At 39.7% G+C, this 71794-nt stretch overlaps 6 protein-coding genes and 1 pseudogene across 6 annotated transcripts; all 7 read right to left on the reverse strand.

Moving 5' to 3' along the window:
* Positions 1-2637: 2637 nt before the first annotated feature.
* Positions 2638-3207, reverse strand: LOC127207265 (interferon alpha-13-like). The gene has a single exon (XM_051166647.1). It carries the CDS (start codon positions 3205-3207, stop codon positions 2638-2640), a length of 570 nt encoding a protein of 189 aa, XP_051022604.1.
* Positions 3208-8641: 5434 nt separating this feature from the next.
* On the reverse strand, positions 8642-9214 carry LOC127207275 (interferon alpha-13-like). Its single transcript, XM_051166657.1, has one exon. It carries the CDS (start codon positions 9212-9214, stop codon positions 8642-8644), a length of 573 nt encoding a protein of 190 aa, XP_051022614.1.
* A 16570-nt stretch (positions 9215-25784) lies between these two features.
* On the reverse strand, positions 25785-26357 carry LOC127207286 (interferon alpha-13-like). Its single transcript, XM_051166666.1, has one exon. The coding sequence runs from the start codon at positions 26355-26357 to the stop codon at positions 25785-25787; it is 573 nt and encodes a 190-aa protein (XP_051022623.1).
* An 11168-nt stretch (positions 26358-37525) lies between these two features.
* Positions 37526-38098, reverse strand: LOC127207297 (interferon alpha-13-like). The gene has a single exon (XM_051166678.1). It carries the CDS (start codon positions 38096-38098, stop codon positions 37526-37528), a length of 573 nt encoding a protein of 190 aa, XP_051022635.1.
* Positions 38099-46363: 8265 nt separating this feature from the next.
* LOC127207308 (interferon alpha-13-like) lies at positions 46364-46936 on the reverse strand. The gene has a single exon (XM_051166689.1). It carries the CDS (start codon positions 46934-46936, stop codon positions 46364-46366), a length of 573 nt encoding a protein of 190 aa, XP_051022646.1.
* A 7733-nt stretch (positions 46937-54669) lies between these two features.
* On the reverse strand, positions 54670-55242 carry LOC127207316 (interferon alpha-13-like; annotated as a pseudogene).
* Positions 55243-61256: 6014 nt separating this feature from the next.
* On the reverse strand, positions 61257-61847 carry LOC127198724 (interferon alpha-13-like). Its single transcript, XM_051156776.1, has one exon. It carries the CDS (start codon positions 61845-61847, stop codon positions 61257-61259), a length of 591 nt encoding a protein of 196 aa, XP_051012733.1.
* Positions 61848-71794: the final 9947 nt, after the last annotated feature.

Below are 71794 nucleotides of genomic sequence, written 5' to 3' on the forward strand. Positions count from 1 at the left end.
TGGATAACTGTCCATGGATCAGAAGACATTACCTGTGAGGACCTCAGAGGATTTTTTTCCCTCAGACAATGATTGAAGTAAATGATGTCTTCTGAACTGACATTGGTTCTATAGTAGTGTGGAGGAAACTGACAGAAAACAGAATTAGTAGACAATTACAGGCCATGGCCAGTAGGTGGCTCTCTTCTTTCATAAATGTCTGCCAGCATTGAAGATTCCATCCCACTCACACTTCTTAGTTTCTTTTCTCCCATCCTTTCTACGTTTCTTCCCATTTCATTTTTATTTCTCTCTCCCTCTTATTTTTGTGTCATTTTTCTTTATTTACTCGATCCTCCCTTTTCTCTTTTTTTCTTTCTTTCGAACATCAGTGTTAAATCATTAGCATAATATTCTGTATATCCAAAAATAGAAGGAAATTATCTCACATGAGTGTTTTTTGCAAATCTTGAACTACTTCCTTTTAGTGTAAACAATTTGGTTATACATTTTCATTAAGCAACATTTCCAGGCAGGTAGTGAGATGAAATGGGCATCAGTTGTACATTGAGCAGAGATCTTCAATGAGGAGAAATGAGGAGCACACACTGGGGCTTTCTACCTCAGGGCTCAGGAAACAAGCACTGAGCCAGAAAGAGGGGTTCTGGGAAAGCAGGATGATACTAGGATTATATCAGAGGAAAAGCTGTCTGGGCACACATATGTACATAATTATATATAGCATGCACTGCTGTTATGTAGTACATCGTGAGATTATACACATTTATCTGTAATTCCACATTCAGTTTTGGTGTAAGACACTGATCCCTGTATAAAGTATTTGTTAGCTATTAATTTCTTATTGAACACTGAAGTCAGAGATTAATCTTCAGTGTCCACGTGTCTAATGCAGAGATGCTCAGGCAGGTCTGACAGACAGAAAGTGCCTTCAGTGCTTCAGCTGTCTGTACTTTTCCATTCACTCTTTCATCTTCCCTTGAGCTTGGTTTGATGGTAGAAGTTCCCACTTCTGCTTTATTTCCCTTCCCTACTTTCCTAGAAAGAAAATGCTGATGTTGATGTGTGGCTCTGAACCAGAAAATGTGATTTCATTGATAACGGAAGCTAAAGAAAGGAGCTGATGTGTCAACCAAACAGCAAAGTGATAACAACATACCAACTTGTAACATGTTGGCTACTACCATAAAATAGAGTAGATAGATGGACATTATGTAAAATAAGGTTATGATAGTGACTATATTTTTAAGTGAACTTTAGGTTCATGCAATCTAAATTAAACTTTAATGTTTCTCCCAGAAGTGTCAGTTTTGAAGTACTTGTGGAGCCATGAAGATGCCAAAGATTAAAGAAGTGTTGTATCTGTAGCATTCACGATATATGATTTCAAATTATAGCCTTACATCTAACACAAGGTCATTGCACTTGCCAGTCATTACCACAGAACCTCTTGTAGTCCATGACCATAAACACAGAGACACACCACGGGTCACTGGGAAGAAAAGAAAAGGCTGATTTCTCCACATCAGGGATCATTACAGAAGAGGGCATGAGAGAACTGTGAGCCCCAGGTGCCATGGGTGACTACAGCAAAGCCATGCTGCTGGACACCCTGGGTAGTTGCACAAATGCGCTGAGAGTTGCTGTGAATGAATGAACAAAACCAATCCGGACAAAGTCCATGTTGGAAAATGGAGGCAATCTCCCCTCTAGTGTGGAACTATGGCAACTGGTTGTTGCTGCAAGACAGAGGTTCAGTTATTTTCAGGAATGGCGCCTCTGGGAGAGGCTGCTCATTCCCTGGTGGGATTTATCCCAAGGGCTGGTTCTTGAGGCTGTTATGAATGGGGTTGAATTCCAGGTTGTTACTGATACATTTGTCTCAGCAATGAAGGCAGGTTAGCCAGTTTTCTTGATCTATTTTGTATTGCTCTACATGACCTTACTCATATTTAGAACCCAAAACATTTAAACTCGTTGAAGTTGAGTGTAGATTATAGTACTGGAGAAGTCAGATGGAACATGAATCTGGGGAATATTAGGTCAAAGAAGACTAAGACACAATGTGACATTTGCAAGATTCTCTGGCTTTGCGCTGCACAGCATGCTGGCTGCCCCTCCAGAAGCATCCTGTACACTGATGAGAAGCAGAGGAACACTTTGGGGTTTGTCTAAACTCTGGACAGTGCTTACAAGTATCCAGTCTGAGTGTTGGATACTCTTAATTTGTGTAATGTTTATGGTGCAAAGTAAAAATTTAAAAAACATTGGAAAATTTGAAGTTATACCAAATTAACTAAGGAGGAATGTTTTATAGCAATCTTGTTTGAATATAAAATTCTTTAATTACATATGATGGTTTGGTATATTAAAGGGAAAATAAAACAGCAAGATTTAACATAAATAGCTGAAATTAAATTAATAGTAAAATAAATATATACATAAATAAATAGATATAAGACCAAATGGATGCAAAAACAAATGCTTTTCCATTTAGACAAAATTTTCTCTGTTTGGTTGTAACATCTAGGCAGGTTGATTGTGTTCATACCACAATGAAAGAGAGTTTTAAAAGAAGAGCTTATGAAGTAAGATAGAGAGTGCTAGACCAGCAGAGTCCTCTGCATGTTGGCTCAAGATTCACTCCCCCTCTCTCAGTGTTGCCATCCAGTTGGCTGAGGAAGACAGGGCTCTCCTGACTTCTGCTCTCACCACCTCCCAGGCACAGGGGCTGTGTTTCTTCTCTCTCAGGTAGACAGTGATCCTCTGGAAGTATTTCCTCACAGCACCCAGAGAGTCTTCCTGCCTCAGGGGAGGTTCCTGCACCTCCACCTGCTGCATCAGACAGGCTTGCAGGTCCCTGAGCTGCTGGTGGAGGCCAGTGCAGAGCGTGTCTAGGAGGCTTGCCTCCCAAGCAGCAGATGAGTTCACTGAGCTGAAGAGGGTCAGGAGCTGCTGGGTCAGCTCATGCAGGACAGGGATGGCATGAGTCTTCTGGATCTGCTGGGCATCCACCTTCTCCAGAGGGAATCCAAAGTCCTTTCTGTCCTGCAGGCAGGAGAGAGGGGAGAGTCTCCTCATCTGTGCCAGGAATGTCAAGGCTCTCCTGTTCCTGAGGTTCTGTGTCTGAGGCAGGTCACATCCCAGAGAGCAGGTTGACCAGTAGCTCATCACCACCAGGGCCACCAGGAAAGCACAGGACCTAGCCATTGTGGATGCTGCAGCTGCTGCTGGTCCTCTGGGCTGTGTGGTCCTGAACCTTCCCCTCTAGGTTCTCTGAGGACCATCCTGTGTGCATGTGTCTTAAATAAGGGGAACTCTAGTTTCCACTTTCTGAATGCCTTCCCCTTACTTTCCATTATTTTTCACTTTCTTTAACTCATTTTCTACTCGTGTCTGGGCATGTAAAAAAATTTTGATTTTCATTATTGCTTCTTTATTAACTGCTCCCCTCTTAAAAGTGTTTTACAAATGTTCTCTTTGTAATTAGAATAGGCATTAAAAATTACACCACAGATATACAGTCTTTATTTGAAATTTACACATTTATTATGACAAAATTTCCGGTAAATTTTTCTATTAAAGTTATAGTAATTTGTTTTAAACTTAATTATTTGTCTTATTTAGATCATTTACATAAACTTTAAAATCATAAAGTAAGGTATGATGCAAAATTTTCTATATTAAGGTATTTTAAAACAATGCTATAGTTTAAGTATTTCCAATATTTGATGTCTTAAAATTGAGTTCTTCATATTGATTTCATTAAGTGTAGTATAAGTGTATATGAAAAGTTAACGCCAGCCTGAGGGTGCTATGTGTAAAATGGCTTCCTCTCCAAGCTTGATGAACTGAGTTTGGCTTCAAGAATCCATGGTTACAGTAAGGAACCAATAACTGTAAGGTGGCCTCTGACCACAAAATTCACAAAGTCTATACGTGTTCTATTTGTCTGTCTGTCTATCAACCTCTGTCTTTGTCTCTAACATACACACACAGACAGACAGACAGACACACACACACACACACACACACACACACACACACTAATCACACATCAACTCACTCACTCATGTCAATGACACCTCATGTCCTTTAATGTCCCCCAAGTTTCCTTTTGATGTACTGAGTCCTTCTATTCTAAAATCTTTCTCTGTCTTTATGCACCTCTTCACTGACTTTTTTTTCTTCATGACATGGATGATTTTCTGATTTTATTTGTTAATTTTGCAAATGATCTTGTAGCTAACCATGTAAGACTGCTGCTTTCAAATCTTCTTCAAGCATATCAGCTTGCTTGCTTTTCCTCTCAGAATCTGACAGGCTTTTGCCCTTTCATGACTCTAAAGCACCTGATAAATGAAATCTAGTTGATTTATAATCCCAATTACCATTATTCACACTGGAGTGTCTGCTAGAGATCCCAATTTTTCTTCTTTTTTCTTTTGGTCATTTAACACCGTTATAAGTCAAGCATTTCTAGTCCTGTTTTTTGCTTCTACCCCAGGAAACTAAAGAGTTAGAAATCTTTGCCTTTCTTACCTCATTTTATTTCTTTTTGTTGTTGTTGTTCCTTTTCTATACATTGGTGTTTTGTTTGAATTTCTGAGAGATTGCATCCACTGAAATCGGGGTTACAAATACTTCTGAGGAGCCATCACGACACTGGGAATTGAACTCAGGTTCTCTGGTTCTCTGGAATTACAGACAAACTCTGGCCCCAATGCCAGTGAAGGAGTGGACTTGCTAGTGAGGGTAGAGAACAGAGGCACTTCAAATCTTCCTCCACTCATGTACTTACATATGCTTCCAGCAGAAGGCGTGGCCCAGATTAGAGGTGAGTCTTCACACCTCAAAGATCCAGATTACGGTTGTGTCTTTCCACCTTAAAAATCCTGCTTGGAAGTAGATCTTCCCACTCCAAATGAAGCAAAATTCCCTCACAGGTGTGGCCCTTCATTTTGGGGTTTCAATCCCTTCCACGTGTAGCCAACTTGAGAACCAAGAATATCCATCACAAGCTTAATGGTCTGTCTGTCTAGCCACAATGGTGAGCCCTAGATTAAGTGAGAGAACCTGTGAAGGAAATGAGGTAGGGTGTGAATGAGATAAAACCACAGAATGATTTACACTTGTCGCAATGTATGCACATGCAAAGGCAAAACCACAATGTTACAATTATATGCTTTAGTTAATTAAAATTAAATTTATGTATTATTCACAAAATGAGTACAATGACTACAGCAATACTGAGTAATAAAAAGATTGGTGCAGCCATCACCATCCTTAATCTACCATCATATTACAGAGCCATGGTTACGACAACAGCAAGGAATTGGAATAAAACCAGATAGTTGATACATAGAATAGAATTGTAGGCCCAGGCATGAGTTTTCACAACTGCTGACACCTCCTTTTACTTAAGAGTACAAAATACATACTAGAAATAAGAGTCCATCTTCAATGAGTGCTGCTCTTTCTACTTGATAATTACACATAGAAGAATGAGAATAGATCCAAAAACAAAGCTCAGCTGCAGCGCATCAAGGATCTCAATATATGATGTGGTTCATTGTATCTGACAGAAGAGAAAGTGGAGAATAGGCTTGAGCTCATTGGCAAGTGAGAGGACTTTCTGCACAGACACTGAAAGCAGATTTCATGAGATTCCAGGTGGCAGGTTCCATTGTGGAAGAGGTTATCTGAACTAATGAAGTCACAGACAAAAGACAGTCATAAATCAGTGCATTTATCAAATTCATTGTTGCTGGTATCAGCCAGCAGGGAAGCAGGTGGAGAATCTCTTTGGTGGGTTCAGATGCTATTTTACAGAATTTCTAGCTCAGGGTTGGATTGTTCAGCTTCATGATGCATTCTAAAAGTTTTCCTAATGATCCAAATGGTGTGAATATGATTGTGAATAGCTCCTAAGGGGACTACACACAAACTCCTTCTTTGTTTCTAGAAGGCTTGAGGGAAAGAACACACACTGACCTTATGTGCATGTTTAGCCCACCATAGTTCATAAGACATGTCCTGTGTGGACCTGAGAGGATTTCCCCTTCCTCAGATGAGAACTGAAGGAAATGGAGTCTTCAAAATTGAACTCAGATTTTCTAGGAAAAGCTCATTTTAGTCTGGAGGAAAAGTGCCAGGAGAGAATTCTGCAGAGAAGATGCCAGAGTTGGACTCTGTTCTTTGCAGGCTGTGGCCTGCATCTCTAAATGCTCATCAGCATTGAAGATTCTGTTTCTTTTCTCTTTCCTCCCTCCCTTCTTCCATTCTTACTTTTTTCACTTTTCTCTTCTTTCTTTCTCTTTTCTCTTTCTCTGTTTCTTTTATTTGTCTTTATTACTTCATTTATTTCTTTCCTTCCTGTCTTTTATTTCTACCATTCTTGTTTATTCTCTCTGTTTTATTCAGAGAATTCAGAGATTAATTTTCCCTGTCCAGTGTGTATAAATTCAGAGATGTTCAGGCATTTCTGAAGGACAGGAAATTCTTTAGTGCTTCAGCTTCCAGTGCTTTCCCATTTACTCTTTCATCTTTCCTTGAGGTGTTGGATTGATGGTAGAAGTCCCCACTTCTGTTTTATTTCCCTTTTGTACTTTCCTAGAAAGAAAATGCTGATGTTGGTTTGTGTCACTGAACTAGAAAGAATGATGTCCTTGAAAATGAAAACTAAGGAAAGGAGTTGATGTGTCATCAAAACAACAAAGTAGTAGCAACATGCTAACTACTTACATAGTAGCTACAATCATAAAATAAACAAGACATACGGACACTAAATTAAATAATGTTATGAACGTGATCTTTCAAGTGGTATTTGGGTCAATGCATTTCAAATAAAACTTTCAAGAATGTGTCTCCCAGAAGTATCACTTTTTTTTTTTTAAAGAGATTTACTTATTTATTACATATGAAATGTTCTGCTTGCGTGTACACCTGCTCACCAGAAGAGGGCACCAGATCTCTTTATAGATGGTCATGAGCCACCATGTGGTTGCTGGGAATTGAACTCAGGACCTCTAGAAGAGCAAACAGTGCTCTTAACCACTGAGCCATCTCTCCAGCCCCAGAAATATCACTTTTAAAATACATGTGGCACCATGAAGCTACCAAAGAATACAAGCATTGTTATATTCGTACTGTCCCAATACCTGATGTCTAATCACAGATACACATCTAGTAGAGGGTCACTGCACTGGCCAAGCCTTATCACAGAACCCTCTTGCAGTCCATGACAACAAACACAACCGTTCATTTGGAAGTGAGTATTCATCTAATTTTCTGGCCTCAAGGATCTTTGCAGAAGATGGAGCAGAAGAATGGAAAGAGCCAGAGGGCGTGCATGACCACAACAAGGGAGTGTGTTTGGACACAACAGATCAGTTGCACACATGACCTAAGAATGGTTATGAGTGAATGAGCAAGGCAAGCTAGATAAAAATCCCACCTTGGAAAACTGAGGTTAACTTCTCCAGTATCTGAGGAATTATAGCAACTGATGCCTCCTGGAAGAGAAAGATTCAGTTATCCTCAGGGATGTGGCCCTCGGGAGAGGGTACTCGCTCTCCAAGAAATGGCGCTATACGATGCACAACCAATGGGACTGCAAAGAAGTAGGAGCAGAAGGTAGAGGAGGATGAAGACAAGGAGAAGGATGATGAGGAGGAGCAAAGAGAAGAGGATGATGATGACGAAGAAGAGGAGCAGGAGAATAAATGGAGAAGGAGAAGGAGAAAAGCCATGAAATAGAGAGGAAACAGTGACGTTTGAAAAATTTAATTTTAGAGACATAATGCTTCCCTGGTGGGATTTATTCCAATGGCTGGTCTTGAGGTTATCATGAAATGGGTTGATTCCCAGGTTGTTCCTGGTATATTTGTCTGTGCAATAAAGACAGGCAAGCCATTTTTCTTGATCTAGTTTGTATTGTTCTATATGATCTTACTCCTTCTTAGTATCCCAAACAGCTATTCCTTGCAGTTGGGAATAGATGATAGGTGCCAGAGGTCAGAGAACTCAATCCAGAGATGAATCTGGGGAACATTAAGTCAAAGAGAACTAAGACACAAGGTGACAGGAGCAAGATTCTCTGGACTTGCGCTGCACAGCATGCTGGCTGTCCCTCCAGAAGCATCCTGTAGCACTGGTGAGAAGCAGAGGAATGCTTTAGGGTTTGTCTAGACCCTCTGCAGTGTTCATGAGTATCCAGTCTGAGTTTTGGATACTGTTTATTTTGGTAATTTTTATGGTGCTGAGTATTATGTTAAAAACACTGGCAAAATTTGACTAGACACCTAATTAATTAATGAAAAGTGTTTATTAAAGCAATTTTGTTGTAATACAAAATATTTAATTGCATATGATGATTTGGTATATTAAAGGGAAACTAAGCATGGTTTAACATAAATATCTTCAATTAAATTAATAGTAAATGAATTAACTTATTAACTAAATAAATAGCCAAATGGATGCAGAAAGCGATGCTTTTACACATAGGCAAATTTTTCTTTGTTTCACTGAAACAGTACTCAGGTCGATTGTATTTATACCACAATGAATGAGTTTTTAAAGGAGACCTATGAAGTGAGATAGAGAGTCCTAGTCCAAGAGTGTCCGCATCACTTAGTCTCAGGACTCAGTCCTCCTCCTCTCTCAGTGTTGCCATCCAGTTGGCTGAGGAAGACAGGGCTCTCCTGACTTCTGCTCTCACCACCTCCCAGGCACAGGGGCTGTGTTTCTTCTCTCTCAGGTAGACAGTGATCCTCTGGAAGTATTTCCTCACAGCACCCAGAGAGTCTTCCTGCCTCAGGGGAGGTTCCTGCACCTCCACCTGCTGCATCAGACAGGCTTGCAGGTCCCTGAGCTGCTGGTGGAGGCCAGTGCAGAGCGTGTCTAGGAGGCTTGCCTCCCAAGCAGCAGATGAGGCCACTGAGCTGAAGAGGGTCAGGAGCTGCTGGGTCAGCTCATGCAGGACAGGGATGGCATGAGTCTTCTGGACCTGCTGGGCATCCACCTTCTCCAGAGGGAATCCAAAGTCCTTTCTGTCCTGCAGGCAGGAGAGAGGGGAGAGTCTCCTCATCTGTGCCAGGAGTGTCAAGGCTCTCCTGTTCCTGAGGTTCTGTGTCTGAGGCAGGTCACATCCCAGAGAGCAGGTTGACCAGTAGCTCATCACCACCAGGGCCACCAGGAAAGCACAGGGCCTAGCCATTGTGGATGCTGCAGCTGCTGCTGGTCCTCTGGGCTATGTGGTCCGGAACCTTCCCCTCTAGGTTCTCTGAAGAGATGTCTGAAGAGTGGATGTCTTAAATATTGGAAAATATAGTTTTTATTTTCTGAATGTTCTGGCCTCTCTTTCAAATTCTTCTTTCACTTTTTAAATTTTATTTTCTGCTTGTGTTTTGGAATTTTCCTCAACCATTTCATTTTAAATATTTCTTTCACTTTCACTTTTCCTTTGAACAAATCTTTTTTCCTAAATAGAATTGTGGTTTACCATTACATTACAGATATTCATCCAATGATTGAAATTTACATACCTAATGTCCAGATAACGTTTTATGTAATCATTTAAAGATTATTCATATTACAACAATTTTCCTTGTTATTTATATTAATGACAAAATTGTTTAAATTATATTATAAGGTATGATGCAAATTAAGTTTTAAATTTGAAATATTGATTTAATGGTGTAATTTCAAATTTTCAAAACATTTTAAAAGATTTCTACTCTATCTTTGTCCCTGCACACCTTGTAGGCAGGACAAAGTATGGATCACAGGTTTTGTGACTGAGTTGGTGTCCCAATCCTTCTATTGGAAGTCTTGCCTAGTTATTGGAGATGGCTGTTTTAGGCTCCATATTGCTGCATGGAATTTAGGTAGGGTCACCCTCATGGATTATTGAGAGTTTCCATTGTCTTAGGTTTGTATCTTATACCAGAGATACATGCCCCAGTTCAAGGTATCTCTCCCAATACTCTTTTGGTCAGTCCTCCCCCAACTTGTCATTCTTGTTTTTATCTCCACCTTTCCTCCACCTCTCCCCCACCCAGTCCCCTCCATCCATACACACTGTCTATTCAATTTCCTCCTCACTCCCCTCTCTGGTTATTTGAGACAGGGTTTCTCTGTGTGTGTCCCTGGTTGCCCTGCACTCACTTTGTAGACCAGGCTGGCCTCAAACTCACAGTGATCTGCCTGCCTCTGCCTCCCTAATGCAATTAAAGGCAATTACCACCACACCAGCCAATTTCCTCTTCTCCATAAATTCAGGTGTTCGTCCAATTGTTACAGGTGTTGTCCCGCTTACTCGGCTCTCTGGGTCTGTGGATTTTAGCATGGTTATCTTGTACTTTATGGCTAATATCTGCTTCTAAGGGTAAATGTACTACATTTCCTTTATCCATCCCTTAGTCGGGGGCCATCTAGATTAAGTATTTGTCTATTAGGAAAAAAGCTGCTATGAACATAATTGAAGAAATGTCTCTGTGGTATCTTAGAGTATCTTTCAGGTATATGCCCAGGAGTGGTATAGCTGGGTATTGAGATAGATCTTTCCCAATTTTCTTAGAAACCACCAGATTGATTTCCAATGTGGTTGTACAAGTTTTCACTCCCACCAGCAATGGAGGAGTGTTCCACTTTCTTCACATCCTCTCCAGCACAAGCTGCTGCTTGAGTTTTTTTGTCTTAGCCATTCTGATGGGTGTAAGATAGAATCTCAGAATCATTTTGATTTGCGTTTCCCTTATGACTAAGGATGCTGAAAATCTTGTTAAGTGTTTTTCAGACATTAGCGTTTCCTCAGCTGAGAATTTTCTGTTTTGATCTATCAGTGGCTTCTTTGCCACATTTGAATCCATTTCCAGAAGTAGGTTCTTTGATGCTCATCATCTTCTTTGTGGTAGGCCGGATGCTGCCAGGAGTTAACCTGTCTTATAGTCAAAGAATCCTTAAAATGAGGTTTTTGAATGCCATATCTATTTTACCTTATCTATCTGTAGAGTCATATCTGTTAAACCTAGGATGTGTATTCCTGTGATAAAAATTATACTAGTATTTGATGTGATCATGAGTTGATCAACTAACAATTGACTTGTATTACTTACTTACTCTAAACAGCCTGTAATAACACTATCAGAGTATTGGTAGTAAGTCATGTATTAAATGAGTTGTATGTGTACAATACCTTATATTAGAGTAGAAATGTAATATGGGAAGAATAATATTAAATTTGAATTCTATTTCAATGCATCAAAATTAAACTTATTTTGCATCAATATACAAAATTGTATGTCAATGAATTAAAATTAACCTTATTTGTGAGTAACAATTAAGGCCTTAAGTTGAGGAGTAGATTCAATAATCTACTTTTTGTCCTATCATCCCTACATATTTTTATGCTCCCCTTTCTTTCTTTTCAACCCCTATCTCCATACATCTCAATGACAACGTACATCTATAGCCCAAGAAAGCAACAAAATCCCTACCCAACCCCCCTTAAGGGAAATGGGAAGTCTTTCTCTTAAAGTTTCTTCAGGCTGATTTGGGGTGAATAATACCTATGTAGGGGCCCAAATAAAATTGGAAAAATTGGCTAAACAAGCTAGCAATAGTATTTGTGGTCCAGTCTCTAAGTGTTGAAAATTTCCAGGCTTAATTTAAGTCCTGTGTGGGACAGTATGAAATGCTGGGCTAATTGGGATCAGGAGCTTTCTTTGTAACTGTCCTTTTCTGATGAGGAGCAACAACTGAAGCACTTGGGTCTGGAGCATGAAGGATGCAAGAGGTCAGCATCTCATCATGCTGGAGAAATGAATCCTGTCAGATTTGATCCAGCATCAGTGTCCAATTCTTTTATTCTGGAAACATATAATTTCTCCCAAGCATTATGCAGTCCAAATACTATAAATGTATAAGGTGTGTAGGATGCACAAAACAATTAAGGCTAACTCTCTGTTCTTTGTATGCACATAAGAAAGACATCTGTAAATCTTCATTCATGCCATATGAAGAATAGCATGTAATGGTAAATCACGGGGACTCTGTAGCCAACAGAAAGCTTTGGCTATGCATAAACATTCATGCCTCAGCCAGTCTCAGAGCTGTCCCCATGTAGTGAGATAAGCAATATAACTTAACTACTTGTTCTGTAGTTTGAATTCGTGAAAACATAGACTGACTTAAGTTAGCAGTCTCTCTTTTATGCAAGTCTGTTTCATTTTGACCTCATTCAAAGAGGAAATATAACATCACCATTAACAATGAATATATAATTATCATATTGAAATCAAAGCAAGATTGTATAGTTCTAAATATCCTTCTCTAGGCTCTCTGGCACCTGATGTATAGGCCAGGCCGCTACCTGTTTCCCAAGGGAATGCTTCCCATTTTAGAGACAAGCTGGTTGCCCCGAGCAAAGGACAAGTCATTAAGCTTTAAGTAAACATTATAAAAACTCCGATTTTATTTTAGGGTTTATGTATACCGTAGGCATCTTGTACCTGGCTTTCCACATTTGTTGCAGGTGTTTTTGTCCCACCCCTTCACATGTGGGAGGCACACAGGTTGCATGTCTGTCTCCCCACCCAAACTTGGTCCTTACATTGACCAACAGAGTTTATCTTTTAAGCCAATTACCCTTTGGCACCAGTTCTCCTGTGGACATTCCACTTTCAAAGAGATTGGCTGGCCTTTTTTAGAGCAGTTACATCATTTTTCTTTACATAAACCTAAGATTGATATGCATCCATCCGTTAGATCAATAAGGACATATAATCCATTAGTAAAACAAAGAAATGTACATAGTAAGTTTAAGGAGAAATTTGTCAGTTTAAATCCTAGGCTGTCTCTGCAAGTAACTTATTTTATCAGTTCAGAGTCACGCCCTGTCTTACTGTGGAGACCAAGCTGGTTTGCAACTCAAGAGTTCTGTCTGTCTTTGTCTCCATTGTGTTAGGATTAAGGGTGTGTGCTGCCACCACCCTGTTCAAATATCTCATCTCAATTCAGTCAAAATCTTTAGAAATCTCAAGCAAAAATCAAGCAAGGAAACAAGAAAATTCTAAGTCTTGGGTCAGTTGTGCCAATTTAGGCTTTAGTTAGTGAAATCCTGTCCACCATTCCTTGGAATTTAGTTATTGCTATCTCTTTTTTATGCACTCTTTCCAGGAAGTACTGACAAACACCTTGTAGCTAAGGAGCTTTGATTCCAGCTGCTGTCCACTCTATGGAGAAGAGTTTGGTTCCTTCTTCCCATTTTGTTGTCAGTAACTTAGTCTCACATCTCTCGGCTCTCTGCCATTTTCCCTGAATTTTTTTTGAGAAGGTGTGGAGAAGTGTGAATATGACTAAGCCCATTGGAAACAAGTTCATAACTGCCAAAACAAAGCCAAAAAAGATACAGGAGCCTTCTGCCATTGTGCCTTGGAAAGGGACCATAGCAGTTTTTATGTTAATATTTTTGCAGGCAGTTAACTCCATTCCCCTAGGCCAGTTTAGAAGACTACCAGCCTCCTAGTTCTGCCTTTCAAACCACCTATGTATCTGTAGCCATCTTTGTTTTGTGAAAGTTGAGCCTGCAGGCAGCTACAAGCAATGCCTGTGAAATGCTCTGGCCAATGGGCACTCTCTGTGGCTAATTCCCTCTGTCAAACTATGACAAAATATGATTTTTAAGGGTGTGGATACTTGAATTTTTCTGGGCGCCAATTTGTTGTTAAATTATCAGTATTGCCTAATAGTTGACCAACGTTGAACTCCACTTGTTGTTGTTAATTCACCAGTATGGCCTAATAATGCTTATTATCAGGCCTATAATTATTACTACAGCAGTATAACCCACTAGCAATCAATCAAGACACAGACATTTATTATATTTTAAAATAGCCTTAGTTAACTTGGGGCAAGGCAGACATTAATCCTCTAAACTACTTCCCTTAGTGGGGCAGGTATGGAATTCCTGCCCAATCCCATGCCACCTGTTTCTAATAATTTCTACCAAGCTACTTCCCATCCATAATCCCAAATACTTGCTAGTGATCATCATCTGGGCCAAGTCTCCATCCATGCTGGCCGTGTGTTTCTCCTCCATCTAACCCATGATGGCACAACCTTCCTCTTCTCTCTTCTCTTCCGGTCTCTCTTCCTCCCAAGATTCTCCCTGTCTTCCCAAACCTGGGAACCCTAGCCATGTCTATCTCATTTGCTCTACCCAGATGTGACAGCCTTTTATTAATTAGCATCAAAATACATCAGAGCAACACCTGGAGAATTTAGCTTATGGAAGAGATTTAATGCTCTAAAACCAGTAGTCTACAGATACAAAACAACAAGAAAACACAAGTCTTTTATATTATTTGTGGCTATTGTAAAGGGTGTAGTTACTATAATTTCTTTGTCAGCCTGTTTATTATTTGTATACAGGGGGCTACTGATTTTTAAAAATTAATCTTGTATCCAGCCACTTTGCTGAAGGTATTTATAAGCTGTAGGAGTTCTCTGGTTGTATTTTGGGGCATCAGTGATAGTTTGACTTCTTCCTTACTGATGTGGATCCTTCTGATCTCCATTTGTTGTCTTACTGCTCTGGCTAGAATTTCAAGTACTATATTGAAGAGATATGGAGAGAGCTGGCAGCCTTGTGTAGTCCCTGATTTTAGTGGAATTTCTTTGAGTTTCTCCCCATTTAGTTTAATTTTGGCTATCAGCTTGCTATATATAGCCTTTATTATGTTTAGGTATGTGCCCTTTATCCCTGATCTCTCCAAGATTTAAACATGAATAGATGTTGGATTTTTTTCAAATGCTTTTTCAGCATCTAAGGAGATGATCATGTGTGGTTTGGGGGGGTTCCAGTTCATTTTTATTATTGATTACACTGGTGGATTTCCATATATTAAACTACCCCTGCATGTCTGGGATGAAGCCTACTTGGTCCTGATGAATAATGTTTTTGATGTGTTCTTGTATTCGATTTCTGAGTATTGTATTGAGCATTTTCATCAATGTTCATAAGAGAAATTAGTTTGAAATTCTCTTACTTTGTTGGGTCTTTGTGAGGTTTAGGTATCAAGGTGACTGTGGTCTGATAGAATGAGTTTTGTAATGTTCCTTCCATTTCTATTGTGTGTAGTAGTTTGAAGAGTGTCCCCAAATAATATAAGCATCTTGGTGTAACTCTAACCAGTCAAGTGAAAGACTTGTTTGAAAAAAATTCAAATCTCTAAAGAAAGAAATTGAAAAAGATATCAGAAGATGGAAAGATCTCCCATGCTCACGGATTCGGAGATTCAACATAGTAAAAATGTCCATCTTTCAGGGTAAGCAAGTCCTCAATAGTTTTTGCCTCACAAATATGTCCAGAAGGCTGAAGATGATGTTCCAACATTATAGAGAGTTTTGGGTGACTGATGAAATTTTGGAGTCACTTATGTATCCTATCACATCATCTGCAAAGAGCTATAGTTTGACTTCTTCCTTTCTTACTTGTATCCCATTGATTTCCTTTAGTTGTCTTATTGTTCTAAATAGAACTTCTAGTACTATATTGAAAAGATTCAGCAAGAATGAGCAGTCTTGTCTTGTCCCTGATTTTAGTGGGATTGCTTTGAGTTTCTCTCCATTTAACTTGATATTGGTTGGCTATTGGCTTACTGTACATAGCCTCTATTATTTTTAGGTATGGGCATTGTATCACTGATCTCTCCAAGCCTTTTATCATTGAAGGGTTGTGGGATTTTGTCAAAAGCTTTTTTTGCATCTGACGACATCATGTGATTTTTCTTTCAGTTTGTTTATATTGTGGATTGCATTGATGGATTTTCATATGTTGAACCAACCCTGCATCCCTGGGATGAAGCTTACTTAATCATGGTGGATGACGAATTTGATGTGTTCTTTGATTTTGTTTCGAAGTATCTCATTGAGTCTGTTTGCATCAATGTTCATGACTGAAATTTTTCTGAAATTCTCTATTCGGTGGGTCTTTGTGAGGTCTAGGTATGAGGGTGTCAATGGCCACAAAGAATGAGTTTAGCAACGTTCCTTCTGTTTCTACTTTGTGGAATAGTTTGAAGAGTATTGGGGATAGGTCTTCTATAAATCTGGTACAATTCTTGACTAAAATCTGCACTAAACCTGCACTAAAAACCTGGGCTTTTTTGGTTGGGAAACTTTTAATGCTTGATTCAATTTCCTTAACAGTTATAAGCCTATTTAAGCTATTCACCTGATTATTTAAAATAATTTATTCAGATTATGTCTCAATTGCTATCCCCTCACTTGTATCTTCTCGTTCTCCCCTCCCTCCCTCTTTCATCCTATTCCCCTCCCCTAGGTCTTTGACAGAAGGGGACCTCCTCCCACACCATATGATCACAGCCTATCAGGTCTCATCCTGGTACCCTGCTTACCCTTCCTCTGAGTGCCATCATCCCTGGCAACCAATTAGAGGTTGTAAATAGGGGCACCAGAGTTCACATCAGAGTCAGTCCCTGCTCTCCACACAACTGTGGAGAATGTGCTGTTCATTGGCTAGATCTGAATATGAGTTCTAGGTTTGCTGCATGCTTTGTCCTTGGTTGGTACAGTAGTTTGAGCAGACCCCATCCTGGGTCCAGCTCTGCCAGCCTTGATGGACTTCTTGTAGGTTTCTAGGACCTTCTGGATCCTTCTATTTTCCCATTCTCCCATACCTCTCTCACCTCAAGTCCCAATAGGAAGTCCCAGCATCTATCCAAATCTCTTGCTAAGTGAGGACTTTCAAGGGACATCCCTGTTGGGCTAGTGTCCAATTATTAGTGAGTATATACCATGTGTATTTTTCTGGGTCTGGGTTAACTCACTCTATTTGCCTGGTCTTGATTTAACTTTGACTGGTGAAATCCATCAAGAAATTCATCCATTTCCTTTAGATTTTCTAATTTTGTGAAATACAACTGTTTGAAGTAAGACCTAATGATTCTTTGCATTTTCTCAATGTCTGTTATTATGTCTCCCTTTTTAATATCTGATTTTGTTAATTTGGGTATTCTTCCTCTGCCTTTTAGTTAGTTTGCCTAAGGGCTTATCAATCTAATTGATTTTCTCAAAGAACCAGCTCTTGGTTTTGTTGGTTCCTTGGATTGTTCTTTTTATTTCTACTTTGTTGATTTCAGCCCTGGGTTTGATAATTTCTACTCCTTTTGGATGTGTTTGCTTCTTTTTTCTACAGCTTTCAAGACAGGTGTTAAGTTGCTAGTATAGGATCTCTCCAATTTCTTTATGAAGACATTTAGTGCTATTAATTTTCTTTTTTTTAGCAGTGCTTTCATGGTGTTCTATAAGTTCGGGTATATTGTGCCTTCATTTCTATTGAATTTTAGGAAGTCTTTGATTTCTTTTCTTTGTTTTTTTCCTGACACAGCAGTCATTGAGTGAGGAATTGTTCAGTTTCCATGTGTGTGTAGGCTTTTTGTTATTGTTGTTGTTGTTGTTGTTGTGGTTTAGCTTTAATCCATTGTGGTTTTATAAATAACAATGGGTTAATTCAGTTTTCTTGTATATGCTGAGGGTCTTTTGTGACTGACTATATGGTAGATTTTGGAGAAGGTTCCATGTCATGCTAAGAAGAAAGCATAGTCTTTTGTGTTTGGGTAAAAAGTTCTGTAGATGTCAATTAGGACCATGTGATTCACGACCTCTGGTAGTTTCACTATTTTTCTATTTACTTTCTGTTTCAATGATCTGTCCATTGATGAGAGTGGGGTGTTGAAGCCTCCAACAATTAATGTGTGGGGATCTATGTGTGACTTAAGCTTTAATAATGTTTCTTTTACAAATGCTGGTGCCCTCGTATTTGGGGCATAGATATTAAGGATTGCTGCAATTTTCATTTGATGAGAATGAAGTGTCCTTCCCCACATCTTTTGATTAATTTTGGTTGAAATTGTATTTTGTTAGACATTATGATGACAACTCAGCTTGCTTCTTGGACTCATTTGCTTGGAAAGCATTTTTCCAGCTCTTTTTTTTTCATTTTTTAATTATTTGTTTTTTACACACACACACACACACACACACACACACACACACACACACACACACACATGTATTTATATTATTACACATAAATAAAATAAACTACATACAACAAGAACCACAAAACAATCAGGAATTATATAAATGTTACATTCATAATGTTTTGGCTATTTGTATTTGGCAGCTTGAAGAAAACATTATTCCTATCTGGGTAAGTCTAAAATTCTGAACATAAACCAATATCTATCACATCTCATCTCTATCAACTTAAAACATCTATCTAGACCTAAAAACATCTTAAACCCTAAACAACTAAGTTTAATTGTAAAATTAAACTATCTGGTTTTCAACCCCATCAGAGACTTGAGAAGGAATAAAACTTAATTACCTGAGTAAACAGGAAGTACAGGTGAGCAGCTTCTAAAATGAAAAAAATGACAGAGACTGTTTGCCTCCTGAACATTTACACAGAACTTTCTATAATGTTGGAGCATCATCTTCAGCCTTCTGGCCCAATATACCTGACAGACACATTTGTGAGGCAGAAACTATTGAGGACTTGTTTAATCCTGTCTTGGCAGAGTTTCTCCAGTGACTCTGCCTGCATCCAAGCTTGCCCTTTTTTAGGCAGAATTCTGTCTATGGTAGAAACAATGACATTTTGCCCAGTAGCTTGTTTGCCGTATTTGAAGCCATCTCTATAAGGAGGTTCTCTGATAGTCATCATCTTCTTTGAGGTAGGCTGGGTGTTGCCAGGAATTAACCTGTCCTGTTGTAAATGCATCTTTGAAATGACAAAAAACATTTTTAAATGCCATGTTCTGTAGGTCTCTGATGCTTTTGAAAACCATATTTAACTATTTTACCTTATGTATCTGTTAAACCTAGTTTCTATATTCTTGTGACAAAAATAGACTAGTAATTGATATGACCATGATTTGATCAACTAACAATTAGCTTGTATTATTTAATTATTTTAAACAGTCTGCAATACCACTTTCAAGGTATTGGAAGTAAACCCTGTATTATAATTGAGTATAATTGAGTTGTGTGGTTACAATACTTCATATTACAGTAGAAATAAATATATATTGTAGTGTGAAGAATAATCCTAAATTAGAATTCTATACCAATGTATCAAAATTATACCTATTTTGCATAAGTATACAAAATTCTATACCAATGAATTAAAAATAACCTTATTTGTGTGTAACAATGCCTTAAGTTGAGGAGTAGATTCAATAATCTATTTTTGTCCTGTCATCTCTATATATTTCTATATCCCCCCTTCTTTCTTTTCAAATTCTATCTTCATACCTACAAAAGAAAGATAATGGAAAAGAAAGACATCCCTGAGTCCAACCTTGTTTTCTCTCTGAATCATACTAATAATAACTTATAACCAACTCCCAGTGAAAATAAATATCTGTAGCCCTAGAGAGCCAACAAAAACCTATCTAATCCCCCTTAGGAGAAATTGGACATCCTTCTCTTAAGGGTTCTTCCAGCTGATTTGGAGAAAATAATAACTTTTTAGGAGCCCAAATAAAATTGGGGGAAATGATTAAACAAGCCAGGAATAGCATTTGTCATCCAGTTTCTAAATGTTGAGAAATTTCAGGCTTAATAGAAGTCCTGTGTAGGACAGTCTGAAAGGTTGGACCAACTGGGATTGGAAGCTTTCTTCAAAGCTGTCCTGGGAGCTGTCTTGTTCTGATGAGTAATAGCAACTGAAACGCTTATAGCTGGAACATGAAGGATGCAGGATGTCAGTGTCCAGCATGCTGAGAGGAATGAATCCTGTCAGGTCTGAACCAGCATCGGTGTCCAGTTCTTTTGTTCTGAAAACAAATAGTTTCTCACAAGCAACATACAGTCCTAAAATTATAAATGTATGAGGTGTGTGGGGTGCACAGAAGAATTAAGGTTGGTCCTCTGTTCTTTGTATAAACAGAAGAAAGACATCTGTAAATGTTCATTAGTGCCATATGAAGAATGCATCTAATAATAAGTCAGGGATTCTGTGACCAACAAGCACGATCTATGCATAGACATTCATGTTTCAGCCAGTCTCAAAGCTAATTCCATGTAGTGGGTTTAGCAATATAAGTTACCTGCTTGTTCAGCAGTTTGAATTCTTTACATCCCAATTGTAGGCCCCTACCTCACCATCTCCTGATCCCATCCTCTCTCCCTAATCCCCTCTCCCCCACCCCAGTCCTCAGAAATGGAGCCCTCCTTCCCTAACATCTGATCTCAGCCTGTCAAGTCTCATCTGTACTATCTGTGTCCTCTTCCTCTATTTATTTTTCTACCTCTTTACTCTGAGGTAATGACTGTCTTTGTTGCTGAGGTGTGTTTCTCATATTCAGCAAAATGTTGGGTGCTATTTACATAACCATTCTGTTAGCCTATATTGAATCTATTCATGTTGACAGATATTAATGACCAATGATTATTAGTTCCTTTTATTGTGGTGTTGGTGGTGATACTGTGTTCATATGCTTGTCCTCTTTTGGTTTTCATGTTGTGAAGTTGTCTATATTCTGTGTTTTTTTTGTGTGTAGTTGACCTAATATGGTTGCAGTTTTCCTTCTAGTAACTTCTGACAGGCTGGATTGGTGCATAGTATTGTTTAAATTTCATTTTATCTTGAAATAGCTTGTTTTCTCCCTCTATGGTGGTTGAAAGAATTGCTGGATATAGTCGTCTGGGCTGGCAGCTTTGGTCTTAGTGTCTGCCTGACATCTGCCCAGGCCGTTCTGGTTTTCATAGTCTCTTCTGAGAAGTCAGGTGTGATTCTGATAGATCTGGCTCTAGAAATTACTTAGCCTTTTTCCTTTGCAGCTTTCAATGTTTTTTTCTTTATTTTGTAGATTTAGTATTTTGATTATTATGTGGCAGAAGGAATTTCTTTCTTTTTTTTTTTTTTCTAGTCTATTTTGTGTTCTGTAGGCCTTTTGTATGTTTAAATGCATCTCTTTCTTTAGGTTGGAGAAATTTTCTAGTAGGATTTTCTTGAAAATATTTTCTGGTCTTTAGAGCCTGGAGTCTTCTTCTTCTTCTATTCCTATTATTCTGGCCTTTATCTGGTTGTCTTCATTGTTTGCACATACCTAACATAATAAAAGGCAATATACTGTAAGCTAATAGCCAACATCAAATAAAATGGAGAGAAACCTAAAGCTTTTCCATTAAAATTGGGAGCAAGACTGACTGTCCGCTCTCTCCAGATCTATTCAATATAGTATTTGAAGTTTTGTCTAGAGCAGTAAGACAACTGCAGGAGATCTTGGAGACACAACATAGAAAGGAAGAAGTTAAAGTATTACTGCGTGCAGATGACGTAATAGTATATATAAGCAACCCCAAAATTCTACCAGGAAAATCCTACATCTGATAAACACATTCACTGACTTGGCTAGATACAAAATTAACTAAAAAAATCAGCAGCCTTCTATATACAAGTGATAAATGGGCTGATAAAAGACATCATGGAAAAGCCACCAGTCACAGTAGCTGAAAAATATAAAATATCTTGGTGTAACTCTAACCAAGCAAGTGAAAGACCTGTATGACATGAACTTCAAGTCTTTGAAGAAAGAAACGGAAGCATGTATCAGAAGATGGAAAGATTTCCCATGTTCTGGGTTGGTAGGATTTACACAGTAATAATCACCATCTCGTTAAAATCAATCTACAGATTCACGGCAATCCTATCAAAATTCCAACATAATTCTTTACAAACCTTGAAAAACAATTCTCAACTTCATGTGGAAAATAAAAGGACCCAGGATAGATAAAACAATCCTGTACCAAAAAAAACAAACAAACAAAAACAAAAAACAAAAAACAACTTCTTGAGGTATCACCATTCCTGACTTCAAGCTCTACCACAGACCAATAGTAATAGACATTGTAAAATTGGCATAAAAGGAGACAAGTTGCCCAACAGAATCAAGTCAAAGACCCAAAAGTAAACCCACATACCTATGGACAGTTCATTTTTTATAAAGAAGCCAAAGTTATACAATGAAAAAAAGAAAACAACGTCAAGAAACGGTGCTCCTCTAACTGTGTATTAGAATGTAGAAGAATATAAATAGATACATATCTACTACCCTGCACAAAACTCAAGTCCAAGTGGATCAAAGACATCAACATAAAATCAGATACACTGAACTGTTGCCATCTGAAAAGATCTGTGAACAGACTCTGGGAGGAGATATATAAATGAGCCCAAAACTGTAGGCAGGGCCTTTGGAGACTTGGGATAGTTTTGGCTGTTCATGGCTCCATTTCGAGATGCTCCTAGAGAGAGCTACTGGAGGGAAGGCTTCCGGGCTCTGGCTCCTTTTGGGTTCTGGGTTCTGGTTACTCCAGGTTCCAGCAGAAGAAATCCTGCTGATTACGTCAGGAAAATCGCTCTTCAGAACTGATATCCTTACGGTTTTGTTATTCTTTAATCCTCTTTTCCTATTGTTTCAGTTAGTCGGGTTATAAGAGATGTATGCTCGGTTAATAAGTTCATAATAAAATATATTGGTTAAGAAAACTGAACCTTCAGTCTTATGTTTAAATGTTTTATAGGATGCTTTAAAACATTCTTTCCTTGGACTGTCAGTTAATTGTAGAAAAAATGTTGTAACTTCATTAATTTTTAAATAATATGTAAACCCATGCTAAACCTTCCCTAACTTCAAATTGTCTAGTTATTAATGATATTTTATTAAATTAATACAAATTTTAAAAAAGGAAACTGAACTTATATTGAACCTGATAGAAAAAAATGTGGGACAGTGTTAAGTGCATTGGCAAAAGAGACACCTTCCTGAACAGAACAAAAATAGCACAAGCAATAATATCAATAAATAAAAATGGGACCTCATGAAGCTGAAAAGGTTCTGTAAGGCAAAGAATAGTGTTTCTAGGACAAAACAGAAGCCTACAGAATGGGAAATGATATCGCACCAACCCCACATCTGACAAAGGGTGAATTTCTATAACATATAAAAATTCAAGAAACTAGATTATCAGATCTTATTGGAAGTCATATCCTCTTGGTTTCAGTTTCATAAATCCTAGAAGATTACTGATCTTATCTCTAGTTGTTCTTGTGGAATCATTCTGTTTTCTGAAGTAATACACATGGTTGGGTATCAGAGTGTCAAGAATTCCCAGATGTTAAGAGCAAAACATTGGGCTGTTGATATTGATGGGGAAAGTTTGTCATTTTAATTGATAAGTATTTGCTGTTTGATTAAATACCACTTTATGATTTGCATTTAATCAAGGAGTTATTGCTGTGCCTGAAATTATCAGGTGAGCATAAAGGACACACTGATGGAATTCCCATTGCTTGCCTATTAATTGTCTGAAAAACATGTCTAACAGAAGTCCATCCCTTGTACTTCTGTTTCCAATTCCTTCATCCTTTGCTAACTATAAAAATGAATGGCAGACATGTCCAAAATATCCTGTCAGAAAGAAGAGCTTTCCTTTCTTTGTTCAAGAATCAGAAGCTGAAGTGAAAAGATTGTAAGATCTAGAGGCAGGGGATGGCTACAACAAAAGTGTCTTGCACTTGATTACTGGCCATGGCTATGGCTGCAGACTACAAAACTAACCACATCAAAGCCAGGCAATATCTCTTCTTTGAACTGAGAGGAGGTCAGGAGGTTGCAAATGAAGATGAGTATCCATTGGCAATTGAGGTCTCTGGTCAGAGGGAGTGACTCAGTCTCAGGTATTGGGTCCTTGAGAGGCTGCCCATGCTTCAGTAAATGGCCCTGTACCCATGTACACACAGGTACTCATGGACACTGAGCATGCTCGTGGGTAATCAAGTACTCAAATGCTTTCTCTGCTCTTAATTTTCTTATTTCAGGCACTTCCTGTGGATTTAATGCCCTTTCCTATTGTTGAAAGGCAGTGTGTTAGATAATCTTTGTAAGAAACACTATGCGTACAAGCACACACACAGGTTACATTGTTCATAGCTGTATTTGGCTTATGGGTTTGTACATTTTAATTGTGTAGTTATTATTGTATGCAAATTCTCTTTCTGGATCAGACACAATGTGCATTGTATGAGCAAAGGGGGATGGAGACTGACTGCTATTTTCCTACCAGAATCTTCCTTCCCTATGAAGCGTGCATTGTTCTGTATGATCAAAGCCAAGGATCAATACAACAGAAAGAGAATGTTTATTTCATCGATATCATGAGAGCCAGACTTGAAGCTGTAATCTTGAGCCTCTGTTCCTGGGTGTTTCTCACTATCTCTAGCCCAGTCTATTATATTAAGTGGAGGATACTTTCAGTTTTTTTCTTGGCATAGACTTAATAATAGCCTAAAATCAAGGTGGGCTTCTGCAGTGCATCCCGAGGTTAAAATGATGATGTCTGTCTCATTGAAAGAGAGTGTACTTCGATTTCAAAGTCAGTGTTATGCACCAGGCCCTAGCTCATGCTCTGAAGAATATGTGGTGATTTCACCTTAATTCTACACACCAGAACGCATTGTTGCAGAGAGCATTGTATTATAGAGAAAGCTTTACATTAGCAGAAAAAATACTTTTTGTAGACAACTGAAACTGCGAATTGAAAACTCATGCTTATAGCTAACTTTCCCCACAAGAGCAGCAAACATGGCTCTGGCAGACCTTGTCTTTCTTCTCTACCCCACCCCCACCCCCCTTTGCTAAAACCCAGTAGATTATATTTGTAAGCCACCAAAAGTCTATTTCCTTATTAGGTGACTTCCTTTTACTAAAACTGACTACCTAGGACCAGCTGTCAAAGTATTGAAGACCAGAAATCGAAAGCCCCCTTGTGGCTGCCCTAATTAATCTGCCCATTCAAAATAAAGCACCTCATTATAACAGGGGGTTTCACTTTTTACCTTTATAAACTGTCATCTGCATTCAGCCATGTCTGCCTTCTTTCTATGCAGAGGCAGTCCTTTTTCCTCCCAGGGACAAATATCGGTATCTCATTACTCGTGTGCCTTCCCATTCTCCATAGTCCTCTATTTCTGGCCATTGTTTCATATCCCCTACCCTTTGTCCTTTTGGGGCAAATAAGTTGCTTTTATTCTGAGAACTTAGTCTTGAGGAGTCCTGTGCCAAAACTAGTTCCTTTACACCCTTTGACAGGAGCAAGATATTCTGGCTTACTACTACACAGCATGCTGGCTGTGTGTATAGTAGACTATGACGGAGAAATGGAGAGACTCAGGATTTTACCATCAAAAAAGAAGAAGCATAGAGGAGTTTTTACTTGTCAGAACACTATGCAATGTCTAATGCACCCACAATACTTTGCAGCATGATTTTACACATATTTATACACATATATATACTTAATAATATATACATACATATCATGCAGCAAATATTGATAATTTAAAAGCATAATACCAGTTTAAATATTACAAATTTTGAAAAGAAGTGAAGAATAAATAAATAAAATATAATTTATTTAATAATAGTTTATGAAAAATACAAAACTCTAGCAAAGTGTAACGCAGTATATGTTGCATCACATAAACTTTTATGACATAAATAAATAAATGAATCTGAATGGGTGAAGAACAAATGCTACTACTGATAAACACATTATTGCTCATTATTGTGGAAATACCAGTGTAGATTGTTTGAATTTATGCCACAATGAGTGAGATTTTTGTGATAGCAGAACCTGAAAAGTGAGGGTCAGTGTCCTAGCCCAGCAGAGTCCTCTGCACTTTGTCTCAGGACTCAGTTCTCCTCCTCTCTCAGTCTTGCCATCCAGTTGGCTGAGGAAGACAGGGCTCTCCTGACTTCTGCTCTCACCACCTCCCAGGCACAGGGGCTGTGTTTCTTCTCTCTCAGGTAGACAGTGATCCTCTGGAAGTATTTCCTCACAGCCCCCAGGGAGTCTTCCTGCCTCAGGGGAGGTTCCTGCACCTCCACCTGCTGCATCAGACAGGCTTGCAGGTCCCTGAGCTGCTGGTGGAGGCCAGTGCAGAGCGTGTCTAGGAGGCTTGCCTCCCAAGCAGCAGATGAGGCCACTGAGCTGAAGAGGGTCAGGAGCTGCTGGGTCAGCTCATGCAGGACAGGGATGGCGTGAGTCTTCTGGACCTGCTGGGCATCCACCTTCTCCAGAGGGAATCCAAAGTCCTTTCTGTCCTGCAGGCAGGAGAGAGGGGAGAGTCTCCTCATCTGTGCCAGGAGTGTCAAGGCTCTCCTGTTCCTGAGGTTCTGTGTCTGAGGCAGGTCACATCCTAGAGAGCAGGTTGACCAGTAACTCATCACCACCAAGGCCATCAGGAAAGCACAGGGCCTAGCCATTGTGGATGCTGCAGCTGCTGCTGGTCCTCTGGGCTGTGTGGTCCTGAACCTTCCCCTCTAGGTTCTCTGAGGACCATCCTGTGTGCATGTGTCTTAAATAAGGGGAACACTGTTTCCACTTTCTGAATGCCTTCCCCTTACTTTCCATTTTTTTCACTTTCTTTAACTCATTTTCTCTTTGTGTCTGGGCATTTTAAAAACCACTTTAGTTTTCGTTATTGGTCCTTCTTTCACTGCTCCTTTCTAAAATCTCTTTTTACAAGTTTTCTTTTTCTATTTAGAATTGGCATTAAATATTACAGCAAAGATATACAGTCTTTGTCCAAAATTTTCTCATTTATTATAAAGACACAATTTCCTGTAAAATTTCCTATTATAGTTATTGAAAATGATTTTACACTTAATTTTTTATTTAAATTATTTACATAAACATTTAAATCATAACATAATATAATGCCAATTTTTCTAAATTAAAATTTTAAAAATTTTATTAATTTATTCAGATTACAACTCAATTGTTATCCCATCACTTGTAGCCTCCCATTCCTCCCTCCCTCCTACTTTCACCCTATTCCCCTCCACTAGGTCTACGACCGAGGGCGGCCTCCTCTCCTACTATATGGGCATAGGCTCTCAAGTCTCATCTTGGTAGCCTGTTTGTTCTTTCTTTGAGTGCCACCAGGCCTCCCCACCAAGGGGAGGTGGTCAAATATAGAGCACCAGAGTTCATGTCAAAGTCAGTCCCTGCTCTCCACATTACCGTGGTGAATGTCCTGTTCATTGGGTAGATCAGAGTAGGGGTTCGATGTTTACTATTGTATATTCCTTGGTTAGTGCAATAGTTTGAGCAGACCCCCCTGAGCCCTGATCCACCCATCATGATGTTCTTCTTGTAGGTTTCTAGGACTCTCTGGGTCCTTCTATTTCCCTATCTCCTATATTTCTCTTACCTAGACTCTCAGTAGGATGTCCTCACATCTATCCCAATCTCCTGGTAAGTTAAGACTTTCATGGGACACGTCGTTTGGGATAGTGCCTAAATATAAGTGAGTATATACCATGTGAGTCTTTCTGCTTCTGGGTTAACTCACTCATTATGATCATCTCTAGTATCATCCGTTTGTCCACAAATTTCAGGATTTCCTTGTTTTTAATAGCTGAGTAGTATTCCATAGTGTAAATGTACCACAGTTTCTTTATCCATTCTTCTACTGAGGGACACTTAGGTTGTTTCCAGGTTCTGGCTGTTATGAATAAGGCTGCTATGAACATGGTTGAGCATATGTCCTTGTTGTGTGTGGGAGCATCTTCTGGGTATATTCCAAGGAGTGGAATAGCTGGCTCTTGAGGAAGCCCTATTCCCAGTTTTCTGAGATAGCACCAGATAGATTTCCAAAGTGGTTGTACAAGCTTGCATTCCCACCAGCAATGAAGGAGTTTTCCTCTTTCTCCACATTCTCACCAGCATGTGGTGTCACTTGAATTTTTGATAGTAGCCATTCTAATGGGTGTAAGATGGAATCTCAGTATCATTTTGATTTGCATTTCTCTGATGACTAAAGACGTTGAGTATTTATTTAAGTGTTTCTCAGCCGTTTGATATTCCTCTGTTGAGAATACTTTTTAGTTCTGAGCCCCATTTCTCAATTGGGTTATTTGGTTTGGTGGTGGTTAATTTCTTGAGTTCTTTATATATTTTGGGTATTAGACCTTTGTCAGATGCAGGGTTGGTGAAGATCTTTTCCCAGTCTGTAGGCTGTTGCTTTGTTCTGTTGACAGTGTCTCCTGCTTTACCGAAGCTTCTCAGCCTCATGAGGTCCCATTTATTAATTGTTGGTCTTAAGGCCTGGGCTGTTGGTGTTCTGTTCAGGAAGTTGTCTCCTGTGGCAATGTGTTCCAGGCTCTTCCTCACTTTTTCTTCTAACCAATTTAGTGTCTCTGGTTTTATGTTAAGGTCTTTAATCCACTTGGAGTTGAGTTTTGTGCATGGTGACAAATATGAGTCCAATTGCATTTTTCTACATGTAGACATCCAGTTAGACCAGCACCATTTGTTGAATATGCTATCCTTTTTCCATGATTTGGCTTCCTTATCAAAAATCAAGTGACCATATGTGTGTGCATTCATGTTTGGGTCTTCAATTCGATTCCATTGATCAACCAGCCTATTGCTGTGCCAGTATCATGCTGTTTTAATTACTGTTGCTCTATACTACAGCTTGAGATTGGGTATGGAAATTCCTCCAGAGGATCTTTTACTCTATAGGATTGCTTTTGCTATTCTGGAATTTTTGTTTTTTCATATGAAGTTGAGAATTGAACTTTCAATGTCTTTAAAATATTGTGTAGGTATTATGGTAAGGATTACTTTTTTAATAAATATTGAAATATAAATTTTATTTTTTTAATTTATTTTTTATTAATTTATTTTTGTTACATCTCAATGGTTATCCCACCCCTTGTATCCTCCCAGTCTTCCCTCCCTCCCATTTTCCCCTTACATTGAATCTATACATTGCTTTTGGTAAGATGGCCATTTTTTATTATGTTAATTCTCCTGATCCACAAACAAAAGAGACCACTCCATCTTCTGATGTCATGTTCATTCTCTTTCTTCAAATATTTCAAGTTGTTTTCAAACAAGTCCTTCATTTGCTTGGTTAGAGTTACTACTAGATATTTTATATTGCTTGTGGCTATCTTGAAGGATGTAGTTTTCTTAATTTCTTCCTTTGCATGTTTGTCCTTTGTATATAGGAAGGCTACTGACTTTTTTATCCATGCAAATTGTTGAAGGTGTTTATCAGCATTAGGAGTCCTCTGGTAGAATTTGGGGGGTCACTTATGTACACTATTATATTATCTGCAAATAGAGATAATTTGCTTCATACTTTCCCATTTGGATCCCCTTGATCTCCTTTTGATATCTTATTGCTCTGGCTAGCACTTCAAGAAGTATATTGAAGAGATATGGAGATAGTGGGTAGCCTTGTCTGGTTCCCCATTTTAGAGAAATTTCCTTGAGTATCTCTCTATTTAATTTGATGTTGGCTATTGGTTTGCTGTATATAGCCTTCATTATGTTTAGGTATGTGCCTTGTATCCCCAATCTCTCCAACACTTCAAACATGAATGGGAATTGGATTTTGTCAAATGCTTTTTCTCCCATCTAAGGAGATGATCATGTGGTTTTTTTCTTTCAGTTTGTTTATATGATGGATTACATCGATGGATTTCTGTATATTAAACCATCCCTGCATGCTTGGAATGTAGCCTACCTGGTCATGGTGAATGATATCTTTGATATGTTCTTGTATTTGTTTTACAAGTATTTTTTGAGCATTTTTGTGTCAATGTTCATAAGAAAGATTGGTCTGAAATTCTCTTTTTTTGTTGGGTCTTTGTGGGGTTTAGGTATCAACATAACTGTGGCCTCATAGAATGAATTTGGTAATGTTCCATCTGTTTCTATCTTTTGGAGTAGCTTGAAGAGTATTAGTATTAGCTCTTCTTTGAAGGTCTGGTAGAATTCTGCACTGAAACCATCTGGCCTGGGCTTTTTTTGATTGGGAGACTATCAATGATTGCTTCTATTTCTATAGGAGAAATAGGATTATTTAATTTGTTTATCTGATCTTGATTCAATTTTTGCAAGTGGAATTGATCAAGAAAATCGTCCATTCCTTTAGATTTTCAAATTTTGTGGCATATATGCCTTTAAAGTAGGATCTTATGACTCTTTGTATTTCTTCAGTGTCTGTTGTTATATCTCCCTTTTTATTTCTGATTTTGTTGGTTTGGATAGTGTCTCTCTGCCTTTTAATTAGTTTGGCTAACGGTTTGTCTATCTTGTTGATTTTCTCAAAGAACCAACTCCTTGTTTTGTTGATTCTTTGAATTGTTCTTTTTGTTTCTAATTTATTGATTTCAGCCCTGAGTTTGAATATTTCCAGACGTCTACTCCTCTTTGGGTTTCTGCTTCTTCTTTTTTCTAGGGCTTCCAGATGTGTTTTTAGGTTGCTTATGTGGGATGTTTCCAATTTCTTTTTAAAGGCACTTAGTGCTATGAATTTTTCTCTTGGCACCACTTTCAATGTGTCCCACAAAATTAGGTATGTTGTTCCATCATTATCATTGAATTTCAGGAAGTCTTTAATTTCTTTCTTTATTTCTTCCCTGACCCAGGTCTCATTAAGTAGAGAGTTGTTTAGTTTCCATGTGTGTGTAGGCTTTTTGTTATTTCTCTTGTGGTTGAAGTCTAGCCTTATAACATGGTGATCTGATAGGATACAAGGTATTATTTCAATCTTCTTGTATCTACTGAGGCTTGCTTTGTGACCTACTATGTGATCAATTTTGGAGAGGTTCCATGGGGTGCTGAGAAGAAGTTTATACTCCTTTGTGTTTGGGTGAAAAGTTCTATAAATATCTGTTAGATCCATTTGATTTATGGTGTTGGTTGATGATGTTATTTCTCGGCCTAGTTTCTGTTTCACTGACCTATCCTTCAGTGAAAGTGGGGTGTTGAAATTTCCCACTAGTAATGTTGGGGATCAATCTGTGGTTTAAGCTTTTTTAATACTTCTTTTACAAATGTGGGTGCTCTTTTATTTGGAGCATAGATGTTTAGAATTGTGATGTCCTCTCAGTTGAATTTTACCTTTGATGAGTATGAAGCGTCCTTCCTCATCCCTTTTGGTCAATTTTGGTTAAAACTCTATTTTATTAAATATTAAGATGGCTGCACCTGCTTTCGTCTTGTGACCATTTGCTTGGTATATTTTTTTCCAACCTTTTACTTTGGGATAATGTCTGTCCTTGTGGGTGAGATGTGTTTCTAGAATGCAGAAGAATGATGGATCTTGTTTATGTATCCGTTCAGTTAATTTGTGTCTTTTTATTGGAGAGTTGAGACCATTGATGTTGAGAGATATTAATGACAAGTGACTGTTAAGTCTCTTAATTTTTGATGTTGGTTATAGTAGAGAGTTTGTGTGGTTGTGTTTTTGTGATGGTGTAGTTATCTATTTCCTATGTAGTTTAGTTGTGGCTTGTCCCTTTGGGGTGTAGTTTTCTGTCTAGTAACTTCTGTAAAGCCGGATTTGTGGATAGGTACTGTTTGAATTTTTTTTGTCATGGAATATTTTGTTTTCTCCGTCAATGGTTATTGATAGTTTTGCTGGGTATAGTAGTCTGGCCTGGCATCTGTGGTCTCTTAGGGTTTGCAGAATCTCTGTCCAGGCCTTTCTGGCTTTTATGGTTTCTGCTGAGAAGTCGGGTATAATTCTGATAGGTTTGCCATTGTATGTTACTTTGCCTTTTTCTCTTGCTGCTTTTAATATTTTTTTCTTTGTTTTGTATAATTTGTGTTTTTATTATTATGTGGCTGGAAGAGTTTCTTTTCTGGTCTATTCTATTTGGTGTTCTGTAGGTCTCTTGTATGTTTATATGCATTTTCTTTATATTGGGGAAATTTTCTTCTATGATTTTCTTGAGTATATTTTCTGGGCCTTGGAGTCGGGTCTCTTTTCTTTCCTCAATGCCTATTATTCTCAGTTTTCGCCTTTTCACGGTGTCCTTGATTTCTTGGATATTTTGTGTCAGGAATATTTTCAGATTTAGCATTGTCTTTGATGGTTGCTTCAAGTTCTACAATTGTATCTTCTAGTCTTGAGATTTGTTCCTCCATTTCTTGGATTCCATTAGAGAAGCCCACTTCTATGTTGCATACTTTCTTCTCTACGGTCTCTCATTCCCGCTTTTCTTCTGTCTGTGCTTTTAACACTGTTTGCATTTTCATCTTCAGATCTTGAACTGTTTTTATTTCATTCCTTCATCTTGCTGTTGGTATTTTCCTGAAATTTTTCCAGTGCCTCTCTATAGGCCTCTTTTATGTCTTCTGCCTGTTTTGCTGCATCTTCCTGCATTTGATTATGGGTTTTATTAGTTTTCTCCATTATCATATTCATTACTAAGGATTTAAGGTCATTTTCTTGTATTTCAATTGTGTTTGAGTTCTCAGGGTTACTTTCTTTGCAATAACTGGGATCTGGGGATGATGAGTTGTTTTGGTTTTTGTTGTTTGCATTCTTATGCATTCCTTTAATCATCTTGCTATCTCTGGGTGTTGGGTGGTAGCTTCTCATGTTATTCACTGGCCGTTGAGAGTGGATAGTTGGTGAGGGATTATAGGTCATGTTCCCTTGCCTGTGGGGAACAGGGAGCTCTTCTCTGTAACAGGCAGGTGACCTGGTTTCTGCTCCAGGAGAATTTGTTCTACACCTTAAGCTCCTGACTGGGTCAGCAGAGGTAGGCTTCTGCCTGATTCCCTTCATGCTACTGAGGGGATTCAGGCTAGCTATGTTGAGAGCCGCTGTTTAATTTTCTGTATCAACCCCTCTGGGCATTCCAGCCTCTCCCAAGCGCATAGGAGACCCTGCTGGGCTGTGGGGACTGTGGCTTTATCTGCCCAATTGTCCAGGCCCGGACTGCCCTGGTCCACAGACAAGTTTCTTCCCGGATCAGTCTAGAAAGTGGACCAGTCTAGATTGTGCACTGTTGGTGGCTCAGTCCCACCAAGCTTCAGCCACAACTCAGACTCCCCTCCAGACACCCAGGGCAAAACAGCTTCTTCCATAAGCGTGAGGAATCCCTGCTGGGATGTGAGGAGTGTGGCTTTGTCTGTCTAATTGTCCTGACCTGGACTGCCCTGGTCGACAGATAGGTTCCTGCCTGGAGCATTCTAGGGAGCAGACCAGTCTAGACTGTGAACCCTTGGTGGCTCAGTCCCAAGAAGCCACAGTCACAACTCAGCGTACCCTCCAGACAACCAAGGCAGTCCAGTTTCACCCATAAGTGTGGGAGTCCTTGCCGGGCTATAGGGATTGTGGCTTTATCTGCCCAATTTTTTAGGCCCTGACTGCTGTGGCCCATGACAGGTTCCTGTCCGTATCAATCTAGACGGCCGACCAGTCTAGATTGTGCACCTTTGGCAGCTCAGTTCCGCTGAGCGGTGGCCACAATTCAGACTCCCTTCCAGACCCTCAGGGCAGTCCAGCTTCTCCCATGAGTGTGGGAGTCCCTGAAGGGCCATGGGGACTGTCCTGTCTGGGTTCTATCAGCCCAATTTTGCAGGCTCGGTCCACTGAGGCTGGCTGCCTGGCTCCGGCTGGACCTGCCCAAACTGTGCACACTGTTTCTGGGCTGCCTGGCTCCAGTTGGACACGCCCAGACAGCAATGCTGTTTCTGGGTACCGTGGGCTTCTCAGCGGCCTCTGGGCCTCCCTATGGACTGGAATGGGGCAGGTGGGGGTGTCCGAGGACAGATTCACTTGTTTCCCTGAGACTTTCCCAGGCCAGGGGCTCTGGTGTTCCACCATGGCAGGCACTGCACCTGGCCTTTAGAGGCCGGCTGCAGTCTGCAGGTAGGTTCCATTCCAAAGTCTGGAGAGTGCATTCGGGTCCTCTGTGGGCTGTTGTTTGGCCCAGGGCAAGCCCGCCACTGGTCTGCACAGTGGAGGACCCCACTCACCTAGTGTTCTCCAGTTCTTGCAGTCTGTGGCTCCCAATCTGGTCCCTGGTCTCCGTGCAGTAGATCAGATACAGTGTGAGATAGGTGCCGCCATCTTGGAACGCCCCCAAAAATTTTTTTCAAAAAATAGTGCTATAGTTTAAATTTTTCCAATATTTGAAGACCTAAGACTGAGTTCATCAAGTTCTTGCTTTCATTCTCTGTGGTATAAGTGTATATAATTGGTTAATTTCATCATGGTGTGTATTATCTGTTAAACTAATGATTGTTAGGTCAAGAAGAAGCAGCTATTTGTAAAATGGCTTGCTGCTCAAGCTTGATGGCTGAGTTTGATTCATGGAGCCCATGTTTACAGTAAGGATTCAAAAACTGTAAGTGGTCCCTGATTACAACTTCATAACGTTATGCATGCTCTGTCTCTGTCTCTCTGTCTCTGTCTCTGTCTCTCTCTCTGTCTCTCTCTCTCTCTCCCTCCCTCTCTCTCTCTCTCTCTCTCTCTCTCTCTCTCTGTGTGTGTGTGTGTGTGTGTGTGTGTGTGTGTGTGTGTGCGCGCGTGTGCATTTAGACGTCATTGCCTGTGCATGTGCATGTGGAAGCCAGAGGTGGGTCTCAGGTTCATTCCTCTACCACTCTGCTTGATGCCATCTTTATAATACATGGCACTGGCCTTGAAGGACACAGATTTGGCTAGGCATTAGGCCTGATAATTGAGGTCACTGCCTACCTTAGTTACTTCATTTATGTGCCCTGCTCTACATCATTTGGTACTGATCACAGCAACTCAGGAATCAGCACAGAGAACTGAATGTTGCCATGTTCACCCTCTCAGTCTTAAAGACTGACAAATTGGCTGTTTCCAGTTTACATGTTTTACAGTACACAGCTATATCTTCACAGACAGCTGGGTGATGCTCCCTAATTCTTCGGACCCTTCTCATATGGACTAGATGTTCTTGTGTGGACTGGCTGTGTCTGAAATAAAGTCCGGCCGTGTATGTATGTATGTATGTTTGTCAGCATTGAAGATTCCATCCTCCCATTCATTTTTTTCTTATTTTTTCCTTTTATCTTTTCTTCCTTCTTAATTTTTCTTTCTCTCTCCATTTTATTCCTCTCTCTCTCTCTCTCTCTCTCTCTCTCTCTCTCTCTCTCTCTCTCTCTCAACAGCCAGCATTGTCATTGGTATTGGTATTATATTCTCTAGGTTCCAAAACTAGGAGAAAATTATCTCACATGAACATTTCTTAAAAATCTTGAACTACTTCCTTTTAGTGTAAACATTTTTGGTTATACATTTTCAGAAAAATAATTTTTCAGGCAGGTACTGGGATGAAATGGACATCAGTTGAACATTGAGCAGAAGTCTTTAATGGGGAGTGAATGAGGAGCACACACTGGGGCTTTCTGCATCAGGGGTCAGGAAACAAGTGCTGTGAGAAAGAAAGGGGTTCATGGGAAAGCAGGATGGTAGGAGGATTATATCAGAAGAAAAGCTGTCTGTGCACACATATGTACATAATTCTATATAGCATGCCCTGCTCTTATGCAGTACATCATGATAATATACAAGTTTATCTGTGATTCCACTTTCTGTGTAGGACACTGATGCCTGTATAAAGTATTTGATAGCCATCAATTTCTTATTGAACACCAAATTCAGAATTAATCTTCAGTGCCCATGTGTCTAAAGCAGAGATGCTCAGGCAGGTCTGACAGACAGCAAGTGCTTTCAGTGTTTCAGTCATCTGTACTTTTCCACTTACTCTTTCATCTTCCCTTGATGGTAGAAGTCCCCACTTCTGCTTTATTTCTCTTTTCTACTTTCCTAGAAAGAGAACTCTGATGTTGATTTGTGGCACCGAACCAGAAAATGTGATGTCATTGGAAATGAAAGCTAAAGAAAGGAACAGATGTGTCATCCAAACAACAAAGTTATAGCAACCATTTTAGCTCCTAAGATGAAATAGACAAAATATATTATCATTAAGTAAAATAAGGTTAAAAATAGTGACTGTATTTTCAAGTGATCTTTAGGTTAAATTTTGAATGGTGTTAATTTAGAAGTGTCAGTTTTAAAATACGCATGGAACCATGAAGATGCCAAAGAATATAAGCAGTGTTATATTCGATGTATCACAATGCCTGAGTTCAAATTACAGCTATGCATCTAATACAGCGTGACTGCACATGCCAACCATTACCACAGAACCCACTTGTGTCCATGACAATAAACACATAGACCCCAACTGGTCACTTGACAGACAATAAAAGGCTGATTTCTTCACATCAAGGATCATTGCAGAAGAGGGCGTAAAAAAACTGTGAGCACCAGAGGTGTGTGTGACTACAGCAAAGCCATGCTCTTGGACACAACAGGGTAGTTGCACAGATGAACTGAGAATGGCTATGTCTGAATGAACAAGACCAATCCAGACAAAATCCATTTTTGGAAAATGGAGGCAATCTCCCCCCACCCCCAGCTGTGGAACTATGGCACCTGACTGATGCTGGAAGAGAGAGGTTCAGTTATTATCAGGGATGGGGCCCCGTAGAGAGGTCACTCACTCTCTGAGAGATGGAGCTGTGCCAAGCATAACTTGAAAAATGGAGCAAAAAGGAGGAGGAGGAGATGGTGGATAAGAAAGAAGAAGAGGGGAAGAAGGAGGAGAGAAAGAAGAGGACTAAGAGGATCTCAGTGAGGAGGAAAATGATTATGATGAAGAAGAGTAGGACAAGGATAATAAGTGGAGAACCAGGGGAAGAGCAGTGGTGGTACCTGAAAACTTTAATTATAGAGGGATTTCACTTCCCTGGTGGGATTTATTCCAAGGGCTGGATCTTGCAACTATTATGAATGGGGTTGATTCCCAAGTTGTTCTTGCTGTAGTTGTCTGTGCTGTAAAGGAAGACTAGACATTTTTCTTGGTGTATTTTGCATAGCTCTACATGATGTCAACTCATATTTAGAATCCAAAACAGTTACACTCATGGAAGTTGAATGTAGATGATAGGTACCAGGGGTCAGGGAGGTCAAGCAGAAGATGAACCTGGTGACTATTAGGCCAAAGAGGACAAAGACACAATGTGACAGAAACAAGATTCTCTGGCTTTATGCTGCACAGCATGCTGGCTGTCCCTCCAGAAGCATCCTGTACACTGGAGAGAAGCAGAGGAATGCTTTAGGGTTTGGCTAACCTCGGTACAGTGTTCATGAGTATCCAGTCTGAGTTTTGGATACTGTTCATTTTGGTAATTTTTATGGTGCTAAGTATAATGCTAAAAACATTGAAAAATTTTGAAAAGATACCAAATTAACTAATTAAAAGTTTTTATAAAGCAATTTTATTTGAATACTATTTAATTACAAAAGTATTCAATTTGGTACATTAACAGAAAAATAAGACAGCAATATTTAACACAAATATAAGAAATAAAATTAATAGTAACATAAATAAATAAATAACCAAGTAGACATTAAAATAAATGTTTTTACATACAGGTATAATTTTCTGTTTCACTGAAACATCTAGGCTTGTTGATCATATTTATACCACAATGAATGAGTTTTTAAAGGAGACCTATGAAGTGAGATAGAGAGTCCTAGTCCAGCAGAGTCCTCTGCACTTTGTCTCAGGACTCAGTCCTCCTCCTCTCTCAGTCTTGCCATCCAGTTGGCTGAGGAAGACAGGGCTCTCCTGACTTCTGCTCTCACCACCTCCCAGGCACAGGGGCTGTGTTTCTTCTCTCTCAGGTAGACAGTGATCCTCTGGAAGTATTTCCTCACAGCCCCCAGGGAGTCCTCCTGCCTCAGGGGAGGTTCCTGCACCTCCACCTGCTGCATCAGACAGGCTTGCAGATTCCTGAGCTGCTGGTGGAGGCCAGTGCAGAGCGTGTCTAGGAGGCTTGCCTCCCAAGCAGCAGATGAGGCCACTGAGCTGAAGAGGGTCAGGAGCTGCTGGGTCAGCTCATGCAGGACAGGGATGGCGTGAGTCTTCTGGACCTGCTGGGCATCCACCTTCTCCAGAGGGAATCCAAAGTCCTTTCTGTCCTGCAGGCAGGAGAGAGGGGAGAGTCTCCTCATCTGTGCCAGGAGTGTCAAGGCTCTCCTGTTCCTGAGGTTATGTGTCTGAAGCAGGTCACATCCCAGAGAGCAGGTTGACCAGTAGCTCATCACCACCAAGGCCATCAGGAAAGCACAGGGCCTAGCCATTGTGGATGCTGCAGCTGCTGCTGGTCCTCTGGGCTGTGTGGTCCTGAACCTTCCACTCTAGGTTCTCTGAGGCCCATTCTGTGTGCATGTGTCTTAAATAAGGGGAACACTAGTTCCCACTTTCTGAATGCCTTCCCCTTACTTTCCATTATTTTTCACTTTCTTTAACTCATTTTCTGCTTGTGTCTGGGCATTTTAAAAATAATTTTAATTTTCATTATTGCTTCTTTTTTCACTACTCCCAAAAACTGCTTTTAAAGGTTTTCATTTCTAATTTGAATGGGAATTAAAAATTCAACCATAGATATACAGTCTTTGTTTGAAATTTACACTTCTATTATAAAGACAAAATTTTTCTGTGAAAGTTTCCTGTTATAGTTACAGAAATTCATTTTACACTTAATTTTTTGTTTTATTTAAATTATTTACATAAACATTTAAGTCACAACATAAGGTATTATGCAAATTTTTCTAAATTAAAATATTTAAAAATATTTTAAATTCTTGTTATATTTGAAGTCCTAAAATGGAGTTATTCAAGTTCTTACATTCATTTACTGTAGTATAAATGTTATTAAAGGTTAATTTAATCATCTTTGCATATTAAATATTTATCTGATGATTGTTGAGCCAACGAGAGGGTCCTATGTTTACAACGGCTTGCTGCTCAAGCTTGATGAACTTAGTTGGATTCCTGAAATCCATAGAACTATCAGGAACCAACTCCTGTAAGATGGCCCAACTCAAAATTCATAACATGGAAGGCTTCTGCATGCCATCTCTCCCTCTCTCTCTCTCCACACTCTCTCTCTCTCTACACACACACACACACACACACACACACACACACACACACACACACGGGGGAGGGGGAGAGAGAGAGAGAGAGAGAGAGAGAGAGAGAGAGAGAGAGAGAGAGAGAGAGAGAGAGAGAGAGAGAGAGAGAGAGATGTGCGTGTGTGGGTGTGGGTGCTTCTATTTAGATATGCTTACAGAAGCCATAGGAGGATGTCAGTACCCTCTTCTTTCACTCTCTGCCAGACTACTTCCTGGAAAGTGCTTGACACTCACAGATTTGGCCAGATCATTGGAGTGGACTTCCTCCCTTAGTTACTATGTTTCTGTGTCCTGCTATACATCGTTAGGTAGTGGTCACTGCAACTCAGGAATCAGCACAGACAACTGGATGTTGCCATGTTCACACTCTCAATCCTGAAGACTAACTAACTTGGCTGTTTCCAGTTTGCATGTGTTACTGTACACAGCCATGTCTTCGTGGGCAGCTGTGAGATGCTCCATGACCCTTAGGGCCCTTCTCACATGCACCAGATATTCCTGTGTGGACTGCGTTCGTCTTAAACAAAGTCTGGTTACATGTGCAGGATAGATAGCTCAGCATTTGCTCTCCTCACCACATGCTCCTGTCTCAGTCCTTCCATTCCTATCTCTTGGCTCCAAAATTCTATTGAATAAAAGAATGTTACTAAATCTATGGTGCAAAATGCAATATTAGAACACACTTTTTATGGGAAAGGTCATATATGGAAGCACTTCATAACATTTTTATTATGTATACTTAAAAGGGGTGAAAATTACATTAAAAGTAAAAACCAAGGAAAGAATACTGGATGCCATATCTGAACGATGTTATGCAATCACACAGGGAGCCAAGTTTATCCAATAATCACAATCCCCTCTTCCAACATCAAATTCAATTACAAAATCTGTAGGTCACCTTGAGATCACTTGATTTCCCACAAAGGCACAGATCACAAGTGTCTGTCACTACAATAAGCGAAAGTCCTTTACCTGTTCCTGTGCTCTCCCTGAGGACTCAGACATAGTAGCATTCATATGAGCATGTTCCTCATCCAAATGACAGTGACAACTTTCTGCTGACCATGAACTCAGGATGAAGGACCTAACACTAGTATTTAACAGCTTAGTCTTAAGAAAGCATTGCTAGAGCTGTAGAATTTCCTTGACAGCCCTACATTCAGATGCACATCTTCCTCCCTCCAGGTGTCCTGAAGAACACTGAGAGGCTGCTGAGTCAAGAGGCCCTGGGCTGCTGGGCTATGCCTCTTCAAAAACACAGATCTTGCTCCAATAGGAACAAGAACTAGGTTGTACTGCACCAATTAGAGTGATTTTTGTGGAACAAGTATTTGTGTTACACCAAATGGCATATTCCATTGTGGAAGAGGTTCTCTGAACTCTTGGAGACACAGATCAAAGGATAATCATATCAGTGCATTTACCAAGCTCATTGTTGCTGATATCAGCAGGCAGGGCAGCAGGTGGCGAATCTGTTCTGTGGGATCAGATGCTATTTCACAGCATTCCTAGCACAGGGTTGGTTTTCTCAGTTTCACTATGTGTTTCAAATATTTAATGATAAAAAAGGCGTGAGGTTTTGTGGGAAGCCGTGGTAAATTCTGCCATGTCAGAAATCCCGTGCTTAGGCTGCATGCTGTGACCTTCCAGTTGCTGAGCTCAGCAAGAGGAGGTCTTTGCGTTCCAGGCCATCCTTGGACTATTTACCTGGGAAAGAAGTAGGGAAGTCCCTACTGAGAAACACCTAGGGGGTGAAGGAAATTCTTTCAGAGAGCTACTTAGTAATAGGAAGTTCTTACAGGGAGCTATTCAGGCTATTGTGTTCTTCTTGCCTTGGGAGCTAGGGAGAGAGACATCAGAATAGATCCTTGATATATAAAGTCTTACTTCTCTGCATTAAAGAGAATCTTGATCAGAAATTTCCTGACTTGATTCATTATTTCTCATGTCTCTGTATTCTACTTTCAATCCCCACTCCCTCTTTCAGGTGAACCCTGATTCAATTTTTCCGGTGGGCTGAGACACATCAAGGTTTGTTGTGGATAGCTCCAAAGGGGACAAAACACAGACTCCTCCTTCTCCAGAGATCTTTATTTATAGAAAGCTTGAGACAAAAGACACAAAGTCATCTTTTTGTTCACTTTCAGCTGTCTGTGCTTCAGAAGACATAACCTTTGTGGACCTCAGAGGATTTTGCACCCCTCAGAGGAGAAAGTGTAAGGAATGGAGTCTTCATAACTAAAGTCAGTTCTACTGGGTGAAAAGACTTTTTTAGAATGGAGGAAGTTACGCCTGGAATTAGAATTCTATAGACAAGTGGCTAGAATTGGATTCTGTTTTTTGCAGTCCATGGCCAGTAGGTGCCTCTCTTTTTCTCTAAATGGTAGTCAGCATTGAGGATTCCTCTTTCTTTCTTTCTTTCTTTCTTTCTTTCTTTCTTTCTTTCCTTCTTTCTTTCTTTCCTTCTTTCTTTCTTTCTTTCTTTTCTTTGACACAGTCAGCATTAGGTCATAAGAAGATCATTCTATATGTTCCAAAATTGAAGGAAATTCTCTCACAAGAGAGTGTCTTGCAAACCTTTAACTGCTTCATTTTTTTTTTTTTTTTGTTTCAAATGGTGGTTATGTGTTTTTTAAAAATCCATTCAGAAATCAAGATGTAATAGAAAGCAATTATACCATAATTTCTGTTTTATTTCTTTTTTATAATTTCCTAGAAAGAAAACTCTGATGTTGGTTTGTGGCACTGAACCAGAAAATGTGATGTCACTGGAAATGAAAGCTAAAGAAAGGAACTGATGTGTCGTTTACCTGCTCCTGTGCTCTCCCTGAGGACTCAGATGTGACAACACTCATTTGAGCATGTGGCTCATCCAGAGTGACAGTGACAAAATTCTGCTAGGCATTGGTTCAAGAGAAATGTCCCACCATCAGTAATTGACAGCTTACTCTTAAGAAAGAGTTGATAGAGCTCCTGGATTTCCTTGGCACCTTTACATATGGATGCACATCTTCCTCCCTCCAAGTGTTCTGCGGAATGCAAAGGGGCTAATAAGTCAAGAACTCCTAGCCTGTTGAGCTATGCCTCTTCAAAAACACAGATCTTGCTCCAATAGGAATCATAATTAGGTTGTTCTACACCGATTAGAGCAACGTTTGTGGCATGCTCCATTGTGGAAGAGGTTGTCTGAACTCTTGGAGACACGGTGCACTCACCAAGCTCATTGTTGCTGGTATCAGCAGGCAGAGCAGCGGGGGAGAATCTCCTCTGTGGGCTCAGATGCCATTTCACAGCTTTCCTATCTCAGGGTTGGTTTTCTCAGTTTCACAATGCATTCTAAAAGTTTTCCTTAATGGCCAAAAGGATGTGAGGTTTGTTGGGAATCGCTCCTAAGGGAACTACACACAGACTCCTCCTTCTCAAGAGAACTTCATTTATAGAAGGCTTGAAGGAAAGAACACAAAGTGGCCTTATGTGAAGGTTTAACTGACTATGCTTCAGAAAACATGACTTGTGTGGACCTAAGAGGATTTTCCCTTCCTGACATGCGAAGTGTAGGGAATGGAGTCATCAGACCTGAGCTCGCTTCTTCTGAGGAAAAGCTGTTTTAGTGTGGAGGAAACTGCCAGGAAACAATTTTACAAAGAAGTGGCCAGTTGGATTATGTGTGTTCATTTCAGATTAAGGCCAGTAGGTGGCGGTCCTCTTCTCTAAATATTACTCAGCACTGAGGATTCCTTTTCCTTTCTCTTTCTCTTTCTCTTTCTCTTTTTCTTTCTTCTTCTCCTCCTTTCTCTTTTTTCTCCTCCCTTCCTTTCTTCCATCCATCCCTCCTTCCTTTCTTCCTTCCTTCCTTTCCTTTCCTTCCTTCTTTTCTTTGACTCACTCAGTATTAGGTCATAAGAAGAACATTCTCTATGTTCCAAAATTAGGAAGAGATCCTCTCACATGAGAATTACTCTTAAACCTTTAACTGCTTTTTTTTTTGGTTTCAAATGGTGGTTATGCAATTTCAGAGGGAACTCCATTTAGGAATCAAGACATAATAGAAAGCAGTTGTACCTCCACTTCCCTTTTATTCTATCTTCTACTTTCCTAGAAAGAAAGCCCTGGTGTTGGTTTACGGCACTGAACCAGAAAATGTGATGTCACTGGAAACGAAAGCTAAAGAAAGGAACTGATTGTCACCCAAACAAGAAAATAGTAGCAATGTCTTAGCCCCTAAGATAAAGTAGACAAGATCTATGGACATTAAATAAAACAATGTTGTAAAAGTGACTATATTTTCAAGTGATAGTCAAGTTCAAGGCAATCCAAATAAAATGTTCAAATAATGTTTCTCCTTGAAGTGTTGTCCTTGAAATATACATGGAACCATAAAGATGCCAAGAATAAAAGCAGCATTGTATTCATAGTGTCCCAATACCTGATTTCAAATTACAGCCAAGCATCTAATGGAGGGTCACTGCACCTGCCATCACCTACCACAGAACCCTCGTGCACTCCATGACAATAAACACAGAGACTCACAGCTGGCCACTGGGCAGAAAACAACAGGCTAATTTCCTTGCATCCAGCATTGTTGCAGAAGAAGGTGTAAGAGATCTGTGAGGGCCAAAGGCAGTGGATGACTACAGCAAAGCCGTGCTCCTGGACACAGCAGCGCAGTTGCACAGATGAACAGGTAAAGACTAGACTGAATGAACAAGACCAAGCCAGACAAAATCCCACTTGGGAAATGGAGGGAACTCCACCTCTGGCTGTGGAACCATGGTAGCTAATGGCTGCTGGGAAAGAGAGATTTAAGTATGCTCATGGATGGGGCCCTTGAGAAAGCTACCCATGCAACAGGAGGTGGTCCTGTACCATGCACAACTAGGTGGACTAGGATGAAGGAGGAAAGGAAAGATTAGGGGGAGTTGAGTAGTACAGTAGTAGGTACAGGAGGAGAATAGGTGGAGAAAGAGAAAAACCCATACACTTGGGAGGGACTAGTGATGTCACCAAGGATTAATTTTAGAGATATCTTACTTGCCTGGTGGGATTTATTCCAGGGTCTGTGAGCTTTTTGTTTGTTTGTTTTTTTTGAGGCTCCTGTGAATGGAATTCATTCCCAGTCTCTTCTGAGTATGAGCAGGCAGGATAGTCATTTTTATTCATCTGTTTTCCATTGGTATACATTATCTGACTCATATTTAGAACCCCAGTATTTAAATTCATATAATCAGCCTCCAATACTTTTGTTTGTAATCCTTATTCAAGAAGTCTGCCTTTCTGTCATTCCTGTAGATCCACATAGGTGACATCAATGACGTGTAAATTTCAAATACTTAGGCCGTTTCAAGAAATGTAGGAATCCAAGAGGCATGTTCATAGAGCTAGTATACAGAGAACAAAGTCCTGTAACTTGTGTCTTTGTCTGAAAGTCCATTACTCCTTCAATTTGAGAACACAGCTTTGTATCTGTGCATACAAACATGCACATGGAGTGTGCGTAAACACACACACATACATACATACACACACACACACACACACACACACAGGCATATTTCAGCTGTTTTTTTGTGTTCTTATATCTACCACCCTTTTCTACCCCAACCCCTTCCACCACCCAATACTAGGTAGGCAAGAAAGTTAGAGGGAAAAGAGACTGTAGACCTCTTTAGACTGCTTCCTGCTGACTAGGCTCAAGTCCAACCTCTCTCTCTCTCTCTCTCTCTCTCTCTCTCTCTCTCTCTCTCTCTCTCTCTCTCTCTCTCTTTGTCAGAATATCTAGTAATCTAGTAAACTAGTAAAATCAGAAGTCTGATAATCCAGCAATACCAAACTCAGCAGCAGCAGCCAACAGCAGAGACCAGCAGCGGGGGCGGGGGGCAGCAGATGGGAGCAGCAACTGCCACAGCCCTTCTTGGGGCTCTCTCATTTATACCCACTCAAGAGTTCCAAGAACTGAACTAATTGCAGCTGGAAAAAATCACATCCCTGACAGTCCATGAGACATGTTCTAGTTAGCTGCTGTGGATAATCTGAAGCAGTCTCGTATCCTACACTTGAGATTAAAACAAACCTATAGTCACATAACATAACTAGGTTTATAAAGAAACCAAAATTGTTACTACACAGACACACACATACATGCATTCACACATGAGTACATGCACGCATGCACACACACAGAGGTAGAGAGGTAGAGACAGAGAGAGACAGAGACAGAGACACAGAGACAGAGACAGAAACAGAGGAGACAGAGACACAGAAAGATAAAGAAAAAATGAGAGATGCGCTTACAGACAAACACACACGTGCCCATTCACTTACATACATACCATTATTTAATTCATTTAATGTATATGCATTGCTCTTTGAAGGACAACATTTGGTCTTGGCCGTTTTCCTTACATTAAGTGGAAAGTGATGCTCATGGCTCCCTGGCTCATGTAACTGGGCAGTGATTGGGCAGAGCCTTCATAGCACAGAGTCTCTTCAGGATGGAGATCCAGATGGTGCTTTTGCTCTTTATTACCATATGAGACTCAAACAGGCAGAGGGAGATCTCTGAGATTTCTCTCTCGGGAACAAATTCCTGCAGGCCGTGTGGCTGTGCTTCACTGGTCTCTCAAAGTCAGGACCAATGGAGACACCCCCTTTCTGTCACCCACTTTGGTACTGAGGTCTACAATGTTCTTCAACCTGTAACAGTCACCACAACCCTCAGCCTGGTTCGTCCATGGTTGTATGTGTGTGGAAAGTCTGATCCCAGGATGCTGTTTCTTCTCCATTACATGGGACTTACTTATTCAGTAGCTATCGAATTTACTAACCCATTGCTGCAAGAGAAACCACAGCCTCAGCCCTCCCTCTCATATGTAACTCCATGAGAGTGTGCTAAGAAGGATGAGTTCAGACCTCATCCTGGAAGTCAGATTCTTTTGGTTTAAGTTTCACAACTCCTATAAGATTCCTTCTTTTATCTTAGTTTTTCATGTGAATGACTTTGTTTTCAGTTAAACGCACAGACCTTCAAGGTAGAATAACAGGTAACAGAGTAAGGGCATCAGAGTCAGGTAAGTCTGGGGTATATTTGGTCAATAATTTATAGAACGTAGAAAAGTAACTGTTTACATGTGTGTTTGCTAAATTAAAGAAATATCAATTTGTATCAAATTAAAATAGAAAATATGTTACACTAAACAAATAGTTCCATGAGGAAATAAATGAATGAATGAATAAATAAATAAATAAATCTGAATGGGCAGAGAACACATACTATTACAGATAAACATATTATTGCTTATTGCCGCTGAAGCACTTATGCAGACTGTCTTAATTTGTGCAAAAAAGAGTGAAATTTTTGTAATAGCAGAAACTGAGCAGTGACGGTCAGTGTCCTAGTCCAGCAGAGTCCTCTGCACTTTGTCTCAGGACTCAGTCCTCCTCCTCTCTCAGTGTTGCCATCCAGTTGGCTGAGGAAGACAGGGCTCTCCTGACTTCTGCTCTCACCACCTCCCAGGCACAGGGGCTGTGTGTCTTCTCTCTCAGGTAGACAGTGATCCTCTGGAAGTATTTCCTCACAGCCCCCAGAGAGTCCTCCTGCCTCAGGGGAGGTTCCTGCACCTCCACCTGCTGCATCAGACAGGCTTGCAGGTCCCTGAGCTGCTGGTGGAGGCCAGTGCAGAGCGTGTCTAGGAGGCTTGCCTCCCAAGCAGCAGATGAGGCCACTGAGCTGAAGAGGGTCAGGAGCTGCTGGGTCAGCTCATGCAGGACAGGGATGGCATGAGTCTTCTGGACCTGCTGGGCATCCACCTTCTCCAGAGGGAATCCAAAGTCCTTTCTGTCCTTCAGGCAGGAGAGAGGGGAGAGTCTCCTCATCTGTGCCAGGAGTGTCAAGGCTCTCCTGTTCCTGAGGTTCTGTGTCTGAGGCAGGTCGCATCCTAGAGAGCAGGTTGACCAGTAGCTCATCACCACCAGGGCCACCAGGAAAGCACAGGGCCTAGCCATTGTGGATGCTGCAGCTGCTGCTGGTCCTCTGGGCTGTGTAGTCCTGAACCTTCCCCTCTAGGTTCTCTGAGGACCATCCTGTGTGCATGTGTCTTAAATAAGGGGAACACTGTTTTCACTTTCTGAATGTCTTCCCCTTACTTTCCAAAATATTTTCACTTTCTTTAACTCATTTTCTGCTTGTGTCTGGGCATTTTAAAAACCATTTTGTTTTCACTATTGCTTCTTCTTTCACTGCACCCCTGTAATAACTGTTCTACAGGTTTTCCTTTTCTATTAGAACAGGCATCAACAACTAGATCACAATATACAGCCTTTGTTTGAAATTTACACATTTATTATAAAGACATAATTTTCTATTAATGTTAGTGAAATTCATTTCACACCTATTTTGCTTTATTTAAATTAGTTACATAAACTTTGAAATCATAATGTATTCTGTGATGCAATTTTTCCTCAGGTAAAATATTTAAAAAATCATGCTATAGTTTAAATTTTTCCAATATTTGAAGTTTTAAAATTGTATAAATGTATATACAGGATAATTTAATTGTCATTTTATATTAGTTATTTATCCAATGATTATTTTTGCCATCATGAATCTGCTATGTGTAAAGTGGCTTTCTGTTCAAGCTTGCTGGGCTAAGTTTGATTCCTGGAGCCCATGTTACTGTAAGGATGCAGCAACTGTAAGGTAACCTCCAACCACAAAATTCACAACATGCAAAGCCTTTGCATCCTCTCTCTCTCTCTCTCTCTTTCTCTCTCTCTCTCTCTCTCTCTCACACACACACACACACACACACACACACACACAATCACACATTAACTCACTCAGTAAATGTGACAAAGCCACCTAACGTGTGCCTTGAAGCTCTCCCTGATATATTGATGTATTCAATTCTAAGACTTCTGTCTGTCTTTGTAGCACCTCTTTACGATTTTCTCCTTCATGGTATGGATAATATTCTGGTTTTATTGTTATTTTTGTACATGATCTTTTAGCTACCAGTGCTTTCGACTCTTGCTTTCAAATCTTTTAAAAAGAATTTCAGCACTTTGCTTTCCCTCTCAGAAGTTGGCCAGGTTCTTCCACTTCCATGACTCCAAATACCTCACAAATAAAATCTAGATTGCCTTATAATCCCAATTTACCATTATTCACACCAGAGTGCCTCCTGAGAGATCCTTATTTTCCTTCCTTTCCTTTGTGTCATCCAACAACGTTGAATGTCAAGCATAACTAATTATATGATTTTTTGCTTCCATCTCAATAATATAAAGAAACAGAAACTCTTTGCCTTTCTTACTTCATTTTCTTTGGTAAACAGTAAATCTCTTCTTTACTCAAGTTCCATATCAATATCAGTGTTTGTCATCTCTCTTTTCTGAAAGTCACTATAGGTATTAGTTTTTCATATACTAGCATTGTAAATTTTTGTACTTAATAAATAATAGAGGCACGGAGGAGACTGTCATTCAGAAACATGCTTTGCAGTAAATGCAATGTATCTGAAGCAGCTTAGTTAGTGTCCTCTATGGTAATAGAATTTATAGAAAGAATCTCTCATTGTGTGTGTTTGTGTGTGTGTGTGTGTGTGTGTGAGAGAGAGAGAGAGAGAGAGAGAGAGAGAGAGAGAGAGAGAGAGAGAGAGAGAGAGAGAGAGAAGAGAAGAGAGTAGAGAGAATTACTAGATAATTTACAGGCTCAGGTCCAGCTAATCCAAAAATAGTTGCTCATGTATGAACGTCCACGAATTAGAAATAGTTTATTCCAAGAGGCTTGATATCTTAGTGGTGTTCAGTATATGCCAGAATCAAATAGCCGTAGGCTCTAGTGCCAGTGAAGGAGTGGACTTGCTAGTGTGGGTAGAGCACACAGGCACATCAAAGCTTCTTCCACTCGTGTGCTTACATAGGCTTCCAGCAGATCAAGGGTGAGTCTTCACACCTCAAAGATCCAGATGGCAGCTGTGTCTTCCCGTCTTAAAGATCCTGCTTAGAAGTGGATCTTCCCACTCCAAATTAAGGAAAATTCCCTCACAGGTGTGGCCCTACATTTTGGGGTTTCAGTTTCTTCCAGATATAGTCAAGTTGAGAACCAAGCCTAGCCCTCACAAGCTCAATGGTCATTCAGTCTAGTTGCAATGGTGAGCCCTAGATTAAGTGAGAGGACATGTGAAGGAAACGAGGTAGGGAGTGTTTGATATAAAAACCAAACATTGATTGACATACGTCCTAATGTGTGCACATGCAAATGCAAACACACAATGTAACAATTCTATGTTTTAGTTAATAAATATTAAATTAATTTATTATTGACAAAATAAGTACAACCACTGTAGCAATGCTGAGTAATAAAGGAGTGGTACAGACATTGACATCCTCACTCTCACAATGTATTACAGAGCCATAGTGATAACAACAGCATTGCATTGGAATAATAGCAGATGATTGATCCATAAAATAGTTGAAGAACCAGACATGCATCCTCACGCCTACTGACACTTTTGGTTTTACCAAAGAATAGAAAACAACACACTGGAAATCAGAGACCATCTTCAACGAATCGTGCTCCTTCTACTTGATGGTTACGTGTGTGTAGGAGAAAATAGATTTATATTCGTTATCCTGTTTTTAAAAAAACTCAACTGCATAGGATAAAGGACTGAATCTGACAGAAGAGAATGAGCCTTGAGCTCATTGGCATATGATCGAACTTTCTGCACAGGACACTGAAGGCAGATTTCATGTGATCACAGGTGGTATGTTCCATTGTGGAAGACGTTATCTGAAGTCTTGAAATCACAGAACAAAAGGCAGTCATTAATCAGTGCATTTATTAAGCCCCTTTGTTGCTGTTATTAGCAGGCAGAGGAGCAGGTGGAAAATCTCTTCTGTGGCCTCAGATGCTATTTTATAGCATTCCTAGCTCAGGGTTGGGTTGTTCAGTTTCACGGTGCAGTCCAGGGGTTTTCTTAATGACTGACTTTCACATGAACTCTGGTGCCCCATAATTGATCATGTCCCCTGGATGGGGAGGCCTGGCAGCACTCAGAGGAAGGATAGCAGGCTACCAAGAAGAGACTTGATAACCTATGCGCATATACAGGGGGAGGAGGTCCCCCTCAGTCACAGACATAAGGGAGGGAAATAAGGGAAAAATGGGAGGGAGGGAGGAATGGGAGGATACAAGGAATGGGATAACAATTGAGATGTAATATGAATAAATTAATAAAAATATTTTTAAAAAATTAATGACCAAAAAGATATAAATGTGGTTGTGAATAACTTCTCAAGGGACTACGCACAGACTCCTGCTGCAGAAAACTTTGTTACTAGAAGGCTTGAGGGAAAGGACACACACTGACCTTTTGTGCATGTTTAGCTGACCATAGTTCAAAAGACATGACAGGAAACTGCCATGAAAAAGAATTCCATACAGAAGTTGCCAGAATTGGGCTCTGTTTGTTCTTTGCAGGCCGTGGCCTGTAGGTGGCTCTTCTTCACGAAATGCTCATCAGCATTGAAGATCCTGCTTCCTTTTCTTTTCTTCCTTTCTTTCTTTCTTTTTCTTTTCCTTCATCTCACCTTCTTTTCTTATTCTTTTCTCTTTCTTTCTTTCCTATGTCCCTTTCTCCTTATTTTCTTTTCCTCTTCTTTCTTCCTCTCTACTTCTTTCCTTGTTCTCTTCTTTCTTTCTTTTAACACAGTCAGCATGAAGTCATTAGAAAACCATTCTCTGAGTCCCAAAAATAAGAGGACATTCTCTCACATGAGAGTTTCTTATACAACTTGATCTGCTTCATGTTGCCTCAATTTTCTTAAGCAATATATTTTATTACAACGTATTAACCAAGCGTACGTCACTTATAACCCGACTGACCAAAACAATAGGAAATGAGGATTAAGGAACACAACAACAAAACCGTAAGGATATCAGTTGCAAGGAGCGATTCTCCTGGTGTGATCAGCAGGATTTCTTCTGCTGGAACCTGGAGTAACCAGAACCTGGAACCTCAGCATGAGCCGGAGCCACGAAGCCTTCCCTCAAGCAGTTCTCTACAGAGCGATGAACAGCCAAAACTATCCAAAGTCTCCAAAAAGCCCCTGGCTCCAATTTTGGGCTCATTTATATATCTCCTCCCAGAGTCTGTTCACATGATCTTTTCAGCTGGCAACAATCAAGCTCCCACGCAAGATGGTTGGTCTTCTAGGGGATTAACCTCACCTGTTCTCTCACAAGACCATTCTGATTCCATACTTGGGATCGGAACGCAAACAGATTTATCTCTCCTTCAATTTCAATGTTTTGTTTCAATAGGTGGTTTTACTTTCCCCTAAAAGAATTACAGGCAGAAATCAGAATGTGATAGAATGCAGTTGTACAGTGAGAAGAGCTGTTTAGTGTGCAGTGAATGAGGACAGTGCAGGGGCTTTGATGCGAAAGTACTCAATAAAATACATGCAAACTGAATAGAAAAAAAAAATACATCAAATACATCACCTGCCATGATCCCAGGCTTTATCCAGGGATGCAGAGATAGTTCAACATACAAAAATTCTACCAACGTAATCCAGCATATAAACAAACTGAAAGGAAGAAAATCACATTTTTTATTAGATGCAGAAAAAGCCTTTGACAAAATCCAACACCTATTCATGATAAGAGTCTTGAAGAGATCAGGGATAGGAATCACATACTTATGCATAATAAGGGCAATATACAGCCAACAGCCAACATCAGAGATACCCAAAGCAATTCCACTAAAATCAGGGACAAGACAAGACTGCCCACTCTCTCCATATCTCTTCAATATAGTACTTGAATTTCTAGCAAGAGCAATAAGACCACTAAAGGAGATCAAGGAAGAAGTAAAACTATACCTATTCACAGATGATATGATACTACATAGTACATAAGTGATCTCCAAATTTCTACCAGAGAACTCTTACATCTGATAAACACCTCAGCAAAGTGGCTGGATACACGATTAAGTAAGAAAAAAAAAATCAGTAGCTTTCCTGTATACAAATGACACACATGCTGAGAAAGAAACTAGAGAAACAACACCTTTCACAATAGCCACAAATAATATGAAGTATCATGGTATAACTCTAACAAAGCAAATGAAAGACCTGTAGGACAAGAACTTCAAGTTTCTGAAAAAAAGAAATTGAAGAAGATATCAGAAGATGGAAAGATCTCCCATACTTGTGGGTCAATAGAATTAACATAGTAAAAATGACCATGTTATCAAAAAGCAATCTATAGATACAATGCAATTCTTATAAAAACACTAACACAATTCTTTACAAACCTTTACAAACAATACTTAACTTCAAATGGAAAAAAACAGAATGGCTAAAACAATCCTATACAGAGCAACAGTAATGAAAACTGCGTGAAAAAGACTGGTTGATCAATGAGATTGAGTCCAAAACCCAGAAATAAAACCACACACCTACAGGCACCTGATTTTTGACCTAGAAGCCAAAAACATACAATGAAAAAAGGAAAGCATCTTCAACAAATGGTGTTGGTCTAACTGGATGCCTGCATGTAGAAACATGCAAATATATATGTGTCACCCTGCACAAAACTTAAACTTAAGTGTATCAAAGAACTCAACACAAAACCAGATACACTGAACTTGATAGAAGAAAATTTATGGAATAGCTTTGAATGCACTGGCACAGGAGACAACTTCCAGAACCGAATACCACCATTTCAGGCACTAGTATCAACAATTAATAAATGGGACCTCATGATACTGAACACCTTCTATAAGGCAAAGGACACTGTCAATAGGACAAAACAGCAGCCTACAGAAATGGCAAAAGATTTTTTTCACCAACTTCTCATCTTAGAGAGGGCTTATTTACCAAATATATAAAGAACTCAAGAACAAATAGACATCAGCTCTACTGGAAGCCATGTCCTCTTGTTGTAAGTTTCATACAACCTAGAAGCCTTTCTCTCTAGTAGTTTGTGTGAAAGAATGTTATCATCAGATGTGACACACATGATTAGGTATCAGTGTCTAGAATCCCCAAATGATAATACCAAAAACACTATGGGAAAGTCAGAGGCTGGCAAAGTCCGTGAAATAGTGGTCAAAGAGCACTAAGCCACAGTGAAGGGACTCCAGCCAGACTGAACATGGCAAATGTGGCTCTGGAAGGCCTTGCTCTTCTCCTCCATCTTTCTGCCTTTCTAAAAGTGGTTAGATTTCATTTATAAAGATAGCCACCAAGGTCTGTTGCCTTATTTGGTCACTTGTTCCCCTGAAGTTGACTGCTAAGGTCCTGCTATCAAGGTATGGAAGACCAGAAATCAACCTCCGCCCCTTGTGGCTTCCCTAATTAACCTGTCCAATCAAAATTGAAAACCTCAGCTGGTGCCATAGTTTGTGCAGGACACCTGGGCCCAGATCTACCCATCTTAATGTTCTCATAGGTTCTTAGAACCCTCTGGATCCTTCTATTTCTCCATTCTCCCATGTTTCTCTCACCTAGAGACCCAATAGGATGTCCTCCCCTCTGACTCACTTTCATGGTGAGTGAATACTTTCATGGGACATGCCCCTTGGCCCCTACCCAGATTCTAGCCAATGGATAGGATGCTCTTCACAGTTGAGTGGAGAGTGGGGTCTGACTTTCACATGTACTCTGGTGCCTCATATTTGACCACGTCCCATGGATGAAGAGGCCTGGTGGCACTCAGAGGAAGGATAGCAGGCTACCAAGAAGAGACTTGATACCCTATGAGCATATACAGGGGGAAGAGGTCCTCCTCAGTCACAGTCTTAGGGGAGGGGAGTAAAGGAAAAATCGGAGGGAGGGAGAAATGGGAAGATACAAGGGATGGGATAACCATTGAGATGTAATATGAATAAATTAATAAAATATATTAAAATATTGAAAACCTAATCCTCACATGGGGGGTTCCCTTCTTCCCTTTATAAACTGCCATTTACCTGTGGTCCACATGTGCCTCCTCTCTATCTGGAGGCTGTCCTTTGTCCTCGCCTGGGTCAAACATCCTTTCCAATTAGCCCTAGTTCTCTTCCCCTTCTCTCTAGTCTTTTTTTCTCCTGCCCTTTGTCCTGCTGGGGCAAGTATATCTCCTTTGTGATAAGTATGTGTTCTTAGAATGCCTCATGCCAATACCAGCACCTTTGGACAGTTTGACAGGTGCAAGCTGTTGTAGATTACCGCTGCACAGCATGCTGGCTGGACATGAAGAAAAATATGATACACAGGAGAAATGCAAACAAGTAGGACTTCATCATCAATGAATGGGAAGCAAGATATGAGTTTATACACTTGTCTGAACACTGTGATGAGTGCAAGGTCACGTGCATCAACAATACTTTGCAGCCTGATTATGTATATCATATTTTATTCCATAGTACCTGCTTAAATATTGAGACTTATGAAAACAAGTAAAGAATGAACAAATAATATATCTTTAATAATAACTTACACATAAAAAGCACAAAATTCAGCCAAATTACATTACATAAATAATTACAAAATAAATAACTGTCTTAATGGGTGGAGAACAAGTGCCTTTACAGATCAATAGAGCATTGCAAATATTATAGTAAACATCCAGGTAAGTTGAACCAAATGATGCCAGAATAAATGAGATTTTTGAAATGACAGTATATAAGCAATGAGGTGCAGTGGCCTAGTCCAGCAGAGTCCTCTGCACTTTGTCTCAGGACTCAGTCCTCCTCCTCTCTCAGTGTTGCCATCCAGTTGGCTGAGGAAGACAGGGCTCTCCTGACTTCTGCTCTCACCACCTCCCAGGCACAGGGGCTGTGTGTCTTCTCTCTCAGGTAGACAGTGATCCTCTGGAAGTATTTCCTCACAGCCCCCAGAGAGTCTTCCTGCCTCAGGGGAGGTTCCTGCACCTCCACCTGCTGCATCAGACAGGCTGAAGGTCCCTGAGCTGCTGGTGGAGGCCAGTGCAGAGCGTGTCCTAGGAGGCTTGCCTCCCAAGCACAGATGAGCCACTGAAGCTGAAGAGGGTCAGGAGCTGCTGGGTCAGCTCATGCAGGACAGGGATGGCGTGAGTCTTCTGGACCTGCTTGGGCATCCACCTTCTCCAGAGGGAATCCAAAGTCCTTTCTGTCCTTCAGGCAGGAGAGAGGGGAGAGTCTCCTCATCTGTGCCAGGAGTGTCAAGGCTCTCTTGTTCCTGAGGTTATGTGCCTGAGGCAGGTCACATCCCAGAGAGCAGGTTGACCAGTAGCTCATCACCACCAGGGCCATCAGGAAAGCACAGGGCCTAGCCATTGTGGATGCTGCAGCTGCTGCTGGTCCTCTGGGCTGTGTAGTCCTGAACCTTCCCCTCTAGGTTCTCTGAGGACCATCCTGTGTGCATGTGTCTTAAATAAGGGAAACACTGTTTCCACTTTCTGAATGCCTTCCTCTTACTTTCCATTTTTTCACTTTCTTTAACTCATTTTCTTCTTGTGTCTGGGCATTTTTTTAAATCAATCATTTCAGTTTTCATTATTGCATCATCTTTCTCTGCTCCCTTCAACAAAGCCATTTTAGAACTTCTCCACTAAATGATTTTTCATTAATTATATATATATATGAAATTTACTCATCTAATATAAATAATGAAAAGAATTTTACCCAAAATTTGCACTTAAAAGCTGTTAAATGGCTTAGTCATCAACGTTCTTATGGCACACACTTAAGTACCTGATTGGTTTCCCAGCACCCATGGAAATTCAGGCACAGCAGCATGTATCTGAATCTATAATACTGAAATTTAGGAGGTAGAGGGATAGGGTCCCCAGAGCCCCAGTGCCATCCCATATAACTGAATTTTGAGCCCTAGCTTAAGTGAGAGAACTTGGCACATAAAACGAGCAAGGCAATATTTGTGGTAGCAACGGAACATTGATATTTGGCATGCATGAACATGGACATGCAAATGCAGATACACAAACATGTATATCCTGCATTACACACAGAAAACATATACATTTTAAAAAGAAAATACAAATCAAGCCAGGTGTTGCTACTCATATCTTTTTTCTTAACCTACTGGAGGCAGAGAATACTTATTTTTGTATTGAAAGCCAGTCTGGTCTTTGTATTGAGTTCCAGGACAGCAAGAGACACATAGAGATACTTTGTTTTTAAAAAAGTAAAAAGAAAAGAAAATGCTGTTCAAATAAATTGAGACAGTTAAAGTTTTATACATTATTTGAAATGTGAATACTACATTATATCTAAATATATATAAATTTTACAGATATTATATTTAATGTAATGGAAATATATAAAAAGACAAATAAATGAAGTTAAGGCCTGTCCTCTCTCAAAGACAGTTGTTCCGATAGATGAATACTTTTAACATTCACAAGAATAACATGGTTAATTTATTTGCTCTCTATTCCTAAATAATGTGGATAAGTAAGTAGGAGTCAGAGTCTTTTCAAAGTAACCAAAGATATGTGGAAGCCTTTGAGATGATAGAGGGATCAGAAGGAATATTTCAAACATTTTTCATTTTCACAGATTTTCCCCGTTGTTTTTCTTTCTAATTTTTGTAGGAAAGAGTTCACTCTTGTGTCCTCAAAACACAAGACTCAGATACTAATTTTGAAATAAAAATTTAATTACCCCACTAAACCTCAGATATATCAAATATCAATAGAATATACCATTTCCAATGAAAACAAACTGTGGTAGAAGGTCACTGTATATATATGCTTGAAAATATATACCAAGTGTCCAAATTTGTTCCATATCTAAGTGTTGCTCTTTTGAGGACAATTGTTTAGCCTGTCCCTGCTGTTTTCCTTGCTTTGTTTATATGGGAGTTGGTTCTCTTATGACTCTCTGAGTTTCCGGTACTGTGCAGAGACTGGGCAGAGCCTTCACAGCACAGAGGCTCTTCAGTATGAAGTAGCAGACAAGGTTTTCTTGTTTGTTCCCATCCGTGACTCATTAAAGTTGACAGAGCTTGGCTGACATTTTTTACTCTCAGGAACCTGTTACTAGACTATGGGGTTGTATCTCACTGTTCCATCAAAGTCAGGATTAATATGGACATCTCCCTTTCTGCCTACCCTTTTTGCACTGTTGTCTACAGTGTCCTTCGGCCTATAATAATACCCCCCCAACCCTGAATGCTAGTTCTCTCTCTGTCTCTGTCTCTCTGTCTCTGTCTCTCTCTGTCTCTCTGTCTCTGTCTCTCTCTCTCTGTCTCTCTGTCTCTCTGTCTCTGTCTCTCTCTGTCTCTCTGTCTCTGTCTCTGTCTCTGTCTCTGTCTCTCTCTCTCTCTCTCTCTCTCTCTCTCTCTCTCTCTCTCTCTTTCTCTGAGTGTGTGTGTGTGTGCATGTGTGTGTGTGTGTGTAATCTGATCCCAATCTGATCCCATTTTCCAAGTCCCACGTGGCTCACTCAGTGGATTTTTAGTCCATTCACCTTTTCGGCTTCAGAGTACCACCACATCTTGAGCCTTTCCTCTTGTACCCTACTGCCTGAGAGCATGCTCACCACATGCTGACGATGTCAGCACTCATGCTGTATTAGCATTGTGTCTTTGAAATGGTTGGAAGGACATCAAGACACACTGAGGGATGAGCATTTTATCGTAGTTCAACAGGACACACAGACTGACACTGTTTATCCAGTTGGCTTGCAGTAAAAGAGGAAGAGTCCTCACATCCCCAGCTCAATTCCTCTCAGAACTGCATGGTAGGAACTTCAGACTATTTTTCCAGGGAGGAAGAACTTTATGTCCTTCTGTTACACATAACTTTTCATTTAATTTTACTATATTTTCAGGTATTCTTTTGAGGGTGGAATTCTACCTTTCTGTCTTTACATTACATTTCCTTCATGATGATGTCAGAGAGTAAAATGACACAAGTAGATAGCATGCCTTCTAAAAGACAGTTAACTGCTTGTTTGTTTGTTGATTGACTGATTGATTTCTGTTTGTTTGTTTTTTACTTTCCTAGCAAAGAAAACACTGATTTGGCTTTTAGCATGGAAATAAAAATGTGATGTCAGTTTCCATGAAAGCAAAAGAGAGGAAGTGACTTTTGCTGGCCAGATGGGGAAGCAACACCAATAACGTTCAATATACCGCTTTGGGAAATCCTACTTCATGAAAAATTTTTAAATGATAATATGAAAATGACTCTTTTCAAATGTGACCTAAGATTTAATAAAGTTTCAATAAAAGTCTAATTTCAATCCTCTCAGAAACAGAAACATCACTCGCAAATACACATGGAAGCAGAAAGTGCAGTGGGGCCATTACAACACCCGATTGCATAGATTGCAGTTTTAATAATCAGAATAATATAGATTAATACAGAAGCAGATACAAGGAGCAGTGAAGTGGAACAGCTCATCCAGAAATAAACACAGACAACTACATCCACATGAATCTCGTTGAGTTAACAACAGCACACATTGGAGGTCAGGCATGTCTTCTGCATCTGTGAGAGAATGAAACTAGATCTCTAGCTGCCGCTCGGTACAACAGTCAAATTGAAATGAAGAAAGACTTGAATGTAAGTGCAGACAACTTGAAGTTGGTAAGTCAGATAGTGAAAACTTTTCACGGTAGCTATAGGCAAGGGATTCATGAAAAGGCCTCAGACGACTCAGGAAATAGCAAGAAGTGAGAAATGAAAAATTGACCAAAAAAAAAATAGTATAAAGTGTCAAAACTTCTGCATAGCAAAGGAAGAGTGGTCTAATTGAAAGCCTAGCCTACAGAGAGGAAGGAAAAGAATTTGCAGGTAGTCATCTAGCCAGACATTAGATACCAGGAAAGATAAAGAAAGGCAAAAATGTCAAAATAATATGTAATTCCATGAATTCATGGGCAAGTGAATGAAAAGATAGTTCTCAAAAGAGCAAATACAAAGTTCCCATGACTATGTGAATAATGTTCAGCACCATTAACTTTCAGAGAAACTTAAGCAAAATCTCATTCATGTTTAATTTCACCCCAAGCAGAGTGGCTATCAGCCAGTAAATGCTGGCAAGAATACAACTATGAAGTAACCTCTATATTTGTGGTAGGGATGTTAAATTAGTGCTAACAGCATGAGTGTCACTATTAATGTTTTTCAAAGAAAGTAATAACGGAGCTACCATAAGATCCAGCTATCCCACTCCTGTTACATATCAGAAAGAACAAAGTTAGCTTACAATAAAAACATTTGCACATCACATTTATTATAATACCATTCACACTAGACAAAATATTTAACTGGCCTAAGTGTACATAAAAAGGTAGATGGATATTTAAAAGATATGTGTGTGTGTTTGTATGAATTCTATCAGCTATATGTTATAAGAAACATAAAAAGGAGAAAATACAAGGTATGTAACATGTAGTAGATAATTCAGATATAAAGTGGAATAAATTGTATAATTTATGAGTTTAAATAAGTATCAATAACCTCATTCTAACAGAAATATAGCATGTTTTCAATCATACGTAAAATATATCAAATATGTGTGTGAATATATAAAATATATGTATTTATGTGACATTGATGCAGATGGGTGCTTTTTTGAAAAAGAGGGGACAAGGATAAAGGGTTTGGGAAGACAGAAAAGAGTAATGGAGGGATAAAAATGCAAAAATACAACACACATGTCTACAAATGTCACACTAAAGTCTATCCTATTTCAAAAATACAACACATTTTGACCACAAGAAGTGGGGAATTCAATCTGATACTAACCGTAAATCTTCCCCTGTGTTGGCTAGCTCTCCCAAAACTCAAAGGTACTTTTTTACACTGCTGGAGAAGAAACTTTGTGAAATATCTCATGCAGCTGTGAGCCCTGTGAGCTGCAGTAGTGACTGGCCTGGAGCACTAGTGCAAGAGTGGCATGAATGTTTTGGGATTAATCAACAACAATCTAATAGGTTTCCTCCAAAAGAGGAAACTCATGCCTTGTACATGTACCCCATGGCTGGGGAGGCATAATAACTGCTATTATTATACCAAATGGTCACAGTATCAGAGACTCTTCTAAGTGCTTACATTTGTACCTTGAGGCTAGTGAAATACTCAGCCTTCAAAGAAATGTCTTTATACAGGAGATGGTGGTTAATATAGAAACTCAGAGTTAATCAAACAGCAGAGCACAAGCTATGAGTGCTCATTCCTAAATGGAATGTCAATATTACACTTCTTTTCCCAACCAAGGCCATTGGCACTTTTGCAGAAGAAGGGGCAGAAAGATTGCAAAGCCGAAGGGAGATTGCTGGAAGAACATCTTCTGGACACGACAGGGCTATAGCACTCATGAACTCAGGGCAGCTGTGTCTGTGGGCAAAAGATGTGTAGACGAGATCAAGCCACTCAACACTCTGTTGTGGAGAGGGAAGGGGCTCCAATTCCCCATCCCTAACTGGGAAGCCACTGGCAATTGCTGACCACTGAGGAAGAGTCAGTTTTCTCCAGTGGTGTGGCCCATGGCAGATGACCCATTCTTCAATGGATATCACCCTATGCCTATGCAAATATGGGAAGCACTAACTAGACTAGTTACACTATAATTTAAAAAAAAAAGAAGATGAGAAAAAAGACACGCAGCCAGGATGAGAATGTGGTGGGGAGGGTAGGATGCTAATGCATGCAGTAGAGTGTGTATACGATCTACGGACATTGTATTCATGTGTAAACTTACCGAAGATGAGACACAAATTTTTTTAAAAAACCATCATAATTTGATATGAAGGTATGTTCTGCTTTACTATTGCACAACATATTGTCTACAAAAAAGCAGTCACATGCTATATATTACAAAACGCCAGAGGACACGATTTTGGATGTTCGCCTAAAGAAATGATAACTATAAGGTGAGCAAGTCTGCTTATATTTAAACTCCATGCCATTTACAAGTGTATCTTATTAATATAAGGATATTTTATTAATGTATGGGTATTTAGCTTAAAATATAAAAGTGAGAATATATAAAGGATGGAAAACTACAAGATTTAGATGAGAAAACGTTAATGAACACAGAAAGTCATTTTATTACATAAAGAAAGATATTTTATTATAAAGAAAATATAAAATTTCACATGGTATTATAACTTAGATTTTACAGTTTAATAAATAAATATTTATACACATAAATAGAAATACCTTGATGAGCCTAGAAGCTAATGCCTATACAATATATATAGTATTGCTCATAACTGATGAAATATCCCAGAGGGTTGATGGAAGAATGTCAAAATGAGTGAGATCATAGAAAGAGCAGAATTGGTGCAATGAGGCAGTGTCCTGGTCCAGGAAATCCTATTCACGTTGGCTCATGACTCGCTCCTCCTCTCTCAGTCTTGCCATCCAGTTGGCTGAGGAAGACAGGGCTCTCCTGACTTCTGCTCTCACCACCTCCCAGGCACAGGGGCTGTGTTTCTTCTCTCTCAGGTAGACAGTGATCCTCTGGAAGTATTTCCTCACAGCCCCCAGGGAGCCTTCCTGCCTCAGGGGAGGTTCCTGCACCTCCATCTGCTGCATCAGACAGGCTTGCAGGTCCCTGAGCTGCTGGTGGAGGCCAGTGCAGAGCGTGTCTAGGAGGCTTGCCTCCCAAGCAGCAGATGAGGCCACTGAGCTGAAGAGGGTCAGGAGCTGCTGGGTCAGCTCATGCAGGACAGGGATGGCGTGAGTCTTCTGGACCTGCTGGGCATCCACCTTCTCCAGAGGGAATCCAAAGTCCTTTCTGTCCTTCAGGCAGGAGAGAGGGGAGAGTCTCCTCATCTGTGCCAGGAGTGTCAAGGCTCTCTTGTTTCTGAGGTTATGTGCCTGAGGCAGGTCACATCCTAGAGAGCAGGTTGACCAGTAGCTCATCACCACCAGGGCCACCACGAAAGCACAGGGCCTAGCCATTGTGGATGCTGCAGCTGCTGCTGGTCCTCTGGGCTGTGTGGTCCTGAACCTTCCCCTCCAGGTTCTCTGAGGACCATCCTGTGTGCATGTGTCTTAAATAACTGGAAACACTGGTTTTCATTTTCTGAATGCCCTCCCCTTTTTAATTCTTTTTTTCACTTTTCAATTCTCTTTTCATTTTCTTTCATTCATTCTCTGCTTGTGTCTGGGCATTCTTTCTAAACCAGTTTGGTTTTCATTATTGTGTGAAATTCTGTACTTCCCTCACAAAGCCATTTTAGAAATTTTCCCCTAAATAAATTAAGTTTTACAGAACAGGTATGCATCAAATATATAAAATTTGCTCATCTAATGTAAAGAATAAAAATATTTCCATTAGAAAATTGTACTTAAAATGTTAGAATTTATCTTTACAATTAGATTTTCAGAAAGATCTTTATTTCCTTCATATAACACATAAATTATAAGGTAAGTCTTGTCAAAAATTAATTGTGTAAATGATTACAAAACTAGTAATGATATAATCAAATATATTCAATGTTTTTATAAGTTAATAAATTATTATTTCCACATTGACTTTTAGTTTTCTTAGTTTTTGACTCATATATAAATAAAGCTTGCTTTCTTTTGGTTATTAGCTATTTGTAAAAGGTTATGGGGGAGTAGTGGTACACGCCTTTAATCCCAGCACTCAGGAGACAGGCTGGTAGATCTCTGAGTTCAAGGCTAGCCTTGTCTACAGGACATCCAGAGCTACATAGAGAAATCCTGTCTCAAAAAACAAAAACAAAAAACAAAAAAACCCAATAAACAACAATAAACGCAAACAATAACTACAAGCAACAAAAGATTACATTTTCCTCTTCGGGATTACATATTAATAATGCTTAAATTTTTTCAGTAGAATACAATCATGATTATGAAGTATGATTGTCACCATGATGAACACAGACACAGACCTGTTAAAAGTGACTCAAAGAAGGAAGGGCTTATTTTGCCTTACAGTTCAAGGCCACAGTCAATCATTGCTGGGAACTCATGGTGACAGGAGCTTAAAGTAGCTGGTCACATTGTATCTGCAGAGATGAATAAATGTGTTTCTCTAAGCTTCTCCTTTTAATTCAGTCGGAGACCAGGGCTCATGGAATGACCTGTCTATATTTAAGTCAGATCTTATTTTAATTAACCTGGGTAATCATTCAGAGACATGTCCAGAGGCCTGTCTCTGTGTGACTCAAGTTGCCAATCAAAATTAACCACCTTAGTTTTCCTGGTGCACATTCTGACTTTCTTTATCAGATTATGAGGGTTACATGAGCGAACACATTCTATTCACAAAAGGCATCAGGAGAGTTATATGCCTCAAAGAAAGGAGTTGGACCTGCATATAGCACTATATAATCAGATTAACTCTAAAGAGTATTACACAAAAGCCTATTTTTATTTTCATTTTCTTGGGCTTCATAGATGTTGTCAGTTTTACAAATAGAAATGTTTCAGAAGCCCTGCTATCAAGAAAGTTTTTTTTTTGCATCATTTTTCCAGCAGTGAGTGCTCACTTCATGCCTCTGTACCACTTTTTGTCATATTTTGAGCCTTTCCACTGTTATATGTGCCATGGTGGTCTATGATGAGCAGTCTTCGATGCTACTATTGCAGCTGTCTAGGAACTTCACAATTTACTTTTACAGAAGGCAGCAAACTTAATCATTTTAACTGTTCCCCAGACTGCTCATTCCCCGTCTCTTCCTCTCCTGTTGGACCTCCCTGTCCTCCTAGATTCAGGCATATTGAAATTGTTAAGAACTCCATTACAGCCTTTGTTGAAATAACATTAAAAGCCACAAGAGATTTGAAATGATTAAACCACAGGTTTGAAACCCTGATATTTCCCTCACCTTGCTTAACTTCATCACAGAACTCAGCATCACCATTCTTCCTGTGATGCCCTGGAAGAGCTGGCAGGGAAAATAACACTGAAGAATGAGCGTTTATTGGGTAGCACTGAGTCTTATAGTATTATAACATATTCTAATAATTAAGTCTACTCACTCCCAAGAACTAATTTTCACACATTTGGAAACATTCTTACTCAATATAAAGTGGCAACTGAAGCTGTGCATGGTGGTGCACACCTGTAATCCCAGCACTCAGGAAGGAGAGGTGGACAGATCTCTGTGAGTTCGAGGCCAGCCTGGTTTACAAAGAGAGTTCCAGGGAAGCCATGGCTATTACACAGAGAAATCCTATCTCAAAACAAAACAAAACAAAACAAAAAGTGGCACTCACAAGTCCATGGAACACTTTGCAAACCTCAGATATATATGATTATAATTGACCCTTTGCAGCCCATCCTTACTCAATTGAATTTATTCGAATATCCATGAGGCTTTGGGGTCGTATTTGCCACAGTAAGACTGTGGATGATGAACCCAGGCTAGAGGCATGACCAAACACACTCAAGCCAGGCAGCTGAGGTTCTGAGTTCAAAGCTGAGAGGGGCAAACAGAAGCAGTCCAAGAGACATAGGAGAATCCAGCATACTGGAGGATGGACAATGACAAGAAGGAACCGTGGCCAGCTGCCTTCTCTGCTGCCTGACATAGCCTATTTGATTTTGCTCCTGAGTGGGTCAGGCTGATGATGAGAAACTGGACATTAATGGTACAATGTGATGTCAAGACAGTCCTAGAGAAGAGAGAGTTTGGGGAAAGAATATACTGAGGGACACAATATTTTCACACATAAAATGAATAAGAAAGGGGGAATGTAGGCAATCTGAGCTTCCATTTCTTTTCAGCAGACCACGGCTGATGTAAAACTCTCGGAGCCTTCTCCCCTTACTCACTGGCTCACCCTGGCACACCAGGTAAGGAGAAATAATACCAGTCCACATGCTCCTTTGATCTGTGTGCGTTTCTTTAGGGTACTCAGTTTTGTTTTTGTTTGATTCACAGGATTTGAAATGAATCAGAATGCTACTTTAGGAGGATTTCCTCCTAATTAAATCAGTGGATTTAATTAAGGTTCTTAATCTTCTTTAAGCTTGGCCATCTGCGTTCTTCCAGCTGCCTGTCAGATAACAGCTGGACTCATGTTGGTGGGCTGTCCCACCAAGAACACACAGAGAAGACAAGCCCACTGACTCTGTCTGTTATTGTGACCACTATCGTCACTGTGACTGATGTCAACAGAAATAAATACTACACTATAACCATTGTGTTGGAGAAGATGGGGGTCCAAAGATGCTTTCCACTTCTCCATGCTCCTTCAGAGAATGTGAAAGTGGAGAGTGTTACGGTATTTCCAACAGCACCCATATGACTGTGGACAACTTTCCCATGGGCCTGCTGATTATTATTATAGTGCCAGGGTCATTTGAGAACAGATCCAGGCCAGCTTATTATGCCTGGAATGGATGCCTGTCTTACGTACTCTTAGTAAAATCACCGTGTATTACCAAGTGACTCACTGTACTTTTTCCCTGTTCCAGCTGGGAGGTACAAATTCAAACACCCCAGATGGTCTGTGGTCTGTGTAGAATGTGGCAAGACCACAAAACTAGTTGTACGTGGATGTCCTTATTGTTCCAAACATGAAGGAAATTGTAGCGATTACTTCACTGAAATTTTTTTAACCTTTCCTGTCCTATTCTGGAATGTATACAATTTAAACATGGTTCAGGTAATCTTGCCCCATGTGTCTTCAAGGTCAGACATCCTTTCTTCCATTGTTTTATCGAGTCTGTCATCGAGGCCTACAGCTCTATGTCCACAAGGAGTTCTTGTATTCCAGTATTTCTGTTCTTGTCTTATCATCTCTGCTTCTTCACCATCATGTACACTCACATCATGTGTTGGTTTCCTAATATTTTTTTAGTATGCTTGCATGTTCTACTATATTCCATGGTGTCACTTTGGAATATTTCTTTAAGATTGTTCTTCGAGAACTTTATCATGTGGTTTTCATCTTCAGGGGTAAACTTTATTTTCTCCAAGGCAGATTGCAAAGAAAATCTAGTTTTACTTTTTTTTTTATTGAAAAATGAAATCATTCATATTACATCTCAATTGCTATCCCATCCTGTGCATCCTCCCATTCCTCCCTTCCTCCCGCTTTCACCCCATTCCCCTCCCCTATGACTGTGACTGAGGGGGACCTCCTCCCCCTGAATATGATGCTAGGGTATCAAGTATCTTCTTGGTAGTCTGCTATCCTTCCTCCCAGTGCCATCAGGCCTCCCCATCAAGGGGACATTACCAAATATGGGGCACCAGAGTTCATGTGAAGGTCAGTTCCCAGTCTCCACTTAACTGTGGAGAATGTTCTGTCCCTTGGCTAGATCTGGGTAGGGGTGACGATGACTGCATGTATTGTCCTTGGTTGGTGCCATAGATCAAGCAGAACCCCTGGGCCCAGATCCGCCCATCATAGTGTTCTTCTTGTAGGTTTCTAGGACCCTCTGAATCCATCTATTTCCCTATCGCCTATGTTTCTCTCACCTAGAGTCCCAATAGGATGTCCTCACCTCTATCCCACTTTCCTGGTAAGTGAAGACTTTCATGAGACATGCCCCCTCGGCTAGTATCCAGTTATAAGTGAGTATATACCTGCCTGACCTGCAGGGTTCGACTAACACTCAGGAGGGAGGTCACCTGTTGAGAAATGCAAGACACAAGGAAGGAGAGCAAGTCTGATTGATCAAGCTCTTTACTTTATTAGTCAGGCAGGGAGGCAGGGAAGCATATCTCTATAGCAACGCAGTTGCAGGTTTTCCTCAAAACATAGGGAATTCCAGGCAGGGTCATGACATCCTGCTACGCAGGGTATCTTGCTTTGTCTTCATCTAGCTTTAGTCTAACTGTTGACTCACAATATGGTCACTCCATCGATTTCTGTCTTTAGCTGCTGACTCACAACAGGGTCAGCTAGTTTCTGGTGAAAGGTAAGTTCTAGGAAAGACAGAGACTTAAAGGTACAGACTTGGACAAGATGGCTGAATATTGGTCATATGGCTTATCGTCCCCAACATATACCATTTGAGTCTCTCTGCTTCTGGGTTAACTCACTCATGATCATTTCTAGTTCAATCCATTTGTCCACAAATTTCGAGAATTCCTTGTTTTTAATGGCTGAGTATTATTCCATAGTGTAAATATACCACATTTTCTTTATCCATTCTTCTACTGAGGGACACTTACACTGTTTCCATGTTCTGGCTATTATGAATAAGGCTGCTATGAACATGGTTGAGCATATGTCTCTGTTGCGTGCTGAAGCATCTTCTGGGTATATTCCAATGAGTGGAATAGCTGGGTCTTGAGGAAGCCTTATTCCCAGTTTTCTGAAATAGTACCAGACAGATTTCCGAAGTGCCTGCACTAGTCTGCATTCCCACCAGCAATAAAAGGTGTTCCTCTTTCTCCACATCCTCGCCAGCATGTGGTGTCACTTGAATTTTTGATCTTAGCCATTCTGATGAGTATAAGATGAAATCTCAGAGTTGTTTTGATTTGCATTTCTCTGATGACTAAACACTTTGAGCACTTCTTTAAGTGTTTCTCAGCCGTTTGATATTCCTCTGTTGAAAATTCTCTGTTTAATTCTGAGCCTCTTTTCTCAATTGGATTATTTGGTATAGTGGTGTTTAATTTCTTGAGTTCTTTTTTTAGTTTGGATATTAGACCTTTGTCAGATGCAGGGTTGGTGAAAATCTTTTCCCAGTCTGTACTGTCACTTTGTTCTGTTGACAGTGTCTCCTGCCTTACAGAAGCTTCTCAGCTTCATGAGGTTCCATTTATTAATTATTGACCTTAAGGCCTGGGCTGTTGGTGTTCTGTTCAGGAAGTTATCTCCTGTGCCAGTGTGTTCCAGGCTCTTCCCCACTTTTTCTTCTAAGTGACTTAGTGTCTCTGGTTTTATGTTGAGGTCTTTAATCCACTTGGATTTGAGTTTTGTGCGTGGTGACAAATATAGGTCCAATTGCATTTTTCTACATGTAGAAATCCAGTTAGACCAGCACCGTTTGTTCAAGATGCTATCCTTTTCCCATTGAATAGATTTGGCTTCTTTGTCAAAAATCAGGTGACTATATGTGTGTGGATTCATATCTGTGTCTTCAATTCTATTCTATTGATCAACCAGCCTATTGCTGTGCCAGTACCATGCTGTTTTAATTACTATTGCTCTATAGTACAGCTTGAGATCAGGTATGGAGAGTCCTCCTGAGGATCTTTTACTGTATAAGATTGTTTTAGCTATTTTGGGCTTTTTGTCTTTCCATATAAAGTTGAGAATTGACCTTTCAATGTCTTTAAAAATTGTGTAGTTGTTTTGATAGAAATTGCATTGAATCTGTAAATTGCTTTTGGTAAGATGGCCATTTTTTACTATGTTAATTCTCCCGATCCACGAACAAGGGAGATCCCTCTTCTCAAATCACCTTCAATCTCTTTCTTCAGGGACTTAAAGTTTTTTTTCAAGCAAGCCCTTCACTTGCTTGGTTAGAGTTACTCATAGATATTTTATATTCCTTGTGGCTAACATGAAAAGTGTAGACTTTCCAATTTCTTCCTCTGTATGATTGTCATTTGTATATAGGAAGGCTACTGACTTTTTAGAGTTAATTTTGTGTCCAGCCAATTTGCTGAAGGTGTTTATCAGTGGTAGGAATTCACTGGTGTAATGTTGGAGGTCACTTATATACACTATCTGCAAATAGGGATAATTTAACTTCTTCCTCTCCCATTTGGATCCCCTTAATCTCCTTGTGTTGTCTTATTGTTCTGGCTAGAACTTCAAGAACTATATTGAAGAGATATGGAGATAGTGGGCAGCCTTGTCTGGTCCCCAATTTTAGAGGAATTTCCTTGAGTATCTCTCCATTTAATTTGATATTGGCTATTGGCTTGTTGTATATAGCCCTTATTATGTTTATGTATGTGTCTTGAATTCACGATCTCTCCAAGACTTTAACATGAATGGGTGTTGGATTTTGTCAAAAGCTTTTTCTGCATCTAAGGAGATGATCATGTGGGTTTTTTTCTTTTAGTTTGTTTATGGTGGATTACATTGATGGATTTCCGTGTATTAAACCATCCCTGCATGCCTGGAATGAAGCCTACCTGGTCATGATGAATGATATCTTTGATATGTTCTTGTATTCGTTTTGCGAGTATTTTATTGAGTATCTTTGCGTCTATGTTCATAAGAGAAATTGGTCTGAAGTTCTCCTTTTTTGCTAGGTCTTTGTGAGGTTTAGGTATCAACGTGACTGTGACCTCATAGAAAGAATTTGGTAATGTTCTATCCAATTCTATCTTTTGGCGTAGCTTGAAGAGTATGGGTATAAGCTCCTCTTTGAAGATCTGATAGAATTCTGCACTGAAACCATCTGGCCCTGGGCTTTTTTTGCTTGAGAGACTATCAATGACTGCTTCTATTTCTATAGGAGAAATAGGACTATTTAATTTGTTTGTCTGTTCTTCACTCAATTTTAACAAGTGGAATCGATCAAAAAATTGTCCATTTCCCTTAGATTTTCAAAATTTGTGGCATATATGCCTTTAAAGTAGGATCTTATGATTTTTTTGTATTTCTTCTGTGTCTGTTGTTATGTCTCCCTTTTCATTTCTTATTTTGTTGTTTTGGATAGTGTCTCTCTGCCTTTTAGTTAGTTTGGCTAACGGTTTGTCTATCTTGTTGATTTTCTCAAAAAAAAAAAATAGTTCCTGATTTTGTTGATTCTTTGAATTGTTCTTTTTGTTTCTAATTTATTGATTTCAGCCCTGAGTTGATTATTTCCAGATGTCTACTGCTCTTGGGTGTTTCTGCTTCTTTTTTTTCTAGGGCTTCCAGATGTGTTGTTAAGTTGGTTATGTGGGATGTTTCCAGTTTCTTTTTAAAGGCACTTAGTGCTTTGAATTTTTCTCTTAGCACCGCTTTCAATGTGTCCCACAAATTTGGGTATGTTGTTCCATCATTTTCATTGAATTTCAGGAAGTAGAAAGTTGTTTAGTTTCCACATGTGAGTAGGCTTTTTGTTATTTCTGTTGTTGTTGAAGTCCAGCCTTAGACCATGGTGATCTGATAAGATACAAAGTATTATTTCAATCTTCTTGTATCTGTTGAGGCTTGCTTTGTGACGTACTATGTGATCAATTTTGGAGAAGATTCCATGGGGTGCTGAGAAGAAAGTATAGTCTTTTGTATTTGGGTGGAAAGGTCTGTAAACATCTGTTAAATCCATTTGATTCATGGCATTGGTTGTATTTGGAGCTTAGATGTTCAGAATTGTAATGCCATCTTGGTTGATTTTACCCTTGATGAGTATGAAGTGTCCTTTCTCATCCCTTTTGATTAATTTTGGTTGAAAGTCTTTTTTATTAGATATTAGGATGGCTACACCAGATTGCTTCTTGTGACCATTAGCTTGGAACATTTTTTCCCAGCCTTTTACCCTGAGGTAATGTCTGTCCTTGTGAGTGAGACGTGTTTCTTGGATGCGGAAGAATGTTGGGTCTTGTTTATGCAACCATTCTGTTAGTCTATGTACTTTTATTGGAGAATTGAGACCATTGACATTGAGAGATATTAATGAGTAGTGACTGTTAAGTCCCTTCATTTTGATGTTTGTTACAGTTGAGAGTTTGTGAGGTTGTGATTTTGTGATGGTGTAGTTATCAAATTCCTGTGTAGTTTTGGTTGTAACTCATCCCTGTGCAGTGGAGTCTTCCTTCTAGTAACTTCTGTAATGCTGGATTTGTGGATAGGTACTGTTTGAATTTGTTTTTGTCATGGAATATTTTGTTTTCTCCATCAATGGTTATTGATAGTTTTGCTGGGTACAGTAGTCTAGCCTGGCATCTGTGGTCTCTTAGGGTTTACAAGACCTCTGTCCAGGCCCTTCTGGCTTTCACGGTCTCAGCTGAGAAGTCGGGTGTAATTCTGATAGGTTTGCCATCGTATGTTCTTCTGCCTTTTCCCCTTGAAGCTTTTAATATTTTTTTCTTTTTTCTGTATATTTTGTGTTTTTATTATTATGTGGCAGGAAGATTTTCTTTTCTGGTCTATTCTATTTGGTGTTCTGTAGGCCTCTTGTATGTTCATATGCATCTCCTTCTTCAGATTGGGAATTTTTTCTTCTATGATTTTGTTGAAGATATTTTCTGGGCCATGGAGTTGGGCGTCTTCTCTTTCCTCAATGCCATTATTCTCAGGTTTCTTCTTTTCATGATGTTCTTGATTTCTTGGATGTTCTGCGTCAGGAACTTTTCTGGTTTAACATTTTCTTTAAAGGTTGTTTTGAGTTCTATGATTGTATCTTCAAGTCCCAAAATTTGTTCCTCCATTTCCTGGATTCTGTTTGAGAAGGCCATCTCGTTGTTGGTTGCTTTCTTCTCTATGGTCTCTCGGTCACGTTTTTCTTCTGTGTGTTCCTTTATCATAGGTTCCGTTTTCGTCTTCAGATCTTGAAGTGTTTTATTGATTTCCTTCATCTGTGTGTTTGTATTTTGCTGAAATTCTTCCAGTGCCTCTTTATATGACTCTTTTATGTCCTCCACCTGCTTGGTTGCATCTTCCTGCAGTTATTTATAGATTTCAATCATTTATTCCATTATCATCTTCCTTACTAAAGACTTGAGGTCATTTTATTGTACTTCTATTGTGTTTGTGTTCTCTGGGTTGTTTTCTTTGAGATAGCTGAGATCTGGAGGTGCTGAGCTGTTTTGGTTTTTGTTGTTTGTATTCTTACACTGTCCTTTAGACATTTTGCTATTTCTGTTAATGGGATGTGGCTTCTGGTTTCCTTCACTGGTGTTGAGAGTGGGTACTTGGTGAATGATTATAGGTCGTGTGCTCTTGCCTGTGGGGATCAGGGAGTTTTCCCCCTGACACAGGCAGGTGACCTAGTTTTCACTTCTGTAGACTTTGCTCTACACCTTAGG

This window comes from Acomys russatus, chromosome 2 (genome assembly GCF_903995435.1).
Source record: "Acomys russatus chromosome 2, mAcoRus1.1, whole genome shotgun sequence".
Classification (NCBI taxonomy): domain Eukaryota; kingdom Metazoa; phylum Chordata; class Mammalia; order Rodentia; family Muridae; genus Acomys; species Acomys russatus.

Bases quoted from the DNA above. Each gene is read 5' to 3' on its own strand.
- LOC127207265 (XM_051166647.1), bottom strand. From the start codon at position 3,207: ATGGCTAGGTCCTGTGCTTTCCTGGTGGCCCTGGTGGTGATGAGCTAC.
- LOC127207275 (XM_051166657.1), bottom strand. From the start codon at position 9,214: ATGGCTAGGCCCTGTGCTTTCCTGGTGGCCCTGGTGGTGATGAGCTAC.
- LOC127207286 (XM_051166666.1), bottom strand. From the start codon at position 26,357: ATGGCTAGGCCCTGTGCTTTCCTGATGGCCTTGGTGGTGATGAGTTAC.
- LOC127207297 (XM_051166678.1), bottom strand. From the start codon at position 38,098: ATGGCTAGGCCCTGTGCTTTCCTGATGGCCTTGGTGGTGATGAGCTAC.
- LOC127207308 (XM_051166689.1), bottom strand. From the start codon at position 46,936: ATGGCTAGGCCCTGTGCTTTCCTGGTGGCCCTGGTGGTGATGAGCTAC.
- LOC127198724 (XM_051156776.1), bottom strand. From the start codon at position 61,847: ATGGCTAGGCCCTGTGCTTTCGTGGTGGCCCTGGTGGTGATGAGCTAC.